The sequence below is a fragment of the Lycium barbarum genome, chromosome 3 (assembly GCF_019175385.1).
Source record: "Lycium barbarum isolate Lr01 chromosome 3, ASM1917538v2, whole genome shotgun sequence".
In the NCBI taxonomy this organism is placed as follows: domain Eukaryota; kingdom Viridiplantae; phylum Streptophyta; class Magnoliopsida; order Solanales; family Solanaceae; genus Lycium; species Lycium barbarum.
In genome coordinates, this window is record NC_083339.1 from 14,566,209 (window position 1) to 14,638,297 (window position 72,089).

General features: G+C 38.9%; 2 protein-coding genes and 1 non-coding gene across 11 annotated transcripts in view; 1 reads left to right on the forward strand and 2 right to left on the reverse strand.

The window, feature by feature from the left end:
* Positions 1 to 31,749: 31,749 nt before the first annotated feature.
* LOC132634422 (small nucleolar RNA R71) lies at positions 31,750 to 31,856 on the reverse strand. Its single transcript, XR_009580148.1, has one exon. It is a non-coding gene; the product is annotated as a small nucleolar RNA R71 (small nucleolar RNA).
* Positions 31,857 to 45,755: 13,899 nt separating this feature from the next.
* LOC132630358 (uncharacterized) lies at positions 45,756 to 46,568 on the reverse strand. Its single transcript, XM_060345939.1, has one exon. The coding sequence runs from the start codon at positions 46,566 to 46,568 to the stop codon at positions 45,756 to 45,758; it is 813 nt and encodes a 270-aa protein (XP_060201922.1).
* A 16,219-nt stretch (positions 46,569 to 62,787) lies between these two features.
* The window catches only part of LOC132630470 (ultraviolet-B receptor UVR8-like), an 11,122-nt gene continuing 1,820 nt past the window's right edge, over positions 62,788 to 72,089 (forward strand). For 2 of the 9 annotated variants that reach the window (XR_009578591.1, XM_060346042.1), the window contains exons 1-7: positions 62,790 to 63,108; positions 70,358 to 70,434; positions 70,523 to 70,607; positions 70,769 to 70,891; positions 71,000 to 71,233; positions 71,405 to 71,644; positions 71,924 to 71,967. Coding sequence is in view for 8 of the 9 variants with exons in the window: in XM_060346042.1 (XP_060202025.1) it covers positions 62,910 to 63,108; positions 70,358 to 70,434; positions 70,523 to 70,607; positions 70,769 to 70,891; positions 71,000 to 71,233; positions 71,405 to 71,644; positions 71,924 to 71,967 (1,002 nt within the window). In the remaining variant the exon portion in view is untranslated. Of the gene's footprint in view, positions 63,109 to 68,733; positions 68,816 to 70,357; positions 70,435 to 70,522; positions 70,608 to 70,768; positions 70,892 to 70,999; positions 71,234 to 71,404; positions 71,645 to 71,923; positions 71,968 to 72,089 lie in introns of those variants that run through there. The other 7 variants (XM_060346041.1, XM_060346040.1, XM_060346037.1 and 4 more) reach the window with 7 other exon arrangements.

Below are 72,089 nucleotides of genomic sequence, written 5' to 3' on the forward strand. Positions count from 1 at the left end.
CATAATAGAAACTCTCGAACCCTCAGGCTGTCACGCCTATCGTCATCATCATCATCCCTCCGCCCGCGTCTGCGAGCCTGTCCCGCTACCAGAGTGGTCAATAACTGCACAGCCTCTCTCAGTGTCCTGTCCTCCGCCCCTTGCTGAGGAGCTGGAGACGCGGGAGCTGAAGCCCCTGGAGCTAATGGTGAAGCTGCTCCAGACTCCTCTGACGATGAAGACGTAGCAGAGTCGGCTGGCCGGGATGTAATATCACGCATCATCTGAGCAAGGGTCCGAGTACCCTTCTGAGCCCGGCTGGTCTCTCCTACTACGCCCTTTTTCTTCTGGGCGGCCGTCGCCTTTTTCGGAGGCATCACTGAAAGAAAAACAACAACAGATCAAAACAGAATCATCCTAATAGCACAGTTCTATCGCACGATCTAAGATCAGAAGAAAAGACAACATCCTAAATGTCCTGTAGCCTCCTGTTTATAGATGTGGTGCACAACACACCGATAAACAAGACTCTACTAGACACGATCTGTGGACACTCCGAGGACAAACCGCTCTGATACCACTTCTGTCACGACCCAACCCCGTAGGCCGTGACTAGTGCCCGATCTGAGCACCCGAACCCATCTATTAAGTATTATCTCAAATTCCATCAACTCATTCTAGTATATGGCGGAAGCCGACAAGGCTTTATTTCAAATTTAAGTAATTTCCAGAAAAATTTCGGCAGAGTTTCCTTTGTTTTACGGACTATCCAATATACCCTGCACGCAGAAAATACCAACAAAAGCCACACAGGGCTAACCAAGCAAGATATAAACATATGCGGACCGGCCGCCTCGGCGTATAGGATCGCCCAAACAACATATGCGGACCGGCCGCCTCGGCGTATGGGATCACCCAAACGACATGTACATACATCCATACAGAAAGACCCTAACCCACAAACATGTCCACAGACCTCTAAACAGACCGACAGAATCATATGACGGGACAGGGCCCCGCCGTACCCATGAACGAATATATACAAATGCACTAATAAATATATATACCAAAAGTATAAGCTCCGGAAAGAGAGGAGCACTCCGAATAGCAGAAAGGGTGTCCTAAACAGGTGGATCACCAGGCTGTGCGTCTGTACCTGCGGGCATGAAACGCAGCCCCCGGAGAAGGGGGTCAGTACGAAATATGTACTGAGTATGCAAAGCAGAAGGTACAGAAATAAATCTGAATAATAATCGAATCAGATATATAGAAAATAATACATATCAAAATGTTTATTCCCAAAGTATAAATTATGCATAGGGCACTGGAAAATGTGGTCGCCCGCCTGTCGATGGCGCCACAACACAGCATAACACCAGAAAGTTTCAAATCTCCGAATCCCCGTCACACATCACAACACAGCATAACGCCAAACACAGCATAACGCCAAACATAAGTGGAACCCGGCCCTCGAACAAGGAGCACGGTGAACCATAAACACAGCATAACACCGGAATATATCAAAAAGCGCACGACAACAGAACCGGCCCGGGAACCGGCGAACGATATCATAGTAGGCACGAGCGGAGTAGTGAGGAATCATATGCATAAAATCATTATTATAAATCCGAAGGATAAGTAAAATAGTCATATTTGAAATCGGAGTAATAATTATCACTTTTTGATTCAAAGTTATCGAATTTACATAAAGGGCGTCGCGGGACCCACGGACGAGTATAGACCCGAACTGAGTCCGCCTATGAAAAACATACCCTTTATACATCAAGCAAACTCCTATAAAAATTATTGGAGCGATCCGAGCCTCTATGCGAAAAATATGGCATTCAGAGATTACAAAATTCCTTAAAGCGAACATTTTCCATGCGAATTTCGGAAAGCGATTACTTCAAATACATCATGGTTCATATTTCATAAAAACATACATAAGAGTGCCAAAGAATATATATATATAGATCATAACATGCTCGGATCTCGAATTTGGAGTTCCCTTAAAACTCCAATCTAGCCTATGTGAAACTAAGGCACGCCAAAAGAAGGAAGGTTGCTTTACATACCTCAAACGCTCTCCAATATGATCCAACTCCAGCTAAGTCCAAACTATGATTCGGGCTGCCCAAGGTCTACAAACAAGCCATAAAATGCCAAACATTAGCTAAAGACTTTTTGGGCATTAAATTCCAATTTCGCCCTTAACTCTACGGAAATTTGGGCGGCATTTCCCCTGTAAATAGGCTACCCCGAGAATTTAACTCGGCCATATCAATCAACAACAACAGCAACAACCAACCTAACAACATCAACAACTAATTCGGAAAGCAATACAACAACAATAGCTTTCTTTTTCCACTATTCAACAACTTACATAAATTCAATTCGACAACTTACCTTCAAGCCAAAATCGACGCTTATACATTCACATACTAACCCATGCCCCTACCAACAATATTTAAGGACATTCTAAGCAATTCATACAACATTTCCAATAATCCAAATTTTTCTCCAGCTACCCGAAACAGCCCCCCTAACCGAAACAGCCCCTCTAACTTTTTCTTCATTTACAAATTATGGTTTGTATTCACAATTCACCTTCTAACAATACTATCTCGTCCATATACCAATTACATTAAATATACAAAAGCCCCCAAATCAGTCCGCAACATCTACAACCTCAATTTGAACCAATGAACATTCATTTCCAGCATAAAATTCAAAGCGACGACGATTAAAACATTAAGCGATATTCATTCGCTCATTGTCATATAATGTGAACCATTTCAATCAACACTACACATACACATATATGGATGATTCCCAATTGTTCTTCACCTTACAATGATCATAATCAACTAACTAAACATTAATTCATAATTTCAATCACAACACAACAACACCCATCACACGCCCAACCCTCATACATATGGCATCCACTTCACCATTCTTTATTTCATGATTTTTAACCATAATAAGATACTACAACATGAATATAACCATCATAACACAAGAACAAGATCAAATCTTACCTTTTTATCTTCAACTTCCACAAGCCTAGGGTTTCCACAAGATGAGAAATAGTGGATTGATCGCTCCCACAATGCTTCCACGCTACTTAGGGACCTCAATATAGTTGATTTGTGCCAAAGAAATAATTTTTGGAAGGCTAGAATTGATCTTGATTTTTTTTTTCAACTTGGCCGTGAGGTTGGGGGTTTTCTCCTTCAACTTTTAGATATTTTTTTTTTGTGGGAAGTGAGAAAGATGAATACATGGTCATCTTTTAACTAATATGAAGTGCATTGTTGTCCCTTGGCCCACATTAAATGAGTTGGACCACTTAAAAGATGACACCAAATTGTGTGGGCACCACATGGAATTTGTGGATGACTTTCCACTTCTAATTTTATCACTTTTGGTCCCAAATTTTTCCTAATTGATCCATACCAATAAATTCATGCACAACTTATATCTCAAAATAAAATCGAAGGTCAAGAATCCCGACTTTGTATCCCGAAATAATTTTGTCCCTAACTTATCGTAATTAATCCAGATTATTCCACTGTACAAAAATACGGGTTCTAACAAGTATAGAAACCTTCTTAGTTGATAAAGGAATGCCCAGATACTTGAAAGGCAGTTCTCCAAGCCCAACTCCGAGATGATGTAGAATAGAGTCCTGTGAGGCTTGAGAAACTCCACCAAAATATACTGCACTCTTTCCCAGATTTTCCTGTAATCCTGATGATCCTGAGAACTCCTGGAAATATCTATATAGAGCCTTAACATAAGACAAGTCACCACTTGTGAAGAGCAGGAGATCATCAGCAAAACTGATGTGTGTAATTCCCAATTTTGCACACTTTGGATGGAAGTTGAATTCAGGATCAGTCTTCAGCCCAACTAGACTCCTACTAAGGTATTCCATGGATATAGCAAAGAGAAAAGGGGATACAGGGTCCCCCTGCCTCAACCCTTTAGCAGCATCAAAAGGTTGTGTCGTTTCACCTTTGATCAGAATAGTATAATTGACAGTACTAATGCATTCCAGTAACCAGAGAATAAATCTTCTTGGAAAACCAATTTCCTCCATTACCTGTTGTAAGTATATCCATTCGACAGAATGATACGCCTTCTGAAAGTCAATCTTGATCATACACCTTGCAGATATATGCTTTCTGGAGTAACATTGCACCTACTCATATGCCAAGATAATATTATCTCCAATCTTCCTCCCAGAATGAAGCCTGCTTGGCTTCACTAATGATTGAGCTCATGATCTTTTGTAATCTGTTAGCCAAGATTTTAGAGATGATTTTATACAAGATAGTGCAACATGCAATAGGATCTGAAGTCTTTGACAGTTTTGGGCTTGTCCATCTCCGGGATGAGAGTAATAGTAGTACATTTAATAGTCTTAAACATCTTGCCAGTATTAAAAAAACTCATTACAACTTCAGTTACTTCATGCTTAATAGTAGTCCAAGCTTTCTTGAAAAATACAACATTATACCCATTTATTTCTGGAGCCTTATCATCTCCAATAGCTTTAAGGCTCTCATAAACCTCTTGTTCTGTCACCTGTGCACACAAGTCAAGCTTTTGTTACTGATTAAGAGTTGGACCATTTTGCATAAGCCTCCAATTAATGCCAGGTAGAACAGTAGCTGAAGTTCCTATGAGAGATTTATAAAAAGCAATAATCTCCTACTTAATGTCCTCAGGCTCAGTAAGTATGTGTCCAGCTAAAGCAGTGAGTTCACAAATCTACTTCTTATGGGCTCTTTCCTTTATGATGGCTAAAAATATTTTGTATTAGAGTCTCCCAATTTAATTCAAGTTGCTCTAGCCTTCTGTTGTAGGACACTCTCTTCTATTAGGGACCATTTCTCTAAGTTTTGCAATAAATTTTTCTCAACTTCCAGTAAAGAGTCAGAATAAGAGGTTGCAATGTTTCATTGAACATCTACCAATTCAGCTCTAGCTTGAACAATTCTTTGGCTAATATCTTTGAATTCCCTCTTGTTCAACAGCTTCAGCTGAGGTTGCAGAGCCTTGAGTTTGCACCAAACACTTTGCATCTTCCTTTGTGTACTAGCATGACTCCATTGTTCCCCGAGTATAGACATGAAGCTAGGATGGCCAGCCCATGCATTGAAGAATCTAAATGGAACCTTACCATACCAAGTAGTGGAGCAAAGGGTGATCATCATTGGAGCATGGTCTGAAATAAAAGGAAGTCCATATCTAGTCACCACATGCCCTCATGCCATCGTCCACTTATAATTACCAAAAGCTTTGTCAATTCTGCTCCATACCCTATCATCGCCTTTCTGTTTATTAGTCAAGTGTAGCACTCGCCATTCCAAGGTAGTTCATTGAGTGCCAGATGTTGCATACAGTCAGAAAATTCCTGAATCTCAGAATACACAATGGGATTTTCTAGAAGCCTATCGTCAGGATATAAAACTGCAATAAAGTTACCAGCTACTAGCCAAGGCTGTGATGTGCCCTGGCCAATTTCCAGTAAACTAGCCCATAAAGTTTTTTTTTTTGCTCCAGAGAGTTATACCCATACACAACAGTGAGCACAACTTCTATATGCTTAGCAATCCCCTTAATGTGACAGTGAATGAATTGGTCCCCTATCCTGATAAGGGTAACCTGGTAATGGTTACCATCCTACATAACCCAAACTCTATAACTCATTTTGCTTGTACCTCTTATTGAACGCCCTAATGTTCCAAAATAACCAAGACATTAACAAGATGTAAGGCCACCTCCTTTATCCACATGAGCATTTTGTTTGATACGATGTCAAGTACTCGGTACCTCATAAGCATTCTTGATTGGTGTGCTACCCAAGACAGGGAAATTTTTCAAGTTCATGGCCAAATCAGGCTGCACACCTTTGCCTCGCATCTGTCTCACTGCATCACACCAAGAGAGGTTATTTTCAATAGACCCACAAATTAAAAGTGTTTATAACGGGAAAGTCATAAGTTAGGGACGCCCAACTTATGGCTTTGGCTGAGTTTAGCTTTGAAACATTTGAATTATAATCACTTTAGATGCTTATTGATCAAACACGCAAATAAGTGAAAAAATACGTATAAACTTAACAAAACATCCTCATAGTCTCAAAAAAAAAATGCCCTACTCAGCTTGTCCTTTGCAATTTGAGTTATGATCTCTTAGTTAATTAGTAAACCTATGTGTACACAAACACCTATCATATAAGATTATTGGAAAGTTAAAGTAAAAAACCGATACAAGTTACATATAGCCAAAAAAAATGCCAAAGACAATAAATCCTTAAAGAACCCCTAATTTTGTACATATGACGAAAACTATATGGAACAAACTCAATATCATACCAAACATAACTCAAACCCAAACAAGGTATTAATGAATTTCACTAACTCGTTTCTGGAATTACAAAGGAATTTACAAACTGGAAGAAAGGGAAATCACTAGGAACGAAAACAAATGGAAGGAAGGGATGAGAAGCAGAACTCAGAAAGAGGGGATGAGAAAATACAGACTTTTCTCAACAATATGCATAACTCCTGAGTCACAAATACTATCTCTTTTAATGGAACCGTTCTCACACCCACTACTCAACCTAGATCCCAAATAAATCCGGCCTTATTGCTTGTTCTCGCCCCAGTAGCTCTTGTCAGCCCAATAACTATTTTTATGACCTTGATATCCACATACGCTGGACTTGATTCATAACACTATAATCAATTGAGAGTACAGTCAAACCTATCTATAATGGCAGCGTTTGTCCCGAAAATGTTATGGTTGCTATAGTGAGATGATGTTATGTATGCATACTAGCATTTGATGTTTGGATCACACTTAGTTATTGTCACGACCCAACCCCGTAGGCCGTGACTAGTGCCCGATCTGAGCACCCGAACCCATCTATTAAGTATTATCTCAAATTCCATCAACTCATTCTAGTATATGGCGGAAGCCGACAAGGCTTTATTTCAAATTTAAGTAATTTCCAGAAAAATTTCGGCAGAGTTTCCTTTGTTTTACGGACTATCCAATATACCCTGCACGCAGAAAATACCAACAAAAGCCACACAGGGCTAACCAAGCAAGATATAAACATATGCGGACCGGCCGCCTCGGCGTATAGGATCGCCCAAACAACATATGCGGACCGGCCGCCTCGGCGTATGGGATCACCCAAACGACATGTACATACATCCATACAGAAAGACCCTAACCCACAAACATGTCCACAGACCTCTAAACAGACCGACAGAATCATATGACGGGACAGGGCCCCGCCGTACCCATGAACGAATATATACAAATGCACTAATAAATATATATACCAAAAGTATAAGCTCCGGAAAGAGAGGAGCACTCCGAATAGCAGAAAGGGTGTCCTAAACAGGTGGATCACCAGGCTGTGCGTCTGTACCTGCGGGCATGAAACGCAGCCCCCGGAGAAGGGGGTCAGTACGAAATATGTACTGAGTATGCAAAGCAGAAGGTACAGAAATAAATCTGAATAATAATCGAATCAGATATATAGAAAATAATACATATCAAAATGTTTATTCCCAAAGTATAAATTATGCATAGGGCACTGGAAAATGTGGTCGCCCGCCTGTCGATGGCGCCACAACACAGCATAACACCAGAAAGTTTCAAATCTCCGAATCCCCGTCACACATCACAACACAGCATAACGCCAAACACAGCATAACGCCAAACATAAGTGGAACCCGGCCCTCGAGCAAGGAGCACGGTGAACCATAAACACAGCATAACACCGGAATATATCAAAAAGCGCACGACAACAGAACCGGCCCGGGAACCGGCGAACGATATCATAGTAGGCACGAGCGGAGTAGTGAGGAATCATATGCATAAAATCATTATTATAAATCCGAAGGATAAGTAAAATAGTCATATTTGAAATCGGAGTAATAATTATCACTTTTTGATTCAAAGTTGTCGAATTTACATAAAGGGCGTCGCGGGACCCACGGACGAGTATAGACCCGAACTGAGTCCGCCTATGAAAAACATACCCATTATACATCAAGCAAACTCCTATAAAAATTATTGGAGCGATCCGAGCCTCTATGCGAAAAATATGGCATTCAGAGATTACAAAATTCCTTAAAGCGAACATTTTCCATGCGAATTTCGGAAAGCGATTACTTCAAATACATCATGGTTCATATTTCATAAAAACATACATAAGAGTGCCAAAGAATATATATATATGGATCATAACATGCTCGGATCTCGAATTTGGAATTCCCTTAAAGCTCCAATCTAGCCTATGTGAAACTAAGGCACGCCAAAAGAAGGAGGGTTGCTTTACATACCTCAAACGCTCTCCAATATGATCCAACTCCAGCTAAGTCCAAACTATGATTCGGGCTGCCCAAGGTCTACAAACAAGCCATAAAATGCCAAACATTAGCTAAAGACTTTTTGGGCATTAAATTCCAATTTCGCCCTTAACTCTACGGAAATTTGGGCGGCATTTCCCCTGTAAATAGGCTACCCCGAGAATTTAACTCGGCCATATCAATCAACAACAACAGCAACAACCAACCTAACAACATCAACAACTAATTCGGAAAGCAATACAACAACAATAGCTTTCTTTTTCCACTATTCAACAACTTACATAAATTCAATTCGACAACTTACCTTCAAGCCAAAATCGACGCTTATACATTCACATACTAACCCATGCCCCTACCAACAATATTTAAGGACATTCTAAGCAATTCATACAACATTTCCAATAATCCAAATTTTTCTCCAGCTACCCGAAACAGCCCCCTAACCGAAACAGCCCCTCTAACTTTTTCTTCATTTACAAATTATGGTTTGTATTCACAATTCACCTTCTAACAATACTATCTCGCCCATATACCAATTACATTAAATATACAAAAGCCCCCAAATCAGTCCGCAACATCTACAACCTCAATTTGAACCAATGAACATTCATTTCCAGCATAAAATTCAAAGCGACGACGATTAAAACATTAAGCGATATTCATTCGCTCATTGTCATATAATGTGAACCATTTCAATCAACACTACACATACACATATATGGATGATTCCCAATTGTTCTTCACCTTACAATGATCATAATCAACTAACTAAACATTAATTCATAATTTCAATCACAACACAACAACACCCATCACACGCCCAACCCTCATACATATGGCATCCACTTCACCATTCTTTATTTCATGATTTTTAACCATAATAAGATACTACAACATGAATATAACCATCATAACACAAGAACAAGATCAAATCTTACCTTTTTATCTTCAACTTCCACAAGCCTAGGGTTTCCACAAGATGAGAAATAGTGGATTGATCGCTCCCACAATGCTTCCACGCTACTTAGGGACCTCAATATAGTTGATTTGTGCCAAAGAAATAATTTTTGGAAGGCTAGAATTGATCTTGATTTTTTTTTTCAACTTGGCCGTGAGGTTGGGGGTTTTCTCCTTCAACTTTTAGATATTTTTTTTTGTGGGAAGTGAGAAAGATGAATACATGGTCATCTTTTAACTAATATGAAGTGCATTGTTGTCCCTTGGCCCACATTAAATGAGTTGGACCACTTAAAAGATGACACCAAATTGTGTGGGCACCACATGGAATTTGTGGATGACTTTCCACTTCTAATTTTATCACTTTTGGTCCCAAATTTTTCCTAATTGATCCATACCAATAAATTCATGCACAACTTATATCTCAAAATAAAATCGAAGGTCAAGAATCCCGACTTTGTATCCCGAAATAATTTTGTCCCTAACTTATCGTAATTAATCCAGATTATTCCACTGTACAAAAATACGGGTTCTAACATCCTCCCCCCCTTAAGAACATTCGTCCGCGAATGTTAGATTTATCTCACGGGTCATACAAACAATTTGGGGGAGTTTCCTTCTCAACTATCACAACCATACATTTATTGATCAAACAACAAAGTCAAATAGAGAATTGGATTACCTGTAGGTTCCGAAAATAAATGAGGATACTTCTTCTTCATATGCTCCTCAGCTTCCCAGGTCATTTCCTCTCGGTTATTGTTCCGCCACAGCACTTTAACAGAAGCCATATCTTTGTTCCGCAACCTTTTTACCTGACGATCCAATATGGCTATAGGCTGCTCCTCATAAGATAGCTCCTCTGTGACTTGAATATCATCTACAGGAAAAACTCTGGAAGGGTCACCAATACACTTACGAAGCATAGAAACATGAAATACCGGGTGTACCGCTCCCAAATCAGCTGGCAGATCTAATTCATAGGCCACCTTGCCTATTGTACGAATAATTTGATACGGCCCAATATATCTCGGACTGAGCTTCCCTTTCTTGCCGAATCTCATAACACCTTTCATAGGCGACACTTTCAGGAACACCCAATCGCCAATCTGAAACTCTAACGGTCGACGTCGTTTATCAGCATAAGATTTCTGTCGACTCTGGGCCGCTAGCAATCTCTCTCGAATAAGTCTCACCTTATCCACGGCCTGCTGGACCACATCTGGACCGATGAACTGAGTCTCACCCACGTCAAACCAACCAATCGGAGATCTGCATTTCCTGCCATACAAAGCCTCATAGAGTGCCATCTGAATACTGGAGTGGTAGCTGTTGTTATATGCAAACTCAACAAGCGGTAAATGGTCGTCCCAGCTACCCCTGAAATCAATAACGCAGGCACGCAACATATCTTCCAATGTCTGAATAGTGCGCTCGGCCTGTCCGTCAGACTGGGGATGGAAGGCTGTACTCAGGCTCACCTGGGTTCCCAATCCTTCCTGAAACGATCTCCAGAACCTAGCTGTAAACTGGGCACCTCTATCGGAAATAACAGACACCGGAACTCCATGAAGTCGTACAATCTCCCTGACATAAAGCCTGGCATAATCCTCAGCTGAATAGGTGGTCCGAACCGGAAGAAAATGGGCTGATTTCGTCAGCCGATCAACAATAACCCAAATAGAATCATACCTCCGTGGAGTGCGAGGTAGACCTGTAATAAAGTCCATATTAATGATCTCCCACTTCCACGTCGGTATCTCCATCTCCTGCAATAGCCCACCGGGCTTCTGGTGCTCAATCTTAACCTGCTGGCAATTTGGACACTGAGCAACGAACTCTGCTATATCTCTTTTCATACCGTCCCACCAATATAGGCATCTGATATCATGGTACATCTTCGTCGACCCTGGGTGAACAGAATATCGGGCGTAATGTGCCTCGCCCATAACCTGTCGCCGCAACCCTGCAACGTCAGGTACACACAATCTGCCTCTGTGAAATAACACTCCATTAGGTGAAATCTCAAACGGAGTCTTCTCCTGTGCCAGCGCTGCGTCTCTGTACTTTGCCAGAATAGGATCCTCATACTGATGCCGCTTAATATCTTCTGTAATAGAGGACTCAGCAATACCTCGAACAGAAACCCCAACATCTCCAGAATCAGCCAAGCGAACTCCAAGACTAGCCAACTGATGAATATCGCGAACCATTTCTTTACTCTCTGATGGCACGTCTACTAGGCTGCCCATAGACTTGCGGCTGAGTGCATCCGCCACAACATTAGCTTTCCCAGGATGGTAGAGAATGTCAACATCATAATCTTTCAGCAACTCTAACCACCTCCGCTGCCGCAAGTTCAGCTCCTTTTGCCTAAAGATGTACTGAAGGCTCTTATGATCTGTATAAATGTCAACGTGAACCCCATATAAGTAATGTCTCCACATCTTCAAGGCATGAATGACCGCGGCCAGCTCCAAATCGTGAGTAGGATAATTCTTTTCATGTTTTCTGAGCTGCCGGGAAGCATAAGCTATCACCCTGCCATGCTGCATCAACACACATCCCAAACCAATACCAGAGGCATCACAATAAATCACATACCCATCTGGACCCTCCGGAAGAGTCAGGACTGGAGCCGTAGTCAACTTCTCTTTCAGCAACTGGAAGCTACGCTCGCAAGCATCTGACCACTGAAACTTAGCTCCCTTCTGAGTCAGCCTTGTCAAAGGCGCTGAAATGGAAGCAAACTTCTCCACGAATCTCCGATAATAACCAGCCAATCCCAGAAAGCTACGCACCTCTGTCGGCGTCGTAGGTCTAGGCCAATTCTTTACGGCCTCGATCTTCTGGGTATCCACCCGGACGCCATCAGCCCCAATAATATGTCCCAGAAATGCCACTGAAGATAACCAGAATTCACACTTAGAAAATTTAGCATATAATTCCTGGTGCCGAAGTGTGCCAAGTACCGTCCTCAAATGGTCTGCATGCTCTGCTTCTGACCGAGAATAAACCAGAATATCATCGATAAATACGATCACAAACATATCCAAGAACGGTCTGAATACCCGATTCATCAGGTCCATAAATACTGCTGGGGCATTTGTCAGCCCAAAAGACATAACTCTGAACTCATAGTGCCCATATCGGGTCCTGAATGCTGTCTTGGGAATATCAGCCTCTCGTACCCGTACCTGATGGTAACCCGATCGCAGGTCTATCTTCGAGAAGTACCTGGCACCCTGCAGCTGATCAAACAAATCATCAATCCTGGGGAGGGGATATTTATTCTTGATGGTTACCTTATTCAACTGCCGATAATCAATGCACATCCGCAGCGAGCCGTCTTTCTTCCTCACAAATAATACTGGAGCTCCCCAGGGTGACGCACTAGGCCGAATGAAACCCTTCTCCAATAAATCTCTCAGCTGCTCTTTCAATTCTTTTAATTCTGCAGGTGCCATTCTGTACGGAGGAATAGAGATAGGCTGAGTGTCTGGCAACAGATCAATAGCAAACTCTATCTCCCGTTCGGGAGGTAGACCCGGAAGCTCATCTGGGAATACATCTACAAATTCATTAACCACTGGGACTGACTGAAGAGTCGGTGCCTCTGCCTCTAAATCATGAACACGGACCAGATGATAAATATACCCCTTTCTGATCATTTTCTCAGCCTTGAGGTATGAAATAAACTTACCCCTCGGCGATACTGTATTACCTGCCCACTCTATAACTGGCTCCCCTGGGAATTGGAATCGGACTATCTTCTTTTGACAGTCAACATTAGCATAGCAAGAAGCTAGCCAATCCATACCCATAATCACGTCAAACTCGATCATATCTAACTCTACCAAATCCGCCTTAGTGCAGCGGCCACAGATAATCACGGAACAATCTCTATAAATCTGACTGGCTATAACAGAATCCCCTACTGGTGTAGCTACCTCAAAAGGCTCTATCGGTTCGGATTCTATCCCAATTTTATCAGCAACGAGTGGAGATATAAATGATAATGTAGAACCAGGATCAATCAATGCATACACATCACGAGAGAAAACCAGTAATATACCTGTGACGACATTAGGCGAAGCCTCCTGGTCCTGTCTGCTGGCTAAAGCATAAATGCGGTTCGAAGGACCGCTAGAACCCGAAGCTCCGCCACGACCCCTGCCGCGGCCTGCTGGTGCTGGAGTACCTCGCCCCGCAGGGCGCATCGCCACCGAGGCTGAAGATGAACCACCGGCTGACCCGGTAGACTGAGCTGAACTGCCTGTACCACCTCTAGCCGGACAGTCTCTCATCTGATGGCCCTGACGGCCGCACACAAAGCATGCACCCGTAGCTCGGAAACACTCTCCCGGGTGCTGTCTCCCACAGTAGGAACACAAAGGTCTGGGTGGCCTCATCTGACTGCTGGAACCTCTGTTCAACTGTGAACCTGAAGCCCTGGAGCTCGGGCCTGCCCCTGAATATCCGACACCCTCAGATCTCCTGCCGGTAAACTGTGGGGGTGTACCCCGGCCTGACGGAGGAGGATGTCTGCCTGACTGCTGCTGCTGAGGCTGTCCGCCTCGAGAGTCTCCAGAATAACCTGCGAATCTGGCCCTCTTGGGCGGCCTCCTGTCCCGATCTCTGCTAGAATAATCAGCTCTATGTCGGTCCTCCATACCTAGGGCATAAGCCTGTAGTCGGGCAATATCCATGTCTGCCTGCAATGCCACCGCCATACAGCCATCAATCAAATAGCGGTCTAACCCCATCACGTATCTGTGCATCCGATCGGCCATATCTGCTACTATGGCAGGTGCATACCGGGCCAAAGAATCAAACTCCATATTATACTCACGGACGCTCCGACCCCTCTGCTGCAGATGCAAAAATCGGTCAACCCGCGCTCGCCGTAACTCTGGGGGCAAAAAGTGGTGAGTGAAAGCAGTCACGAACTCGTCCCAAGTAGCTGGGGTAGCACCCTCACCCCTGGATAGCTCCCAGGACTCATACCAGTGAGCAGCAACATCCCGTAGTCTATGCGAAGCCAACTCAACAGACTCAGTCTCTGAAGCCCTGACCAAATCTAGTGAGCGCCGCATCCCCCGAATAAAGTCATGGGGGTCCTCGTCGGGCTTAGACCCGTAAAACTCTGGAGGGCCACATAATAGAAACTCTCGAACCCTCAGGCTGTCACGCCTATCGTCATCATCATCATCTCTCCGCCCGCGTCTGCGAGCCTGTCCCGCTACCAGAGTGGTCAATAACTGCACAGCCTCTCTCAGTGTCCTGTCCTCCGCCCCTTGCTGAGGAGCTGGAGGCGCGGGAGCTGAAGCCCCTGGAGCTAATGGTGAAGCTGCTCCAGACTCCTCTGACGATGAAGACGTAGCAGAGTCGGCTGGCCGGGATGTAATATCACGCATCATCTGAGCAAGGGTCCGAGTACCCTTCTGAGCCCGGCTGGTCTCTCCTACTACGCCCTTTTTCTTCTGGGCGGCCGTCGCCTTTTTCGGAGGCATCACTGAAAGAAAAACAACAACAGATCAAAACAGAATCATCCTAATAGCACAGTTCTATCGCACGATCTAAGATCAGAAGAAAAGACAACATCCTAAATGTCCTGTAGCCTCCTGTTTATAGATGTGGTGCACAACACACCGATAAACAAGACTCTACTAGACACGATCTGTGGACACTCCGAGGACAAACCGCTCTGATACCACTTCTGTCACGACCCAACCCCGTAGGCCGTGACTAGTGCCCGATCTGAGCACCCGAACCCATCTATTAAGTATTATCTCAAATTCCATCAACTCATTCTAGTATATGGCGGAAGCCGACAAGGCTTTATTTCAAATTTAAGTAATTTCCAGAAAAATTTCGGCAGAGTTTCCTTTGTTTTACGGACTATCCAATATACCCTGCACGCAGAAAATACCAACAAAAGCCACACAGGGCTAACCAAGCAAGATATAAACATATGCGGACCGGCCGCCTCGGCGTATAGGATCGCCCAAACAACATATGCGGACCGGCCGCCTCGGCGTATGGGATCACCCAAACGACATGTACATACATCCATACAGAAAGACCCTAACCCACAAACATGTCCACAGACCTCTAAACAGACCGACAGAATCATATGACGGGACAGGGCCCCGCCGTACCCATGAACGAATATATACAAATGCACTAATAAATATATATACCAAAAGTATAAGCTCCGGAAAGAGAGGAGCACTCCGAATAGCAGAAAGGGTGTCCTAAACAGGTGGATCACCAGGCTGTGCGTCTGTACCTGCGGGCATGAAACGCAGCCCCCGGAGAAGGGGGTCAGTACGAAATATGTACTGAGTATGCAAAGCAGAAGGTACAGAAATAAATCTGAATAATAATCGAATCAGATATATAGAAAATAATACATATCAAAATGTTTATTCCCAAAGTATAAATTATGCATAGGGCACTGGAAAATGTGGTCGCCCGCCTGTCGATGGCGCCACAACACAGCATAACACCAGAAAGTTTCAAATCTCCGAATCCCCGTCACACATCACAACACAGCATAACGCCAAACACAGCATAACGCCAAACATAAGTGGAACCCGGCCCTCGAGCAAGGAGCACGGTGAACCATAAACACAGCATAACACCGGAATATATCAAAAAGCGCACGACAACAGAACCGGCCCGGGAACCGGCGAACGATATCATAGTAGGCACGAGCGGAGTAGTGAGGAATCATATGCATAAAATCATTATTATAAATCCGAAGGATAAGTAAAATAGTCATATTTGAAATCGGAGTAATAATTATCACTTTTTGATTCAAAGTTGTCGAATTTACATAAAGGGCGTCGCGGGACCCACAGACGAGTATAGACCCGAACTGAGTCCGCCTATGAAAAACATACCCATTATACATCAAGCAAACTCCTATAAAAATTATTGGAGCGATCCGAGCCTCTATGCGAAAAATATGGCATTCAGAGATTACAAAATTCCTTAAAGCGAACATTTTCCATGCGAATTTCGGAAAGCGATTACTTCAAATACATCATGGTTCATATTTCATAAAAACATACATAAGAGTGCCAAAGAATATATATATATGGATCATAACATGCTCGGATCTCGAATTTGGAATTCCCTTAAAGCTCCAATCTAGCCTATGTGAAACTAAGGCACGCCAAAAGAAGGAGGGTTGCTTTACATACCTCAAACGCTCTCCAATATGATCCAACTCCAGCTAAGTCCAAACTATGATTCGGGCTGCCCAAGGTCTACAAACAAGCCATAAAATGCCAAACATTAGCTAAAGACTTTTTGGGCATTAAATTCCAATTTCGCCCTTAACTCTACGGAAATTTGGGCGGCATTTCCCCTGTAAATAGGCTACCCCGAGAATTTAACTCGGCCATATCAATCAACAACAACAGCAACAACCAACCTAACAACATCAACAACTAATTCGGAAAGCAATACAACAACAATAGCTTTCTTTTTCCACTATTCAACAACTTACATAAATTCAATTCGACAACTTACCTTCAAGCCAAAATCGACGCTTATACATTCACATACTAACCCATGCCCCTACCAACAATATTTAAGGACATTCTAAGCAATTCATACAACATTTCCAATAATCCAAATTTTTCTCCAGCTACCCGAAACAGCCCCCTAACCGAAACAGCCCCTCTAACTTTTTCTTCATTTACAAATTATGGTTTGTATTCACAATTCACCTTCTAACAATACTATCTCGCCCATATACCAATTACATTAAATATACAAAAGCCCCCAAATCAGTCCGCAACATCTACAACCTCAATTTGAACCAATGAACATTCATTTCCAGCATAAAATTCAAAGCGACGACGATTAAAACATTAAGCGATATTCATTCGCTCATTGTCATATAATGTGAACCATTTCAATCAACACTACACATACACATATATGGATGATTCCCAATTGTTCTTCACCTTACAATGATCATAATCAACTAACTAAACATTAATTCATAATTTCAATCACAACACAACAACACCCATCACACGCCCAACCCTCATACATATGGCATCCACTTCACCATTCTTTATTTCATGATTTTTAACCATAATAAGATACTACAACATGAATATAACCATCATAACACAAGAACAAGATCAAATCTTACCTTTTTATCTTCAACTTCCACAAGCCTAGGGTTTCCACAAGATGAGAAATAGTGGATTGATCGCTCCCACAATGCTTCCACGCTACTTAGGGACCTCAATATAGTTGATTTGTGCCAAAGAAATAATTTTTGGAAGGCTAGAATTGATCTTGATTTTTTTTTTCAACTTGGCCGTGAGGTTGGGGGTTTTCTCCTTCAACTTTTAGATATTTTTTTTTGTGGGAAGTGAGAAAGATGAATACATGGTCATCTTTTAACTAATATGAAGTGCATTGTTGTCCCTTGGCCCACATTAAATGAGTTGGACCACTTAAAAGATGACACCAAATTGTGTGGGCACCACATGGAATTTGTGGATGACTTTCCACTTCTAATTTTATCACTTTTGGTCCCAAATTTTTCCTAATTGATCCATACCAATAAATTCATGCACAACTTATATCTCAAAATAAAATCGAAGGTCAAGAATCCCGACTTTGTATCCCGAAATAATTTTGTCCCTAACTTATCGTAATTAATCCAGATTATTCCACTGTACAAAAATACGGGTTCTAACAGTTATTATAAACAAAAGTACGCAAAAAGTATTTTTTTTCTGTACTTTTTATGTTATAAATGAAAATAAAATAAAATACTTGTTAATTTGAAAATTCCAATTGATTTTCATATTTCATTAATTAAAAATTGAAGTGACTAATAAATCCATACCTAGTTATACCGCACCGTTAAAACTACAATCTAATGAACATATGCATTTAAAATTAATTAAAATTTTAAATATTTCAAGTTTGACGTAAGAATTCTACAATTGTAGGTTGTTTCCTATCTTTTAGTGATAATATAGCGCTTGAATTAACGAAGATTTTTGTCAAAACTTTCAGCAAAAAGGAAGTCAACAATTTTCCCTTGATGATTATCATAAGTATTTTAATATTTTATTTTTATAATAATTGATTTCTTACAAAATATTATTACACAATATTTGAGTATGGTTATTATAGAGAGGTAATTTTATAAAGAGTGTACCGCTATAATGAAGGCCACTACTGTAATAAGTAGAATATGATAGAGATATACATGATGTTGGTTAGTTAATGACAACTAAACTAATCCTAGAAATACTCTAAGTTAGCTGTGTAGAAGAGTCCTTGTATATTGTCAATTGTATACTTAGATAGGAGAACACAGTGGTTGTGTTAACCACTTCACATAGAGATTCTTCCCAGTTAGGACTCTAGTAACTGCAACGTATATATATCCCTATTCTGTGTAACTAAGACATACAAGAAAAGCCACAGTTTTCTATCTCTATTTTGGTTGAATAATTCTTCATGGTATCAGAGAAAGGTTCGATTAACACGATCCTGAAGACATTCCGCTCTAAACACTAGACATGGCCTCATCCTCAACTACTACCTTCGCCCTCTCACCATCGTCACTCCATCAACTTCTAGCAATTTGTTCTATTAAGTTGAAACCATCAAATTACTTACTTTGGCGGACACAAATCCTTCAGCTAATGCAAACCTTGAAGGTTGATGAAATCATCAAAGGAGAACCCCCATCCGAGAACATATTAGATGAGAAAGATGAACCTGTTCCTAACCCTAAGTTCACTGCTTGGGAAGAATGCGACGTTCTAGTTCGGAGTTGGCTATCTGTAACAATGACAGAAGAGTCAATGTTCCTCATCATAGGATGTACTACGGCAAAACAATTATGGGCTTGTCTTGAAGATACTTATCTACAAGCAAACAAGGATAAGGAGTTTCAATTGAAGCAACAACTTCAAACCGTGAAACTGGGAGCGAAGTCCATAGACTACTACATAAAAGAGTTTAAAGGAATTTGTGATAATCTCATGGCAATACACAAACCTCTAGACGAAAATAGCAAAGTTGTTAATTTTGCTAGAGGTCTTGGAAGCAAATATAAGACCCTTCGAACTATTATGTTAAGTAAGGCCCCTTATCTTACATTTAATGCCTTTTATCCTACATTTAATCAATTTGTCAATGCTCTTAGGGGACTCGAAATAAGAGAAGATGGAAACGAGCAAGAAGCACCAAGTTCACTTGATCCGGCCATGGCCTTCGTGGCCCAAAATTCATAGGGACGAGGGCGTGGCAATTATTACCGAGGACGAGGACGAGGAAAACAAAGAGGTAGAGGAGGCAGATCATACAACCAGAGACACTTTGGTACACCACAAAATGGAACAAATCAACAAAAGGACAGCCCAAAAACAAATCCATGTCAGATTTGTGGAAGAAATAACCATACGGCACTGTCGTGTTTTTATAGGTGGGATTATTCCTATCAAGCGCAACAAGAAGTTCCAGCGGGACTTGCGGCTATGAGCTTCCATGATCAATCTGATAATAATTTGTACATGGACTCTGGTGCCAACAACCACATAGCGGGTATTCTTAAAAATCCATCTCCTTTTACGGGAAACAACTCTATAATGGTAGGAAATGGTGACAAACTCAAAATTACACATGTTGGAGACACAAGTATTGGAGAAAACTTGCGTCTACGAAATGTTTTTGTTGTGCCTGAAATTAAGAAAAATCTTATTTCTATTAGCAAGTTTGTAACAGACAATGCTTGTTCCTTGAAATTTACGGACAGTGGTTTTGTTGTTAAGGACAAGAAAACAAGAAATTTTTTGGCAAGAGGGAGTTTACAGGATGATCTATACGCCTTGGAAAGGGGCCTGCACACAGCTCTAACAGCCACAATGACAGAGAAGAATTCGGACTCAATTTGGCACCAAAGATTAGGACATCCACACCCTAGAACTCTTAAGTGTTTGCAGAACAGTAGTTTGATTAATGTTAGTAGTTGGAATAAAAATGTTTCAGTTATTACAAGCTGTCAAATGGACAAGAGTTGTAAGCAACCTTTTCAAGCATTTAATAAAAGAGAGTCTGAACTGTTAGCAATATACATATCGAGTTATGGGGACCTGCCCCTATTGCATCATCTCAAGAATTTAGATACTATGTTATTTTTGTGGATGACTATACCCGATTCACTTGGATCTATCCCTTGAAGAAGAAATTTGATTTTTTTTTACTAATTTTGTAACATTTCAAAAATTAGTCGAAAATCAGTTTTCGAAGAAACTTAAGAGTTTTCAATGTGATGGTGGAGGAGAATTTAGCGGCCTTAAATTTATAAATTACTTGAGCCAATATAGTATAAGAAGACAAATTTCTTACCCACATACTCCGGAACAAAATGGAGTGGCAGAACGAAAACATAGGCACATTGTCGAAACAGGCCTGACATTGATTTTTAATGCTAATTTGCCAATGTTTCTTTGGGTTGAAGCCTTTATGACTGTAGTTTTCCCGATTAATAGGATGCCTACATCAACTTTGAAAATGGAGTCTCCCTTCTCAAAGCTGTTTGACCAAGAACCTCACTACAACACATTGAAAGTTTTTTGTTGTAGATGTTTTCCCTATCGGAAGGGTTACAACAACAATAAATTTCAACCGAAAACGTTTCCTTGTATTTTTATAGGCTACAGTCTTCTTCACAAAGGTTACAAATGTTATCATTCCGAATCTAGAAGAGTTTACATTTCTAGACATGTAATTTTTTATGAAACTAATCTACCATATGTATCCTCTGGCACTAATATTATTCATGCAGATGCAACAAAATTCTTTACATATAAAGAATTTGAGGGTACACCACCATCAGGTCAAACAGACGCTACTCAAAGTGAAGAATACATGGTACAAGCTCCTTATGATATTCCCATACATGAGCAGCCCAAAGAAAATAGTCCAGACATCTTGCCACAATCTAGTAACGAGCTCGTACATGAAAATCATCTTGATAAACCAGCAAGTCCTCATGCACAACTAAATGTGTCACCTACCTCCAGTAGCTCGTTACCTTCTACCTCACAAACACTTGATCCAGCACAAGTTGAAGGTATAAACACGGTCGAGGATCTTCCCCAATCACCGTCATTGTCGGCTCCCTCAGAATCTGTCCAGCCTTGCACTTCTGCATTTTTGCGTCCACCTAGTCCATCCAATACTCACCAAATGCTCACCAGGGCTAAGACTACTTTTCAGTCCATGACTGCTTCTCTAAGTCCTGACGTAAGAGAACCTCGCACTGTGAAAGAAGCTCTGTCCAAACAACATTGGCTTACCACAATGCACGACGAACTCAATGCTCTCCATGCTAATAATACTTGGCATCTTGTTCCACGACAGCCGCACATGAACATAGTTGGCTGGCGATGGGTGTTCAAAACAAAATTGAAGGCAGACAGCTCAGTTGAAAGGTTCAAGGCTCGGCTCGTCACTAAAGGATACAATCAAATTGAGGGTGTTGACTTCGATGATACATTCAGTCTGGTTGTGAAAGCCACCACCATTCGACTCGTTCTTGCCGTTGCTACAACTCTACACTGGTCGATTAAACAGCTTGATGTGAAGAATGCCTTTTTACATGGCGACCTCACAGAGACTGTTTTCATGGAACAACCTCCAGGTTTCGTTGATCCTAACTTTCCTGCTCATGTATGCAGATTGCAAAAGGCTTTATACGGTTTGAAACAGGCTCTAAAAGCTTGGTTTCACAAATTTAGTACTCACCTTCTACACTTGGGATTCATTTGCAGCAAGTCGGACTCCTCTCTCTATGTTTGGAAGTCCTCCAAAGACACTATTTTGCTCCTTCTCTATGTCGACGATATCGTGCTCACGGGAAGCAGTCAATCTCTTCTACATGCATTGATCCTCAATTTAAAATCTAAGTTTGCCATGAAGGACATGGGAGATCTTCATTACTTTCTTGGAATTGAATTCACACGATGCAAGGATGGTCTTTTCCTTTGCCAACATAAATATGCGCTGGATGTCTCAGAAAGAACAAAAATGGCTTGTGCACGTGCTATTCACACTCCTCTTGCTCAAAAGCATGATCTACATGAACCTCAAGGGTCTCCTATCGATCCCTCTGATTTTAGAAGCATAGTGGGTGCCTTGCAGTACTTAACGCTCACTCGCCCTGACCTATCTCATGCCGTTAATCTCCTCTGTCAATTTGTGCAACATCCTGTTGCCACTCATTGGGCCGGTGTTAAGCGAGTGCTGCAATATTTGGCAGGTTCCACAAAGCTTGGTCTTCATATCACTTTATGCTCTTCTCTTAATGTAGTGGGCTTCTCCTACGCAGACTGGGGTGGCTGTCCCCTCACTAGAAGATCGACAACAGGATTATGTGTATTTTTAGGCTAAAATTATGTCTCTTGGGCTTCGAAGAAACAAACAACTGTGGCCCGATCAAGCGCTGAAGCTGAGTACAGGGCTTTAGCATCTTTGGCTGCGGAAATTACATGGCTTACTTATATTCTCCGTGACATCGGCGTCTCACTGCCCAGTCTCGGACAATTCAGCTCTTCACCTCACTAAGAACCCAGTTCTTCATGCTCGTTCGAAGCACGTCGAGCTCGACTATCATTTCGTGAGGGAGAAGGTGGTGTAAGGTGCCATGCTCACACAGTTTGTTCCTTCTCAGCTCCAAGTTGCAGATGTGTTCACCAAGCCACTGACTAAAGCTCATTTTCAGTTCTTTCGGACCAAGCTTGGCGTTGTGCCACTGCCCACCTCCAGCTTGAGGGGGAATGATAGAGATATACATGATGTTGGTTAGTTAATGACAACTAAACTAATTCTAGAACTACTCTAAGCCAGCCGTGTAGAAGAGTCCTTGTATATTGTCAATTGTATACTTAGATAGGAGAACACAGTAGTTGTGTTAACCACTTCACATAGAGATTCTTCCCAGTTAGGACTCTAGTAACTGCAACGTATATATCTCCCTATTCTGTGTAACTAAGACATACAAGAAAAGCCACAATTTTCTATCTCTATTTTGGTTGAATAATTTTTATGTTATAGATAAATAAAATATAATATAAAAATTTAATTTTGAAGAAAAATCAGATCGTTATAGTGAAATGCTGTTATAGTAAATGACAATTATAGAAAGATTTGGCTGTATAAAGAGTATCATCCTGTTCCAAAGATAAACTAATTTACTCCTCAAGTTTATGTGCAAAATCATATTGTTCATGCCAGCTAATGACAATAGTCGAAATATTATCCAAGTGAAGAGAATTAAATGGTAGACCCTCCCACCACACAGCTGATAGCACACAATTGAAGTAATAAAAACCCCAACCCACCCCCACCAAACCCCCGGAAATTTCCAGAAACATCCAGTGACTTCTTGGCATACAAAATATGGGACCCACTATCAAACACATGTCCTCCTGGAACAAATACGAATCCAACGTGGTACTATTAATTAACCTGTTAATGATACTCCCCTGATTTTTCATTATTTTATTTCTCCACTTGGATTACATCACTTTAAAAACACCTCCTGCTAGCTTTCATGATTGCTGTAATTACATGCTTCACGGAGCCTAATATATTACTGGCTTCCGATAAGTACCGAGGGTCGTTTTTCGAGCACATAAGAATAGTATTAGGATATATTAGTAATGCTGAAATTAATTATGCTCATATTATATCATATATACTCTTTGGTTAGGTGTATTAAGGGTGATGTCTTTAACCATGCTTATCTATATGTTAATAACCATAACACTATGATTTGATATGTATAAGAATAATACTGAATAGGGTGTATAAATTGCATGTAATAGTTATACATAAGTGAAAAACATTATCAAATAAGAATTTAATAATACTAAAGCTAATACAGGTACTCCTATTATTTTCTCTAATACATCCTACCAAATGACCCCTAAATTTTTCTTTAGAATATATATATATATATATATATATATATATATATATATATATATATGAAGGAATCCAAATAGTATTTATATGATTGCCTTAAGTCCTCTTTGGACATGTGAACTGAAATGATACAGGCTTCATTCACAAGCTTGGAAAAGCATGCATAAAAGCCTGATTGACCTTTAAATACTACCTTAACTATTACTTCCTCCGTCCTATAATTTATATGTAAGTGTCTGATTGAGGATGAAGTTTAAAACAAATATTTTTAGAATTTATGATTTAAAATAAGTTATGAATATTTGTGTGATTATAAATCATTTTATTACTAGTAAAATGAAAAGTTTAAAATTAAATTATTACTAAATATAAAAAATTACTATTTTTTTAAAATCACTAAAAATAAAGAGTATCACATAAATTGTGACGAGGAGAGTGACATATTTTTATCTTACAACTTCTTTAGTTGTCCTGCAAGAATAAATAAAAGGCTCTGCAACTTTTTCTCTATTGAAGCTACATGGCTGATATTACGTGCACATTGTTCATCTCAAATTTTGGATGTTAAAATGAAAGCCTTAATAAATTTCCATTTTTAAAATTTGTCACAAATTTTATTTAAACACTAAAATTATGATTTTCAATTGAGCACTTGAATACATGATAAATCGTTCATATCAAACACTTCTGCTATCATATTTTGAAAAAGTTTATACGTGTGTTCTCAAAAACTCATTACATAGATACGTTAATCATATAAAATACGGAAAAGGGCCAAAATTACCCTTGAAATTTGAAAAATAGTTCATCCATACCTTTCGTTATACTTTAGGGTTAATTATACCCTTACAGTTATACTATGGGGTCAATTATACCCTTCTGTCTAACTGTTGCCACGTGGCATCATCCCAGCCCTTCAAAATTATTTTACCCTCAAATAATTTTTTACTCACTAAAATAACTCAATCCGACCCGAATTTTTTTTTTCAGCAAAAATAATACGGATAATTTTTATATTTTTTTCTGAAAAAATTATCCGTATTATTTTTGCTGAAAAAAAAAATTCTGGTCGGATTGAGTTATTTTAGTGAGTAAAAAATTATTTGAGGGTAAAATAATTTTGAAGGGCTGGGATGATGCCACGTGGCAACAGTTAGACAGAAGGGTATAATTGACCCCATAGTATAACTGTAAGGGTATAATTGGCCCTAAAGTATAACGAAAGATATAAATAAACTATTTTTCAAAGTTCAAAAGTAATTTTAGCCCTTTTCCGTATAAAATATATCTCATTCTTTAATTATATACATTTACATCAATTGAAATATACATGACGTTTTACGGCGTATTAAGACATGTGTTGTTTAAAATTAAAGGACGCTTGAGAATGCACATCACAAATATCTAATAGAGTTTTTTAAGCCAAAGCGACAAAGTCCTCGAAGCACTCGCCCAACTTTCTATATGCGACAAAAATTATAATCAACTTTCGGAAAACAAACTGTGGGTAGAAAGAATATCATCCAATCTAATCTAATCTACTCTTAAATTAGTCACTGTCACACTGTCCGTTGATCTACACAACATCTCACATCCAACGGATAATATAGTGCCACGTCATTTATTCAACGTGGCAGGCAATGAGGGGGCGCTTATCTGGTGTAGGTATTAACCCTTAGAAATTTCCAGAAACTTCCAGTGAATTCGTGGCTTACAACAGTAGAGCCCCCACTATCGAACACGTGTCCTCTTGGGACCAATACAATCCAACGTGGCACTATTAATAAACCTGCTAATGATACGCCCCTGATTCTCCGCATTATTTTATTGCACCACTACAATTATAATAGCATTTTTGGTCCTTCAATTGTTGAAAATTTAATTTTGATCCTTACAATATTTAACTAAGCATATTTAATCTACAACTAATTGAAATGTTCACTTTTGATACATTTGATTGTGAAATGAATATCACAAATTTATCATAATTATTATCCTGCTAGATAAACATGATGTTGGTTGCTGGAGTACTCTGAGAGGCATCGCGATTGTGGTTATTGTAGGAGTATAAGGGTCGACGAGGTTAAGGGTGCTGTTCGTAGGATATGCAGGGGAAGAGCGACCGGACCTGACGAGATTCCTGGAGAATTTTGGAAGAGTGCAGGCAGGGCAGGCTTAGAGTGGCTGACTGGGTTGTTTAATGCCATTTTTTAAGACGGCGAAGATGCCCGAAGAATGGAGGTGGAGTACAATGGTTCCTTTGTACAAGAACAAGGGCAACATTCAAAGCTGCAACAACTATAGAGGTATCAAACTGCTAAGCCACACTATGAAAGCGTCGGAAAGGGTGATAGAGATGAGGGTGAGGAGAGACGTGTCTACTTCAAAGAACCAGTTCGGATTCATGTCGGGGCGTTCTACTACTGAAGCTATTCATATTGTTAGGAGATTGGTGGAGCAATATAGGGAGCGGAAAAGGGGCTTGCACATGGTATTCATCGACCTAGAGAAAGCTTACAATAAAGTGTCAAGAGAGGTTTTGTGGAGATGTTTGGAGGCTAAAGGTGTACCTGTGGTGTACATTAGAGTGATCAAGGACATGTATCATGGAGCCAAGACCAGGGTAAGGACTAAAGGAAGAGACTCGGAGCACTTCTCAGTTCTGATAGGTTTGCATCAGGGATTAGCCCTTAGCCCATTTTTATTTGCCTTGGTGATGGATGGATTGACACGACGAATTCAAGGTGAGGTGCCATGGTATATGTTGTTCGCAGATGACATAGTCTTGATTGACGAGACTCGTAACGGAGTTAACTCTAAGCTAGAGGATTGGAGGCAGACGTTAGAGTCTAAAGGATTCAAGTTGAGTAGGACCAAGACAGAGTACTTAGAGTGCAGGTTCAGTGGCGTACCTCAGGAGGCTGACGTGGAAATAAAGCTTGGCACCCAGGTCATTAAAAAAAAAAGGAACTTTCAAGTATTTTGGGTTTATTTTACAAGGAAATGGGGATATTGACGATGATGTCACACATCGTATTGGTGCAGGATGGTTGAAATGGAGGTTCGCTTTTGGAGTGCTGTGTGACAATAAAGCGCCACCAAAACTTAAAGGCAAGTTCTACAAAGTGATGGTTAGACCGACTCTGTTGTACAGGGCAAAGTGTTGGCCAGTCAAGAACTCTCACGTGCAGAAGATGAAAGTGGCGAAAATGAGAATGCTGCGGTAGATGTGTGGGCACACTAGGAGAGATAGGATCAGGAATGAGGACATCCGGGACAAGGTGGGAGTGGCATCGGTGGAGGATAAGATGCGGGAAGCGAGGCTGAGATGGTTTGACCATGTGAAGAGGAGAGACATAGATGCCTCAGTGCGGGGGTGTGAGAGATTGACTATGGACGGTTTTAGGAGAGAAGGCCAAAGAAATATGAGGGAGAGGTGATTAGGCAGGACATGACGCAGTTTCAGATTACTGAGGACATGACCTTAGATAGGAGGTTGTGGAGGGCTCCGATTAGGATAGAAGGCTAATAGGTAGTCTCGCTTTTCTGTCACACTAGTAGGCGTAGTTTTGCTCCACTTTTTATTGCCATTTGATTCCTGCTTTTATGTGTTGGGTCTTGTTTTTCCATACTGTTTTATCATGACTTCTTTACTCTTGTTATTTCTTATTTTCACATTGCTTTGATTTGCTTGTCAGTGTCTGACTTTTTTTCCCTTGCTTTCTTTTGAGCCGAGGGTCTTTCGGAAACAGCCTTCCTACCTTTCAAGGTGGGGGTAAGGTCTTTGTACACTTAACCCTCCCCAGACCCCACACTGTGGGATTCAACTGGGTATGTTGTTGTTGTTGTATAAGTTCTCAAAAATAAATCATAAATTTCATGTTTTTTCTAAGCAATGCTTATGAAATTTTCATCACAATTTAAGTAGTAAATTGATTTAAATTGAATTTAACAATTATAGAAAAGCACAAATTTTTATAATACACTCCCTCCGTCCAATTTTATTTATCCACTATACTAAAATAAATGTCTATTTTTACTTGTAAGTTGTATAGTTTTAAAACCCAAAACATAATTTATCTTTTTATACCTATTTTACCCTTATTATTAAGTACTTCAATTCATTTTTCATTTTATTTATTGCTTATTAAGAGTGTCCCAAGTCAAATATAGACAAGTAAACATGGATGAAAGGAGTAACCAACAAAAGAAATTATAAAAAAAAAAAGAATTTTGATCTCAAACAAATTTTTTTATTGAGACTCACAGATTTGAGATTAAGAGAAATGCTTAATTTAAGGGATTTTAAAGTTTTTATTTTATGCGTTCTCGTTAGAGATCATAGATAAAATAATAGAATGGATGAAAGAAAATATAAATAATAAAAAATATAAATGATATATGATAAAAAAGATAAATAGAAAATTAGGAGAGCAGAAAAGGGAAATGACTGATACAAAGGAACTAAAAAGCACAAAGAAAAATGGCAATCGGAAAATGTTCAAGATAGATTCAAACTTGTGTCTACCAGCCATGACACCTTCGTCTAATTTGCGACGGGGGTGGAAGGATCAAATATTTAATCTAGTTTAAGAAAATTGCATCAATCTAAGGAGTGTCATGCCACCCCCACCCTAACTGGTGGATCCCCCCCCCCCCCGATGAAGATTATTCTAATTTTTGTTAGCGAATGTTGTAGTTAGGTTGACTCAGATCTTATCAATTCAGACGTGAATTTTCCCTCTTTATGGATTACTAACAAAGAAAGTTAATTTGGAGCCAAATGTGAAGATTAGACTCCATCCTATGTGTTGTTGAGAATATAAACTTGCTCGCATTATTTCATTTGTTCACATGTTTGTTCATGAAGTAGAATATCAATTAAGAGTGTTGTTTTATGAAATACATGTATTAGAAATATGGACTTATTCCAGAAGCAAAAGTCAAGCAGTTTTATTCTAAGCTGCGCGGACTCTTTACTTTCGTTGTCGCACCCGTGTCGATTCTCCAAAAATGCACTACTTTTGGAGTGTTCAACACGCATCCATCAATATTTTTGAAGAGTCCAAGAAACATAAGTTTTATTTATGTATTTGGAAGATATGAAGTGTGGACTTATTAACTAGGCTAGATACATGGAGAAGTTCAACTATTTGTGAGGTGGGTGATGACACTAAGGTGCTATTTTGGAAGGAAGTCTGGATTGGGAAAGCTCCGTTGATGAACACTTTTCCTGATCTATTTACCATTTGCATCATCCCTGATACTACTGTGGCAGAGTCCTAGACTCCACAAGGGTGGAATATTTGTTTCAGAAGAAATTTGAATGATTGAGAAATTGACAAGTGATGTGCCGTGAATTTTAGCACATTTTATGCCTTTGTAACTAGACATGTTGCTTGATTTTAAGTGTTTTTACATTGTTTCTTATGTTATTTTTGTGTTTTATAGGGTTGATTAACTAAGGATTGGAAATGAGAAGTAATGCTGAAAAAACGGACAAATTGGAGCTAAGCGACGCTCCGTAACTCATGTTACGGACCGTAACAGGGTCCGTAACTCATGTTACGGTCCGTACCTTTGAACCGTAACAGGGCCTGAATTTCCAGAAAGTTTTCATTGAAACCATCAGTGTTACGGTGGAGTGTTACGGTCCGTAACTCATGTTACGGTCCGTAACATGTCACCGTAACATGAGCTAAATTTCCAGAGAGTTTCAATAAAACCTTCAGTGTTACAGTTTAGTGTTACGGTCCGTAACCCTTCACCGTAACATCATCCAAAATTCCAGAGAGTCGCCAAGTAATTGTCACCACTTACGCTTCAGAAGGACGGACCGTAACACAGGGTACGGTCCGTCGCATGGTGGCCGTAACGTCAAAGTGGTCAAATGACGAAATGAAGGACGGACCGTAACCTGAGTTACGGTCCGTAACAATGCGGCGTAAGGGCATTTTTGTCCAGAAACTTGGCGCGATTTTTGGCTCTATAAATACATAATATAGGGTTTTAATTCAACATTCAGATTTTATTTTAGAGGCATAAACCCTAGGTTTTTAATCTTGAAGTGGTTGGAGCATTTAAGGCAACAACTTCACTCTCATTCCATCTTGTATTAGTATTGTAAGTGTATTATGTTAATCTTTAAGCTTTTTCTATCAAGAAACATTATGAGTAGCTAATTTCAATTCTAAGGTTGTGAATCCCATGATGGGTATTATGTGAATGGGTTTCTATTATTGATATATGCATAATGGTTGTTGTTATTTATTCTATCTTTGAGTTGTAACGTTGGGTAATGATTGCAAGCATTAGCCGAAGCCATTATATTGACTTTTCTTGGGAAAGAAAGTCAATATTGGTAAGATTGAATAACAATGACTCGAGGCGTTAACCCTCGTTTAATACACTAACTTAGGAATAAGAATAAGTCTAAATTGGCATCATTGGTCGCTCTTCGATTGTAACTCTTTTATATTCGGAAGAATCATAAAGAGGAAATACTGCTTAACTGTTGGGAAACATTAAGAAGTCTTTAAGAGACCAAGTGCATATTCATAGAACAACCATTAGAAGTATATCACTTTGAAACCTGAAGCATAATATCTAATCAAATTGGGGAACACAACCTTAGTCTCTCTCTCTCACATTAATTACATTTTAAGTCAAAGTATTTAATTACATTATTCAACAATCAATTCAAACTATCCGGAATAGGATTAAAGCATCTAAAGACCGGTATCGCATACGATTAGTAATCTTTTCTCTCCATATTCCCTGTGGGATTCGACCCCAACCTTGTTGGGTTACTATATTTGACAACGTCCGCTTTACGCCATTAATAGGTGTAATTTGAGCGTATCAAATTTTGGCGCCGTTGCCGGGGATTACGGTTCAGAAATTACTAATTGTTGTGTACTATTCTTTAAAACTTTTTCTATTCCATCACACCTCGTTTGCTGTTTTAGTGAACCAGGTGAACATGACTGGAAGACCCCATCGCAATCAAGGGAACCAAGGGGGGATCCAAGTGAACCATCCTGCACCAGAAGAAGAGGAGGATGAGAATGTATTTGCAGAATTCATCGACGAAGCTGATTATGCTTCTGCTGTAGTTCCCCCGAGAACAGGAAATGCTAATTTCAAAATTGATAGTTCTATCTATCAGCTATTGAAACTTGAAGGCTATTTCCGAAATTCTTCGGAGGACTGTCCACTTCGACACCTAAAGAATTTCGTGCATGTATGTTCCCAACAATCTCAAGGTGTTGTTCCTGCTGATGCACTGCGACTGCGGGTTTTCAAATATTCCTTAGCTGGCCAAGCTAGGGAATGGTATGAAAAGCTCCCGAGCAATACTATTCATACCTGGAATGAGCTGGCCAATATCTTTCTAAAAAAATGGTTCCCACCCAGCAAAAAGGCTGAGCTTCGGGATAAGATTTTTGGGTTTAAACAACTTCCAGGGGAACAACTATATGCTGCATGGGAGAGGTTCAAATATTATCTAGCTCAATCTCCGAATCATGGATTTCCAGATGCAATTCTCACAGAGAAGTTCTACAAGGGGCTAGATACAATGAATCAAATAGCTGTCAACACTGCAGCTGGGGGATGCTTTATGGACAAAACCTTTGTCAACATCACCCGGTTGCTCGACAAGCTTACTACCCATAATCAAGCCTGGCATTCGACTGATAGCGAATTCCTATCATATGGTAGTCCCTCTGTGGCCGCGGTGGCCAAAGAAAATCATGACCGAGATCATGCGTTCGCTCAATTGCAAACCACCGTGGATTTATTATCCAAAAGGCTTATGGAGAAAGAGGCCAAATGTGTAAATGTTATCGATGAGATGCCACCTCATGCTCCCGGAATGTATCAAGTTTCTGACGAAACTTATCTTGAGGGGCAGCCACAATATGAGGATGCGAATTATGTCAATAACTCGCAAGGGGGTTATCAACGGCAAAACTACCAAGGTTCCGGTAATCACCCATGGCAAAGGCCTCAACAAAATTACCAAGGACAGAATTATGGAAGAACTGATCAGGGTAATCCCAATCAAGGGAATTACAATAACAATAATTATGGCAACAAGAGCTCTAACCCCTACATTCCACCTAGGGGGCAAGCATCCAATTCCCAGCCATGGAAAGATAATTCAGCTACTAACTCTGCTGGTAACACGTCTAATGATTCTGCAGAACTGAAGAGTATGATGCAGAAAATGCTGATGAATCAAGACAGAACAGAGAGCACAATCAAGGGAATGTCCCAGGTCCAACTATCGCATTCAGCTTCCATTCAGAAGCTTGAAGCGCAATTCAGAGATCTTTCCCGAGAAGTGCATACTCCTCAACGGGGACAATTACCGAGTGATACAGTTCCTAATCCAAAAGGTAGCGGAGTGAACTCTGTGGAGAATGTACTTGCCATTAGCACCAGAAGTGGAAAAATACTTCAGGGTGACAATAAAAAGCCAATTGATCAGGAACCAATTGTTGAAAAAGAAGCGCAGCCTAATGTATTGGATGATATTGTCGAGGAAGAAGCAGGGGAGGAAGTCCCCATTGTAGTTGAAGAAGAGCTGAATCTTAATAAACCAAAGGAACCGGTGGAAAACCAGGAAAAGGGGAAGACAAAACTTTCCGGTGCTCTTCGCCCTTTGAGCCAATTGTTCAAATCTTCACCACCTTTTCCTCAAAGGCTGGTGAGAAAAACAGAAGATGAGAAGTGCTTGCGATTTTATGATCAACTCAAGCAGTTAACGATGAATTTTCCGTTCATGGATGTTGTCCAAGAAATGCCTGGCTTTGCTAAGTATTTGAAGGACCTTTTAACAAAGAAGAAAAAAACATTGAAACATGACACTGTGGGCATCACTCACCGCGTTAGTGCCATTCTTTCCAAGACCACAGTGCAAAAGAGGGAAGATCCTGGAGCATTCACAATTCCATGCACCATAGGGCAGCAAAATTTTGCTAGGGCTTTATGTGATAACGGGGCTAGCATAAATCTTATGCCCCTGGAAAGTTTTATGAGATCAGGGTTAGCGATGTCGAGGCCAACTACCATGAGATTGCAGATGGCTGACAGATCGATAAAAAGGCCAGTGGGGGTAGTTAATGATGTACTGGTTCAAATCGGGAAATTCCTTCTGCCGGCAGATTTCGTGATTCTTGATTGTGCTATTGATCAAGAAATTCCTATTATTCTGGGAAGACCTTTCCTTGCCACGGGGAGAGCTCTTATGGATTCCGAGAAGCACGAAATAAAGTTCCGGGTGAATGATGAGGAGGTGACTTTCCACGCAAGCAGAGGTATGAAATTACCTAGTCTTTATCAAAGTATTTCAGTCATAAATTCTGTTGATGAGGTGGATGATGCTGTGGAATTCAAAATGGAGGAAGAATATTTGAGTGAAGCACTATCGGCCATCTTGGTAAATTTTGATGCTGACCAAATGGAGGAATATACTGAGACAATAAATGCACTCATCGGTCTGGGGTCTTACTCTTATGAGCCCAAGAAACTATCTCTTAATCTAGAGAAACGAACAACTCCTCCAGCAAAACCCTCAATTATTGAGCCACCGAAGTTGGATCTCAAGCAACTTCCAGCTCATCTTAAATATGTGTTTCTTGAAACGAATGCCTCCCTCCCAGTTATTGTGTCATCACTTCTGAATGAGGGCCAAATCCAAAGACTCATCGAAGTATTGAGAAAGCATTTAAGAGCTTTGGGATGGACTATTGCAGACATCCGGGGGATTCCCGCCGGAATTTGTGAGCACCGAATACAGTTGGAGGAGGAAAGTTCGCCGAGTGTTGAGCATCAGCGAAGATTAAATCCACCGATGCAAGAGGTGGTGAAGAAGGAGATAATTAAGTGGTTAGATGCTGGGGTGGTTTACCCGATAGCCAACAGTCCATGGGTAAGCCCAGTTCAGTGTGTGCCAAAGAAAAGGGGCATCACTGTTGTTCCTAACTCTAAAAATGAGTTGATTCCGACAAGGACTGTCACCGGTTGGAGAGTGTGTATGGACTATCGGAAGCTGAATACCGCATCTTGCAAGGACCACTTCCCTATGCCTTTTATTGATCAAATGCTTGATCGGCTAGCCGGAAGATCTTATTACTGTTTCTTGGATGGGTACTCAGGATACAACCAGATCAACATTGCGTTGGAAGACCAAGAAAAGACTACTTTCACTTGTCCCTATGGGACATTCGCTTTCAGCCGGATGCCATTTGGTCTTTGCAATGCACCAGCTACCTTCCAAAGATGCATGATGTCCATATTCTCTGATATGGTTGAAAACTTTCTTGAAGTTTTCATGGATGATTTCTCTGTGGTGGGAGATTCATTCGATGAATGTTTGGGTCATCTTGATCGGGTGCTGCAACGGTGTGAGGAAACCAACCTCGTGCTCAACTGGGAGAAGTGTCATTTTATGGTCAAGGAGGGCATTGTCCTTGGCCATAAGATTTCAGAAAAAGGGATTGAGGTTGATCAAGCTAAAATCGATGTGATTTCACAACTCCCTCCGCCCGTTTCAGTAAAAGGAGTTCGGAGTTTCTTGGGGCACGCCGGATTCTATAGAAGGTTTATCAAAGACTTCTCAAAAATTGCAAATCCCATGTGCAAACTCTTAGAAAAAGAATCCAAATTCAATTTTGATGAAAAGTGTATCAAGGCGTTTGACGAGTTGAAGCTGAAATTAACCTCCGCACCGATTGTGGTGTCCCCAGATTGGTCACTTCCCTTTGAATTAATGTGTGACGCCAGTGGTCTTGCAATTGGTGCTGTGCTTGGTCAGCGGCTAAACAAAATCCTACACCCAATTTATTATGCCAGCAAAACATTGAATGGAGCCCAGCTGAACTATACAGTAACGGAGCAAGAATTACTTGCTATTGTTTATGCTTTTGAAAAGTTCCGGGCTTATTTGTTGGGTGCCAAGGTAGTGGTTCACACTGACCATGCTGCATTGCGCTATTTGATGGCGAAAAAGGATGCTAAGCCTCGGTTGATAAGATGGGTGTTGTTGCTACAAGAATTTGACTTTGAAGTCAGAGACCGGAAAGGGTCAGAAAATCAAGTAGCTGACCATCTTTCCAGACTGGAAGCACCAGGGAGACCGAGTGATGTGCTAGATATTGATGACACTTTCCCGGATGAAAGAGTTTTGGTCATTTCCAATGATGTGGCACCATGGTATGCCGATATTGCCAATTATTTGGTAACTGGCATCGTTCCTGAAGAGTTGAAGACATATCAAAAGAAGAAGTTCTTGAGAGACTGCCGACAATATTGTTGGGATGAGCCTTACTTATTCAGAACGTGTGCTGATAATATGATCCGGAGATGTGTGGCGGAATCTGAGGTGATGGACATTTTGAAAGCGTGCCATGATTCTCCAGTTGGTGGACATCACAGTGGAAATCGAACAGCAGCCAAGGTGCTAGAGTGTGGCTACTACTGGCCAGCCATTTATCGTGATGCAAATATGTTGGCACGCTCTTGTGATAAATGCCAACGCCAGGGCACAATAGGTCGGAGGCATGAAACTCCGATGAACTTTGTTCTTGAGGTGGAGCTATTTGATGTATGGGGAATTGATTTTATGGGGCCCTTCGTGAGCTCCTACGGCCTGAAATACATTCTTGTCGCAGTGGATTATGTCTCCAAATGGGTGGAGGCGGTGGCCTTGCCTAACAATGATGGTAGGAGAGTCAATGCGTTTCTCAAAAAGAACATCTTTACTAGATTTGGCACTCCTAGAGCTATTATTAGCGATGGTGGATCTCATTTCTGCAATAAACCATTTGCTGATCTTCTTGAAAAATATGGCGTGCATCACAGGGTTGCCACTCCATATCATCCTCAGACGAGTGGTCAGGTTGAGGTCTCAAACAGAGAAATAAAAAGCATCTTGGCAAAGACGGTCAATGTGAATCGCACTGACTGGTCTAAAAAGTTGGATGATGCTTTATGGGCATATCGCACGGCATTCAAAACGCCTATAGGGACTTCACCGTATAAGTTGGTATTTGGGAAAGCATGTCATTTGCCTATTGAGCTTGAGCATAAAGCCCTTTGGGCATTGAAAAAGCTGAATATGGATTGGCATGAAGCAACCAAGCTGCGGTTGTTTCAAATCAACGAGATGGATGAATTTAGGAACAATGCCTATGAAAGTGCAACACTGTACAAGGAAAAGATGAAATACTATCATGACTTGAAGATCCTAAAAAGGAATTTTCAGCCAAAAGACTTGGTCTTGTTATACAATTCACGCCTGAAGTTCTTTCCAGGCAAGTTAAAGTCCCGTTGGTCTGGCCCTTTTGAAATTGTGAGTGTATCCCCAAATGGAAGCGTCATTGAGGTGAAATCCGAGGATGGCACTCGGACGTTTAAGGTGAATGCACAAAGAGTGAAGCATTACCATTGGTGTATTGATGATGATAAGGTCGTGGATAGGTATCGTTTGAAATATGGCTCCTGAACTCGAAAATGAGGTACCACGTCGAGTTGTGACGTTAAACCAAGCGCTGTGTGGGAGGCAACCCACATTTACCGCTTTGTAAGTAGTTTAAAGTTTGTATTGTCCTTGTATTCTTTTGTGTTGTTGATGTGCTAATGTGATGGGATTTTGAGAACTGAAGGGACGAAATAACTGCTGAATGATTCAAGGCGAGACGCTCCATGTTACGGCCCGTAACTCATGTTACGGTCTGTATCATGAAGCGTAACAGGCAAAAAAGAAAAAAAGAAAAAAATCACTGAAGGATGAGGAAGAGTGTTACGGTACAAGTTACGGTCCGTCGTACGTATTACGGACCGTAACCCTGGGTCGTAACGTTGATACAAAATCTGGGCTTCACTGGAAATTTTCAACATGTTACGCCAGGTGATACGGACCGTAACACGAGTTACGGTCCGTCGATTGGACTGCCAGGTCATTAATGAATAAGTGAAACGGGGTCGTTTGATTGACCGTAACACAAGATACGGTCCGTATCTCAGGATACGGTCCATAACAGGTAACGTAATTGTCGGAAATATTTAAATACATTACCGACGGTTCCCATTTCAAATTAAAAGGATTCTTAAAACGTTTTTCAACTCCTTCTCCCTCATAAATCCTCTCTTCTCTTCTTCACATCCTCCTCTCTTCATCTTCCATTCTCCCCCATATTTCTCTAAAAATCTCTTTACTATCTTCTTATCACAATCCCTGTTGTAAGTTTGAGTTTCATCCTTACAATCGCCAACGATCAGGTATTACATGTCTTTGCTCTTTTCTTTTAGCTATCAATGCGAGTTCTATGATGCTCATGAGTAATTTCGTATAATATGCGTTAAAATTCGTGTTTTGGGCTGTGTTGGTTGAGTTTGAATTTCAATTGATAAGTTATGGGGGATTTGACAATGGTTGGGGGTTGGGATTGGTATTGGTGTTGTTTAAAAGATTCTTGGGCACGAGCAATTGCTTCCCACTGAATTGGAGGGCAAATCCGGTTAAAGGTTTCATTTTTGAAATTACTAAATCGGTTTGCCACCCAACTGTTCGATAAAAGTCCCCAATAAAAACTTTAATAAAACCGGGTGAAGTCTGAGTAACCCGAGGCATGTGAGGGGATATAATATTGTTTTACAACATACCCATGGGACATTAAGTCGAAAATCTTGGCCTCGTGCTTAAAACGAGAAAATTTGGCCAAGTCATTTGTTTGCTAATCCGTTGCCCGTCATTATGTGTTACGGACCGTAACATCGCACCGTAACACCGATAATTTCCATGAAAACTTTCTGGAAATTTGGCTGATGTTACGGTGGGATGTTACGGTCCGTATCCTATGTTACGGACTGTAACACCACACCGTAACATCGATGGATTCCATGAAAACCTTCTGGAATTTTGACAGACATTACGGTGAGGTGTTACGGACCGTAACACGAGTGACGGACCGTAACATCATACCGTAACACCTCTCAAATTTCCAGTAACTTTTCTGAAAATTTTGATCATGTTACGGTGAGACGTTACGAACCGTATCCTACGATACAGATCGTCGACTGTGTTACGGTCCCTTTGCTTAACTGAACCATTTCAGTTACGGATGAAGATACGGCCCGTAACACCATCGACGGTCCGTCGACTGTGTTACGGTACCTGACCTAATTAAAGTCTTTGGCTTAAATTCATAAGGTGTAAAAATTTTACAACTTCTCGTACATCATATCTAACTTTTCCTTCCACAGGTATGGGTAAACCACGACAATCAAAGAAGGCTTCACCTAAGGTTGCGCAAAAAGGAAAAGGTTGTGCTGCAAGCAAGGTAACCTCACGGCTGCGCGACGACGATCTGATCAAGGACGCCAGGCCTAAAAAAAGGCCGGTCGCACCCAGCAAGCCACCCCCACCAGTTGCACCCAGCCAACCAGACCCACAATCAGAAAGTTCCTCCTCGACTGAGGAGTTAAGAGAGTCGAGCTCGTCGAGTTCGTCGAGCCAAAGTGAACCCCAGTGGGCTATCACACCAACACACTGACCTCAACCACCCATTAGACAGCCTACTGCGGAGGAGCGCGAAAAAGAGCGCGAACAGGAAAGAAGGAAACTTGACATTCGGTTGCAAGCTATGACTGAGAAGATCCTCCGGTTTAATGTGGAGGGATCTGAAGATTTGTATAACAAGGGGTGTGAGCGGGTAAAAGGTGAGGGAATGGACCCAAGGCGGAGTATTTTCGAGGAACGGAATGTCATCTTCGATGGAATAGAAGGATATCCCGGCATTAGTGATACTATCCGATTCCACAAGTTGGAGTTTTTGAAAAACCCCGTTGGGTCCTACATATCGGTTTTTGTTAGGGAATTCTACGCTTCATATGGGGCAGCTGTATTCAAAGTAGTGAAGAAAGGGCAGCGAGCAACTCAAGTACCGGCAATGAATGAGGTTGTATTCCGGACAAAGAAGATAGATGTCTCTCCATCGGCTATAAATAAAACACTATTCGGGGAAGATTATATAGAGCCTACAGCAGCGGAAGAAGGGGAGTTCGCCTACAAAATTGAACAGAAGGATACAATCCCCGTCCGAAAATGGGTAGCTTCTGTTATTGCACGGACAACAGATCCTGAATGGGCCATAGTGCCAAAGTTGACAGCCACCACGCGGATTTGGAAAAACACCCTAACACCAGAGGCAAAGTTTTGGTGGCAAATTGTTCTGTTCCGAATCCGTCCTACCCAATCAGATAATTATTTGACTCCAGACAGGGCTGTTCTTGTGGCTTCCATAATGTCGCGATATAAGATCAACTTCGGACGACTGATAGCCGAAGACCTCCGAGAGAGAGCCACCCAGCCGGCCACTTCCCTCATTCATCCATGCCTGCTTACGCTACTATGCTTGCGTGCAGAACCAGAACCCCTACCCCATATCGATCATAGTGTGATTGCCAGCCATATTTATGACATCACAAAAGGGAAAGATGAGGTGTTCAGCCAGGGTTCGTTGCCCTCTGCATCGGTTTCTGAGGTGCCGGAGGGGCCTACGGGGTCAGATGTTATACCCTTGGCTATCATGGGTGAAGAGGGAGCTGCTGCGGATCAGCACACAGATTCTGAGGCTCCACCGGCTGATCATGCTACACAGCCTATGCCACCTCCAGCCGCACCTACTTCGGGTGGTCCTACCTCTTCCACTGGAGCAAGCCCAGCACCACCGCAGGCAACACCAGGAGTCCCACCCGAGCTTGCGAGAAAAATGATGTTCAACCGGGACAATTTTAGGGCAGTGGTCCTGCAAGCGGATCGCACAGATAGGCAGGTCAAGCAGATCATGACTGAGCTAAAATTATACACAAAAGGGGTTATTGATGCAGCGCTGCGACCGATAAAAGAACAAATGGCTGCGGACCACCTACAAATCCACTCCCGAATAGATGGTATTGAGGGCAGGATGACTGAGCTGACTAGGACACACCCTACATTGGAATTGGGTGCTATTCGGAGTGAGTTGCGGTCTGTCAAGGATGATGTGCAGAAATTGAAGGCCCAGGAAGTGGATGTGGCGACAGACCAGGTTCCTAAAGTACACACGGAGTTGGTACAGAGCCTATACCAGCCGGTTCAGAGCCTACTAGGGGATGATGACAACGAAGACACGGTTGAGGAACAACACGATGAAGAGTTGGAGGAGGATATCCCCTCTGTGGACAAAGGGAAGCGAAGCAGAGCATCGCCAGATCTCGAGCCCATTGAGACGGCTCACCGTATTTCTCCCCCACCCACTGCTGATGCTTTGAGGGCAATGCATGCTTTTAAGTTGGGGGTGTAGTATTTACTGATTGGTTGTTGGGATTGTTGTTTTAGTATACTGGAGATTGTTTTTAGTATTTTTGTTTTGATGGGTATTTTATCCCAAAATTGTGATAATAAGCATGTGTTTAAGACAATTGTTATTGTTTTGTTTTGTTGGTATTATTTTTATTAGCAAGTATGTGTTAGGACGTTCTTCGGTTGTTCTTTGCTATGTGTTTCTATTCCCGAAGAATGCTATGTGTATGTTAAACCTATCATGTTTAGGATGTTTAATATAGAAGTAAAGTAATGATGACTTAAGTGGTAGTGGTCCGTGTTTCTAGCATAGATATAAATGGTTTTTACAAGTTCAATGATATCCCTCCGAAAAATAATTTGTGATATACATCAAAAATGAGTTGTTGATATTGACATGTATGGTTCTTTTAATGACATTGCAAATAAAGGGTGTTTATGCATATGAAATCTTCAAACGGAAATGAAGTCGGAATATTTAAACAATCCTTATACCATTGTGTGGTGAGTTTTTAGCTTCTATTTGCATATGATGCTTGCAATCTAGAACTTGCCCGGTTGGTCGTGCGTGAATCCTAAGGAGAATTTGATTGTGAAGGGATCTTAGGCTTTCTTTGTATTAACCCCCAAGTATCTTAAATGAGCCTGGCCCGTACAGAAAATGATCCCTAGTCTCCCATTTTTTAGCCTATAGACTTTTTCTTCGATTAACCATGAACTAACCTATTTCCCTTTTGTGAATAATCCCATTTGGCACCAAGTCCCTCCTTGACACGGAAGAATGACAAATGAGGCTAAAAGCCTAAGTTGGGGGTGACAAGTCAAAAGTGCGGAAAATGAGGCTAAAAGCCTAAGTTGGGGGTGATAAGTCAAGATGCGAAAAATGAGGCCAAAGGCCTGTTGGGGGTGATCACAAATATAAAGGGACATAATTCAGCGTGGATAAAAAAAAAAAATTAGATATATAGGTATATAAGTTCTAAATAAATCCACGCTAAAGATGGAGGGTCGGAAATGATAGGAAGAATGATGAATGAAGTCAAAAAGAAGTGTCGAGGAGAGTGAGTCACCGATACCCAAATATTCATCCTACCCGTCCCTAAGCCAACGTTACAAGCCCAAAAAGTCCTAATGTGATCACGATCAAATTGTTCAGAGTTGAATGCATGGAAAATAAAGGCAAGCCTATGGTTTGTGCACGCATGGTATGCAAATTTCTTTGTGAGTGTGAGTGTTCTTCTGTCTCTTTAGTCTTCTGTCCCATTTATGTCGTAAATGTGTGTTGGGACATACTTTGGTCTATGTGAGGGCATAAGGATTGTAGGTTTCAAAGTAACTGGCTTTCTGGAAGTTGAAATTCATGTGCATAGAGACCCCCGTACTATGATTGTGTCATTAATTGAGGTTGCATAGTTAATTAAAATTTTTCTGAAATGTGCGTTTTGTGTCACAAACAGGAGATGGATAAGAGCCTAAATATTATTCTTGGATCGAAGAGTCCGTGCTAACAACACATGCCAAACCCACCGTAGTCATTCTTATTTTGCTAAGATGTCGTGTGTTAGTAGCGAGTATTGTTGTAGTTGCTTGAGGACAAGCAAAAGCTTAAGTTGGGGGTGTTGATGTGCCGTGAATTTTAGCACATTTTATGCCTTTGTAACTAGACATGTTGCTTGATTTTAAGTGTTTTTACATTGTTTCTTATGTTATTTTTGTGTTTTATAGGGTTGATTAACTAAGGATTGGAAATGAGAAGTAATGCTAAAAAAAACGGACAAATTGGAGCTAAGCGACGCTCCGTAACTCATGTTACGGACCGTAACTCATGTTACGGACCGTAACAGGGTCCGTAACTCATGTTACGGTCCGTACCTTTGAACCGTAACAGGGCCTGAATTTCCAGAAAGTTTTCATTGAAACCATCAGTGTTACGGTGGAGTGTTACGGTCCGTAACATGTCACCGTAACATGAGCTAAATTTCCAGAGAGTTTCAATAAAACCTTCAGTGTTACGGTTTAGTGTTACGGTCCGTAACTCATGTTACGGTCCGTAACCCTTCACCGTAACATCATCCAAAATTCCAGAGAGTTGCCAAGTAATTGTCAGCACTTACGCTTCAGAAGGATGGACCGTAACACAGGGTACGGTCCGTCGCATGGTGGCCGTAACGTCAAAGTGGTCAAATGATGAAATGAAGGACGGACCGTAACCTGAGTTACGGTCCGTAACAATGCGGCGTAAGGGCATTTTTGTCCAGAAACTTGGTGCGATTTTTGGCTCTATAAATACATAATATAGGGTTTTAATTCAACATTCAGATTTTATTTTAGAGGCATAAACCCTAGGTTTTTAATCTTGAAGTGGTTGGAGCATTTAAGGCAACAACTTCACTCTCATTCCATCTTGTATTAGTATTGTAAGTGTATTATGTTAATCTTTAAGCTTTTTCTATCAAGAAATATTATGAGTAGCTAATTTCAATTCTAAGGTTGTGAATCCCATGATGGGTATTATGTGAATGGGTTTCTATTATTGATATATGCATAATGGTTGTTGTTATTTATTCTATCTTTGAGTTGTAACGTTGGGTAATGATTGCAAGCATTAGCCGAAGCCATTATATTGACTTTTCTTGGGAAAGAGAGTCAATATTGGTAAGATTGAATAACAATGACTCGAGGCGTTAACCCTCGTTTAATAGACTAACTTAGGAATAAGAATAAGTCTAAATTGGCATCATTGGTCGCTCTTCGATTGTAACTCTTTTATATTCGGAAGAATCATAAAGAGGAAATACTGCTTAACTGTTGGGAAACATTAAGAAGTCTTTAAGAGACAAAGTGCATATTCATAGAACAACCATTAGAAGTATATCACTTTGAAACCTGAAGCATAATATCTAATCAAATTGGGGAACACAACCTTAGTCTCTCTCTCTCACATTAATTACATTTTAAGTTAAAGTATTTAATTACATTATTCAACAATCAATTCAAACTATCCGGAATAGGATTAAAGCATCTAAAGACCGGTATCGCATACGATTAGTAATCTTTTCTCTCCATATTCCCTGTGGGATTCGACCCCAACCTTGTTGGGTTACTATATTTGACAACGTCCGCTTTACGCCATTAATAGGTGTAATTTGAGCGTATCAACAAGGTGGCTGAACTCTTGAAGGAAGTTGATAAGTTTAGAGGGACTTCTCCAACCCCAGATGTAATCAACTGGAAACATCACAATTATGGAAGTTTCTCAGTCAGAGGAATACACAAGTTGGAAGTGTTGGAGTAACCAGGAGGAAGAACAAGTCCATGGACAAAGGTGTGGAAAAGTTTGGTACCATCCAAAATCAAATGCTTCACTTGGCTTGTGACCAGAAAAGCCTGTCTCACCCATGAAGTCTTACAAAATAGGGGAATGCAATTGGTCTCTAGATGTTATTTCTGCAATGAGACTGTAGAAACAAACAGTCATTTGTTTCTGCACTGTAGAGTGACAGCCCATCTTTGGTCACTGTTCTTCAGCCTCACTGGAAACAGTTGTACCATGCCAGAACATACAACTGATTTACTAAGTTGCTAGATTAGAAGAGGAGAAAGAAAATCTCAAAAGAAATGGTAGAGAGCAGTTCCATCATGCATCTATGCATCTGGTGGACAATTTGGAAGGAGAGAAATGGGAGGTGTTTTGAGGATAAATTTAATACTATGCAAAAAATTAAGTGGAACTGTATTGTAAATTTTCAATTTTGGTGTAAAGAAGCAAATGTAGAGGGCGCAGAACAATTGGTAGACTTTTTAGGAAGCAAGTAAATACTTTTTGTCTTACTGCTCCTTGTGGATAACTTTTTCGAGGTCTCCAGCATTAAGTATCCTTAATGCTATTTGCCAGTTTTTTTTTTTTAAAAAGTCATGTAATGTAGCCATTCAGATTAAGTCAAGTTGATTAGAAAATCACCTTTCCTCCATTTCTCTTCTAGTGTGTTTTGAATGATGTTTGTGTTTTGCTCTCCCAAATTTCTAACATTTGGTATAGAGCCGGTATGTTTGGTAGAGAACTAAACGTAGAGAGACGATGACTAATACTAATGTAACTCCATTTCACGTTCCAATGGTCACTAAAGAAAACTATGAACATTGGTACATCTGAATAAAAGCTCTGCTTGGAGCCTATGATGTTTGGAAAATAGTGTAGCTCAATTGGTCCAGCGTCTCAAGTTTCTTTGCAAGGTCTTGAGTTCGAAACTCTATAGCTTTATTTTGATTTTTTAAAAAATTCTCGCCTCATATACAAGATGATACTTGTCCGGATTCGAACCCTTCTCAGAAGTTAACAAAACATAAAACCAGTTGGTTAACAGTAGCTTTTCTAAACATTTTTGACAAGGAAATATTTGATAGCTAAGGATGGTGCTACTTTCCTGCTTATTTATTGTGCTATTTTTTTTCGTTTGTCTTCTTTCTCGTCGATGAAATTGATTAAGATCGACTTGTGGAATCAAATGAATAATGAACTTTTTAGTGATCGTTTGGTGCCTTATATAAAAAGTATTGTTTAGTGTTACTTATAACGAGGTAATTTTGAATACATTTCAAAAAATGAAAATTCATCGAGAAGAGTTCAAGTAATATAGTACAGGAGTTATGTTTTCTTTAGATTCTTTAGATTATGTTCATTTTTTTAATGTGACGTTATAGTGTTTTATTTATTTATTCTTATTTTAAAATGTGACACTGCTTATAAAAAATCCTGTGTACGCCCATTGCATGAAGGTGCAACCACATAGTGAAGGTAGTTTTTGGCCTAGCATGATTCTGAAACATGAAACATTTCCAAAGCATTCGAGGGGTATTTCCCAACAACTTCAAGTATATCCGCCTAATCACACTATGACTATTGTGAAAGTTAGTCTGCAATAGAGCTAGTGTGTTTTTGGCTTCCAAGATTTGTCTCACCATCCAGCAAGCTTGAGATGGGGTATTCATCTCACTAATCACCATCCTTTTGATGTAATACGCATGAATCCATTTGATCCAAAGTATATCTTTTTTGTTAGATAAATCCCAACAGGTTTTAGCTATTGCAGCTTTATTCCAAACTGCAGATTGATTAATTTCAGCCCACCAGAAGCTTTGGGCAAACAGACTCTAGGCCAAGCCACAAGAAACTTCTTTGTAATTTCATTGGTACCAGACCATATAAAACTCATACAATAACCTTCAATCGATTTGAGAACTTTAGCAAGGATAATAAACAATTGTGCCCAATAGGCTTGAACACCAAAAAGGACAGTTTGAACTAATTGTACTCTTCCAGCATAAGAGAGTTTTTCTGCAGTCCAAGAGGACACTCTAGCAGTAATTTTATCAATCAGAGGCTTCCATTGCAGTATAGAAACCTTAGTTGATAAAGGAATGCCCAGATACTTGAAAGGCAGTTCTCCAAGCCCAACTCCGAGATGATGTAGAATAGAGTGTTGTGAGGCTTGACAAACTCCACCAAAATATACTGCACTCTTTCCTAGATTTTCCTGTAATCCTGATGCTCCTGAGAACTCCTGGAAATATCTATATAGAGCCTTAATAGAAGACAAGTCGCCCCTTGTGAAGAGCAGGAGATCATCAGCAAAGCTGATGTGTGTAATTCCCAATTTTTCACACTTTGGATGGAAGTTGAATTCAGGATCAGCCTTCAGCCCAACTAGACTCCTACTAAGGTATTCCATGGATATAGCCAAGAGAAAAGGGGATATAGGGTCCCCCTGCCTCAACCCTTTAGCAGCATCAAAAGGTTGTGTCGTTTCACCTTTGATCAGAATAGTATAATTGACAGTACTAATGCATTCCAGTATCCAGAGAATAAATCTTCTTGGAAAACCAATTTCCTCCATTACCTGTTGTAAGTATATCCACTCGATAGAATTATACGCCTTCTGAAGGTCAATCTTGATCATACACCTTGCAGATATATGCTTTTCTGAGTAACATTGCTGTTAGAACTAGGATATTGTACAATGTGTTGATTATGTTGTACACATGGAAGTAGTTAATGAATTAAGTGTAATGATTAGTTTGTTAGGGAAGTTAGTTGAGAACACTAGACTAGTTAGTTATAACTGTATAAGTATCTCATTAGATACTCATTGTGATTATTCTTTTTCTACAGAAATGAGAAAATTCTCTCTCTACAATTGATTCTTCATCAATGAATTAGATTTTAACATGGTATCAGAGCAAGGTTCTCAATCAAATTGACTCGAACTCAATTTATTTTCCTTTTGTTCATCATCGTTGTTTTGATTTCATTGATATTTTTTTTTCTCTCTCGATTTGCAGAAATTGCAATTTTCTCCTTCAAAACACGAGTCTGCATTCATCAATTCTGCAATTCTTCAATTTTGAGTTCAATTCCTTGATTTTGGTTTCAATATCCCTCCTAATCGAGTTTCTGTAATAATTCTATTTCAGTCGAAATCTGTGTTTTGACTCTATTTTGATTCTAGCCAAGGTGATTTGAAACCCTAAAATGGCGATTGAAGAAACTAACAATTCTAGCAGTTCTACAACAATTGATAACAGTGATATACTCTATGTTCATCCATCTGATACACCAGGGATTTCTTTGGTTCCTCAATTACTAGTTGGAATAGAGAATTACCCAGAACGGAGTAGGTCTGTGAAAATGTCACTCCTCGTCAAGAACAAAATTGGGTTCATTGATGGCACATGCACTAGAGGAAAGTATGAAGGAAATGAATACAAATTGCATCAGTGGGATCATTGCAACGCGATTGTACAGTCGTGGATTATGGCATCAGTTTCGAAGGAACTACGAAGAGGTATTGTATATTCCAATAGTGCACAAAGTGTTTGGAAAGACTTCAAAGAGCGTTTTGTCAAGGTAAATGCCACAAAAATCTATCACATAAATAAAGAAATTGCATGTTTGACTCAAGGCACTCTAAATGTATCCATATACTTTTCTATGTTGAATGACTTGTGGGATGAATTTGAGGCAGTTATACCACTTCCTGGTTGTGAGTGTCCAAAATCTAAGACATTTATAGATTATTTGAACTTACAAAAGACTATGAAGTTTCTGATGGGATTTAATGATACATATTCCCCTCAAAAAAGTCAAATCCTTATGATGGATCCTACACCTAGCCTAAATCAAGTATATTCTATGATAGTTCATGAGGAGACCCAACGTATGAAAGGAGGATTTGTAGTTCAATCTGGAACACTTGGAAATACACTTGCAGAAGGAGAAAGCAGTGCAAATGCATCAAACTATAAGGGAGATCCTAATGCAGAACTGTACTGTACACACTGCAAAAAGGACAGGACATGCGAAGAATTTTTGTTATAAACTCATTGGATACCCGAATGACTATAAGAGTGCAAACAAAAAAACTGAATATAGCAGTGGATACAATAATGCTGGTAGATATGGGAGTGGTTTCAGCAGTGGAAATAACTTTCCTGGTGGTCGAGGAGGTGGATACAGGGTTAATGGCAATCGTGGGTGGTCCTAGGAATCATGGCAATCATGGTGGTAACAGAAATAATGGTGGTGGTAGAGGTTATGTCAATAGAAACAATGGAGGCTATAGGAACAACAATGCTAGGCCCTCAGCTCACAATGCTAATAATGTGGAACAAGAACAAGTCCACCAGCACTTCCTCAGCAATTCATGCAAATGTTTTTCACTCCTGATCAATACCAGCACATTTTGTACTTGATTGAGAAGGACAAAGAACCAGCAGATATGGACAACATGACAGGTAAACCATCTAAAACTCTACATGACTGGATTGTTGACTCAGGTGCTACTAATCACATGACATCATGCTTGAACTTACTATCTGATCATGTTCCCCTCAGTTGTCCTAAACCTGTTTACTTACCAAATGGTGATAAAACCAATATTACTCATATAGGTTCTTATCCTTTGTCCCAATCACAATCCCTTAGCAATGTTCTCTATATACCTGATTTCAAATTTAACCTGCTTTCAGTTTCCAAATTCACCAGAGAACATAACTGCTTTGTTTCCTTTTATCCTTATTTTTGCTTGTTCCAGGATCTCTTCAGTGGTATGGTGAAGGGGATTGGTAGACTGAAGGGAGGTCCGTATATCTTCAATCCTTCTACACCAATTGTTGGTTCCCCTACTCATTGCTTACATTCAAGTTCCCAGTCTATTCCACCAGTTTTGCATCCCAATATTACTACTACTACTACTGAGTCACCAACATCAAGTTCTTCTCTATGGCACAACAGGCTTGGACATGCTCCTTACTCACTGCTGCTGAATATCCCTGCATCAAAACAATTCGTCAATAAGAATAAAACTTATACTTGCCATATCTGTCCTCTAGCAAAACAAAATAGGTTACCATTTCCTACTAGTACTACTTTTTCTGTCAAACTTTTTGATCTTATCCACATGGATGTATGGGGTCCATATAGAGTCTGTACATATAATGGATTTAGATATTTCCTTACCTTAGTGGATGATTGTACCAGACTCACTTGGACATTTCTATTAAGATTGAAAAGTGATGTCTTTGTTGTACTTAGCAGCTTTATTCAAATGATTCACACTCAGTTTACAGCATCTATCAAACAATTCAGGTCTGGTCTGATAATGGCCTTGAATTTTTCAACCAACATTGTTCTGCCTTTTTCCAATCTAAAGGCATCATTCACCAAAGCAGTTGTGTGCACACACCTTAACAAAATGGTTTAGTTGAACGCAAACATAGACATCTCCTTGAAGTTTCCAGGGCACTAAGATTTCAAGCCCACATTCCTTTGAAATATTGGGGAGACTGCATTCCAGCAGCCACCTACTTGATTAATAGACTACCTTCTCAAGTTTTATTAGGAAAAGGTCCCTATGAGTGTTTTCATGGTCATTCCCCTAATCTTAGTCACATCAAAATTTTAGGTTGCCTTTGCTATGCAACCAAACCAAATTACTCAGATAAACTGTCTGCAAAATCAGTTCCTGTTGTGTTCATGGGCTATGTTGACACCCAATTTTGTCCCTCCTTTATTTCAATTCAATTTTTTTTGCTGGAGCTTCTAAATTTATTAACGAGCTGAACACTTTATTCTGCTACTATTAATTTTCACTATTATTTTTACCGCTACTACTGGTAATATCATTACTTTCATTTTCACTACTTTACTATCACTATTACTAGTATTACTTTATCACAAATTTTAAATGATTTGTCATTGTTTCATTTAGGATTTGTACTCGTTAAATTAATTTTACTTTATACATATTAATTACAATTTGTCTTCACATAGTGTATATGGTATTAGTTACTAAATTAGAAGCGCAGAGAATAATTAAATAGAGGAGGAAGGATCAACAATTTTCAGCCAAATTAATGGCCCAAAACACAAATACAATATTATTCCCCTACCCAAATAAACAATCCACATTTTAATACCCAGCCCACACTTTTCAGCCCACTATTCATTCAACATCAGCAGCCCATTACCTATTCCTACCCGGTCCAGCCCAAAAATTACCTGACCCGGCCCAATCTTTGTCCCTAAAACCTAATCCCTAATCCCTTTCTCTTTCCTTCCTCTTTCTCCTTCTAGCCGCCTCCCTATTCTCTCTCTTCCATCGTCATCACCTTCTCCTCACGCTCCTCTCCACTCACTGCTGTCCCCCCACGCCTCACGTTCCTCTCCACTTCCCCTTGTTCCCCACCCTGCTCCTCTCTCTCATACGCTCCTCTTCAATTTCACACTCTATAAATAAAAAAGAATGATTCAGTATGAGGGGGGATTTTTCTTGAGCAAAAAAACCGAATCAACTTTAAGATAAACAGATCGGAAAAACACCGTAAAATCCCCTGAAAAACAACAATCGGCGGATCACCGAATACTTTACTACATTTCACATTTTCTATCTCTCCACTGCTTTAAGACTTAGCTTGTTCTAATTCCATTCTGTTTCGGGGGAGATTCAACACTGATCGGACACGGATTAGTGATACATGAGTATTTTCTAAAAGTCTTGAGTTCTCTTTCATTTTCAAAAAATCAGGTCTTGCACTTTTGCTTCAAATCAGAGAATACTCTCTGTTATGAAATTTGTGTCGAAAAGTTAAGTTTTCGTGATTCAATCAACTTTCGTCGCTGTTCGGCAAAAATACTTTAATTGCGACAGAAATACTTTAATTTTGACTCGAGTTTCGAATCTGTCAATACGAGAGTAGATTCGAGACGTCGATGCCCAGTTCATTGCACACAAAAAAGGTAAACATCGATACATTTATTGCTTATCTTTAGTTTTCTGTTTTAGTTAACATTTTTAGCTTATTCTGCTATATTTTAGTAGTTATGTAGTTTCTTTGTCATCATGTTATTTGATTGATGTTTGGGAGCTGTTAGGATAGGGTGTTAATTGCTAAAAAATGAATTTGAAAGACGTATACTGTAGTTTGGATGCTTAGACTGAATTTCCAGGATTTAGAACCTATTTAAAACCGAATATACATAGGATATACAGTGGGTTATCAAGGTAGGAAGAAGGTATACATTTGATATACATCTGATATACACACCGCGGTGTGTATATCTTAGGTATATTGTGTATGTGATTAAAACAGATCGACACTGTCCCTCTTTGCTCTATTTGTTCTAAATAACGTATTTGGTTATGAATATAATTTATTCCGGTTTAGATATGATGAAACGATTATACGACATGTCGATATTGGTTGTTGATTTTATTCGGTCTACAAAGTCATGGCTGTTCATTTAATTTGGTAGGATTCATGTTGGCTATACTTGTTTCAAAGACTTGTATTATCATTTGTAAAAGGATCAAAATCCGGCTTACTCGATCACTTGAGTTTGATTTCTTTTGTAACAACATTTATTAGTCAGCTGTAAGGATTTATATGACAAGGTAATAGATGTTGCTGTTGAGTTCGCTTTTAGCTTTCCCATAAGTACAATTAACTGCACTCGCTTGGTATATCGCCCCTGTCCTGAACTGTTTGGCATTTGTTTTTCTTTCCTATATATGTTGTTGTATTTAACTGAGAATTCTGAAATATGGCATGAATCAAAACTTAGTTCCTTATATTGCGATGGGTATTTGATAGAAGCGAGAATCGTTATGCAGATTACATTTAGTTTTGGCTGTTTGTTTAGCTGGTTTAGTCTGCCTCTTGTGCTAAAATTGTTCAGTTCATTAAAGAAACATGATGCCCTTTAGGTGTTAGAGGAATTCTGGAATCGCTGGCATACTTTAGTTATTTTGCTATTGCATTTTTTAGGATGAAACTGCTGCTGCATTTTTGTCATTCTACTGCTTTATGTGGGTCAATGGAATGTTGCACTTTAGCCATTTTTCAGCTTCACCTCCTATTTGGTCAAATTCTTCCTTGTTAATATGTTAGATATCTGATTATAAATTGAGTTGCTCGCATGTGACAAAGGCTGTTTAAGATATTAATTTTACTGTTTGTAGGCTTAGAGTGAATCTGGAGCAAGAACTTTATTAGCTACTGATGGGATTATATTTAGAAGTCCAATTTGTGTATTTTTCACGCATCATTGTTTTGTCTAAAAAGGATCTGATTCGATTGAATTAAGGTGGTTAGATGTTGTTTTATATTTCCATCATTCTATCTATCTTTTAAACATACTGGCTATTTCTGGCAGCCTTAATATATGCTCAAATATACATAACACACACACAACCCACTGTTCTGTTTACGCTGGATAGATGAAGAAATAACATATAGTGTGATGTCCCTTTACTTATTCGAATGATGCTAAAAAATAATACTCCTTCTTTAGGTGTTCGCATGATTGGATTGAGGAGAATTAGCCTGACTTTAAGCTTGTAAAATCATGTAGGATCTATTTTGTGTAGTAGTTATTTTAAGAATTAAAGATGAAGGTATTTGTTCCAAGTTCACTTTGTGCTCTTTAAGGATATATTGTTCCCTCTCTGAAGGATAAGAGATCGATTTATTTAGAGTATTATGTAATATGATGTGAAAGTATTCTTAGTTCATAAATGGTTGCAGAATTTAAGGTCACGGTTAATGTGCTATTCCTAATTTACAGATGGTTGAGAATTTGAGGTCACGGTTAAAGGGCTTCTTTGGTTGATGTATTTTGGTTTATATATATATATATATATATATATATATATATTGTTATCAGAATTAAAGTTGACAATGTGTGTCTTTGTTGATATATTTTGGTTCACATGTATTGCTAAGGAGCAGATTATCTCTTCTAACAGGCTTCTTTTCCTCTTTGGTTGACATGTACACCGGAGTCGAAGAGTCTTACTTTAAGACTCGACGTCACCCCGCAAAGGCTTGGAATGCGCATCTATTCCATCATTCACACCTCCTGCTTTCTCAAAACTCGTCCGAACAAAAACAGAAGAGGAGCAAGATGAAACAACAAACATCCTGCTATACTCCTCCTTTAATTACTTATTCCAAATGTCATTCTTGATAGTTCTTTTTATTTTCGTTGTTTTGCCATGACTAACTGCGTGTTTGTTGTGTTAACTTTATTTGAAGTTTGAAGTGTCCCAAGTTAGTTGACATTTGGCTTCGTCATTTAGAGAAGATTATAACCGAGTTTAGACTTCCCTTTTTTTTCACAAGAAGTAGGTCTCATGCATCAGTAGACGTCTCCAATAACAGTGACTAGAACATTAAAAATTATGTTAAACAATTGGAATTAGAATCATTAAAAGTCAAGGATAAAGCTTGCATGAGTTAAAATACATTTTCAATCAGCTAAGTTTTCAAAAAGATTTCAGACGGTCTTACACTCGGACTTCATTAGGACCTAAAGTTGTTAGAATTTAATGAAATATTACCAAACTTTCCTAAGTCTTTACACTAAAGTCAATTACTTCCCTTTAAGATATATAATTATTTTCCTACAAGTCCTACTTTAAACAACATTATATTTCTATTTATAATTTTAGCAACATTTACAAACTACCTTCCAAATATTTAAAATATTATATTTGTATTCTTTTAGCCTAATTAATTCATCTAAGTCCGGTCGGATTAACCATTGTTAATGGGTCTTAAAGGATGCCTAATACCTTCCCTTTAGACTAATTGAACCCTTACCTAGAATCTTAAGTTTCGTAGACTTTTTAAAACAGAGTTAAAACTTTTAAAATAACTTTAATAAACTTTAGGTGTCCTAATTCACCATAAATAATTAGGTGGCGACTCCTTAAAACAAACAACAAATAGGAATTACCAATATGTTATACTCTACTTTAACCCGGTTAAAATGGGGTATGACAGGCTACTCTTCCACTCAGAAGGGCTATAGGTTGCTCAACTTGGAATCACACACCTTTTTTATTAGTAGGGATGTTGTTTTCATGGAACACATCTTTCCTTTTCAGCATCCTAAATCCACCTTTCTCCAACATCTTTACTCTACTTCACCACCTTCCTTTACTCCTTTAGTTTCAGACCCTCCTTCTCTTATCCCAACTCGCATTACTGCAACATCTAATCCATTTTCTACTATAGACACTCCTGCTTCTCTTATTTCTCCTCCTCTCATTGCCTCACCTCCCTCACCTACTCCACCACCTGACTCTAACTCTGAGATTGATCTCACTGTCTCTACCTCTGATGTTGACGACACTATTTCTAACTCTGATGGGACTCAACCTCATTATCAGGCATCTGATCCTCATCCTGCTTTACCATCCTCCCTGGACTTTACTCCTAACCCCATTCCTCCAAGAAAGTCCTCTAGACCACTTAGACCATCTGTTTGGTTAACTGATTATGTTCATCCACCTTTACCCTCCTCCATTGTCTCGTCTTCTCTATATCCTATAGACAAATTTGTTTCTTACTCTCATCTTTCCAAGCCTTTTCAATCCTTCTTATCTGCCTACTTTGTTCATTCTGAACTTTCCACTTACTCTCAAGCTGTTCAAGATCAGAGATGGGTTCAGGCCATGAAGCTTGAAATTGAAGCACTTGAATCCAACCATACATGAAAAGTAGTAGATCTGCCTGTTCGTAAGACCCCAATTGGTTGTAAGTGGGTGTTTAAAATCAAATATAATGCTGATGGCACCATCGAAAGGTACAAAGCTAGATTAGTTGCCAAAGGTTACACCCAACAAGAGGGGTTGGATTTTCATGATACTTTCTCCCCTGTTGCTAAATGGTGACTGTTAGGACCATTATTTCCTTAGCTGTTTTGCATTCTTAGCCTATTTTCCAAATGGATGTGCATAATGCATTTTAAAATGGTGATCTCACTGAGGAGGTGTACATGGTTCTTCCTCAAGGATTTGCCAGTCTAAGGGGGAGTTCTAAAGGTTCCACTAAAGTCTGTAGACTGCTCAAATCCTTGTATGGATTGAAGCAGGCAAGCAAACAATGGAATCTCAAGTTGATAGAATCATTGTTGAAATCTGTCTTCATTCAAAGCAAACATGATTATTCCCTATTTACTAAGTCTATTGGACCAAATAGTTTTGTCATTCTACTTGTGTATGTAGATGATCCGTTATTGACAGGAAATGATCTTGGAGAAATCCACAAAGCTAAACATGAACTTCAGCAGAGTTTCAAAGTAAAGGATTTAGGAGAGCTTAGGTACTTCCTGGGCATAGAGTTTGCAAGATCTAAAGAAGGCATTTTGATGTCACAAAGAAAATATGCCCTCAGTCTTGTTTCAGAATTAGGACTGTCAGGTTCCAAGACAAAGGATGCACCTCTTGAGAAACATGTGAAACTGACAAGTAAGGAATATGATGACAGCAGAAAACAACACATTAAGATGACAAATAAGGAGCCTGATGGGTGTAGCAAAAGCAATGATACAGATTAACCATTAGAGGGCAAATTGTTGGAAGACAGGGGGAGTTATCAGAAGTTGGTAGGGAAATTACTATATTTCACAATGACAAGACTTGATATTTCTTATTAAGTGCAATGCTTGAGCCAGTTCATGTCTGCTCCCAAACAGTCTCACTATGATGCAACATTACACATAGTGAAGTACATAAAGAAGCAACCTGGTTTAGGTTTGTTGATGTCAAGTGTTGGAACAACCAAAGTCGCTGCTTATTGTGACTCGGATTGGGCCTCATGTCCAATTACAAGGAGATCAGTAACAGGATACTGTGTCAAGATAGGCTCATCCCTTGTTTCTTGGAAATCAAAGGAGCAAAGCACAGTGTCTAGAAGCTCAACTGAGGCTGAGTACAGATCAATGGCATACACAGTCTCAGAGTTGGTATGGATTGCAGGATTACTGAAGGAATTGAGAATATAAACACAGTTGACAATGAAGCTGTTTTGTGACAACAAAGCAGCCTTACAAATAGCAGCGAATCCAATTTACCATGAGAGAACAAAGCACATTGAAATTGCCACTTTGTAAGAGACAAGCTACAGGAAGGTTTGATCAATACTGAGCATGTGAGCAGCAAGGAACAGCTAGCAGATGTCTTTACCAAGGCCCTTGGGCACATGCAGCATGAGTACTTGACTTCAAAGTTGGGAATGAAAAACATTTTTCATTCTCAACTTGAGGGGGAGTGTTAGAACTAGGATATTGTATAGTGGGTTGATTATGTTGTACACATGGAAGTAGTTAATGAATTAAGTGTAATGATTAGTTTGTTAGGGAAGTTAGTTAGTTGAGAACACTAGACTAGTTAGTTACAGCTGTATAAGTATCTCATTAGCTACTCATTGTGATTATTCTTTTTTCTACAGAAATGAGAAAATTCTCTCTCTACAATTGTTTTTTCATCAATGAATTAGATTTTAACAATTGCACCAACTCATGTGCTAAGATAATATTATCTCCAATCTTCCTCCCAGGAATGAATCCTGCTTGGGCTTCACTAATGATTAAGCTCATGATCTTTTATAATCTGTCAGCCAAGATTTTAGAGATGATTTTATACAAGATAGTGCAGCATGCAATAGGATCTGAAGTCTTTGACAGTTTTGAGCTTGTCCATCTTGGGGATGAGAGTAATAGTAGTACATTTAATATCCTTAAACATCTTGCCAGTATTAAAAAAAATTCATTACAGCTTCAGTTACTTCATGCTTAATAATAGGCCAAGATTTCTTGAAAAATACAACATTATACCCATCTATTCGTGGAGCCTTATCATATCTAATAGCTTGAAGGCTCTCATAAACCTCTTGTTCTGTCACCTGTGCACACAAGTCAAGCTTTTGCTGCTGATTAAGAGTTGGACCATTTTGCACAAGCCTCCAATTAATGCCAGGTAGAACAGTAGCTGAAGTTCCCATAAGAGATTTATAAAAAGCAATAATCTCCTGCTTAATGTCCTCAGGCTCAGTAAGTATGTGTCCAACTAAAGCAGTGAGTTCACAAATCTACTTCTTATGGGCTCTTTCCTTTGTGATGGCTGAAAAATATTTTTTATTAGAGTCTCCCAATTTAATCCAAGTTGCTCTAGCCTTCTATTGTAGGACACTCTCTTCTATTAAGGACCATTTCTCCAAGTTTTGAAATAAATTTTTCTCAGTTTCCAGTGAAGAGTCAGAATAAGAGGTTGCAATGCTTCTTTGAACATCTGCCGATTCAGCTCTAGCTTGAACAATTCTTTGGCTAATACCTTTGAATTCCCTTTTGTTCAACAACTTCAGCTGAGGTTGCAGAGCCTTAAGTTTGCACCAAACACTTTGCATCTTCCTTTGTGTACTAGCCTGACTCCATTGTTCCCCGAGTATAGACATGAAGCTAGGATGGTCAGCCCATACATTGAAGAATCTAAATGGAACCTTACCAGAGCAAGTAGTGGAGCAGAGGGTGATCATCATTGGAGCATGGTCTGGAATAAAAGGAAGTCCATATTTAGTCACCACATGCCCTCATGCCATCATCCACTTATAATTACCAAAAGCTCTGTCAATTCTGCTCCACCCCATATCATCACCTTTCTATTTATTAGTCCAAGTGTAGCACTCGCCATTCCAAGGTAGTTCATTGAGTGCCAAATGTTGCATACAGTCAGAAAACTCCTGAATCTCAGAATACACAATGGAATTTTCTAGAAGCCTATCATCAGGATATAAAACTGCATTAAAGTTACCAGCTACTAGCCAAGGCTGTGATGTGCCCTGGCCAATTTCCAGTAAACTAGCCCATAAAGATTTTTTATTTTTGCTCCAGAGAGTTATACCCATACACAACAGTGAGCACAACTTCTATATGGTTAGCCACCCCCTTAATGTGACAGTGAATGCATTGGTCCCCTATCCTGATAAGGGTAACCTGGTAATGGTTACCATCCCACATAACCCAAACTCTATAACTCTTTTTGCTTGTACCTCTTATTGAACGCCCTAATGTTCCAAAATAACCAAGACATTAACAAGATGTAAGGCCACCTCCTTTATCCACATGAGGATTTGTTTGATACGATGTCAAGTACTCAGTACCTCAAAAGCATTCCTGATTGGTGTGCTGCCCAAGACAGGGAAATTTTTCAAGTTCATGGCCAAATCAGGTTGCACACCTTTGCCTCGTATCTGTCTCACTGCATCACACTAAGAGAGGTTATTTTTAATAGACCCAAATTAAAAGTGTTTATAACGGGAAAGTCATAAGCTAGGGACGACCAACTTATGGCTTTGGCTGAGTTTAGCTTTGAAACACTTGAATTATAAGCACTTTAGATGCTTATTGATCAAACACGCAAATAAGTGAAAAAATACGTATAAACTTAACCAAACACCCTCATAATCTCAAAAAAAAAAAATGCCCTACTCAGCTTTTCCTTTGCAATTTGAGGTACGACCTCGTAGTTAATTAGTAAACCTACGTGTACACAAACACCTGTCATATAAGATTATTGGAAAGTTAAAGTAAAAAAACGATACAAGTTACATATAGCCAAAAAACGCCAAAGACAATAAATCCTTAAAGACCCCTAATTTTGTACATATGACAAAAACTATATGGAACAAACTCAATATCATAGAAAACATAATTCAAACCCAAATATGGTATTGATGTATTTCACTAACTCGTTACTGGAATTACAAAGGAATTTACAAACTAAAAGAAAGGGAAATCACTAGGAACGAAAACAAATGGAAGGAAGGGGTGAGAAGCAGAACTCAGAAAGAGGGGATGAGAAAATACAGACTTTTCTCAACAATATGCATAACTCCCGAGTCACAACTACTATCTCTTTTAATGGAACAGTTCTCACGCCCACTGCTCAACCTCGATCCCAAATAAATCCGGCCCTATTGCTTGTTCTCGCCCCAGTAGCTCTTGTCAGCCCAATAACTGTTTTTATGACCTTGATATCCACATAGGTCGGAATTGATTCATAACATTATAATTAGTTGAGAGTACAATCAAACCTCTCTATAATGGCAGCGTTTGTCCGAAAATTTCATGGCTGCTATAGTGAGGTGCTGTTATGTATGTATACTGGCATTTGATGTTTGGATAGCACTTAGCTGTTATAAATAAAAGTACGCAAAAAGTATTTTTTTTGTACTTTTTATGTTATAAACAAAAATAAAAATAAAATACTTGTTAATTTGAAAATTTCAATTGATTTTCATATTTCATTAATTAAAAATTGAAGTGACTAATAAATCCATACCTAGTTATACCGCACTGTTAAAACTACAATCTAAGAACATATGCATTTAAAATTAATTAAAATTTTAAATATTTCAAGTTTGACGTAAGAATTCTACAATTGTAGGTTGTTTGCTATCTCTTAGTGATAATATAACGCTTGAATTAACGAAGGTTTTTGTCAAAACTTTCAGCAAAAAGGAAGTCAACAATTTTCTCTTGATGATTATCATAAATATTTTAATATTTTATTTTTACAATAATAGATTTCTTACAAAATATTATTACACAATATTTGAGTATGACTGTTATAGGGAGGTAATTTTACAGAGTGTACTACTATAATGAAGGTCACTACTGTTATAAGTAAAATGCTGTTATAGAGAAGTAAAATATAACATGAAAAATCGATTGCGGAGAAAATCAGATCGTTATAATGAAATACTGTTATAATAAATGACAATTATGGAGAAATTCGACTGTACAAAGGGTATCATCTTATTCCAAAGGTAAACTAATTTACTCCTCAAGTTTATGTGCAAAATCATTTTGTTCATGCCATCTAATGACGATAGTCGAAATATTATCTAAATGATGAGAATTAAATGGTAGACCCACCCACCACATAGCACACAATTGGAGGAATAAAAAACCCTAACCCGCCCCCCCACCAACCCCCGGAAATTTCCAGAAACATCCAGTGACTTCTTGGCATACAAAATATGGGACCCACTATCAAACACATGTCCTCCTGGAACAAATACGAATCCAACGTGGTACTATTAATTAACCTGTTAATGATACTCCCCTGATTTTTCATTATTTTATTTCTCCACTTGGATTAACTCACTTTAAAAACACCCCCTGCTAGCTTTCATGATTGCTGTAATATGCTTCACGGAGCATAATATATTACTGGCTTCCGATAAGTACCAAGGGTCGTTTTTCGAGCACACAAGAATAGTATAGTATTAGGATATATTAGTAATGCTGAAATTAATTATGCTCATATTATATCATATATATACTATTTGGTTAGGTCTATTAATGGTGATGTCTTTAACCATGCTTATCTATATGTTAATAACTCTAACACTATAGTTTGTTATGTATGAAAATAATGCTGAATAGGGTGTATTACTTACCTGTAATAGTTATACATGAGTTGAAAAACAATACCATACAAGAATTTAATAATATAAAAGTTAATACAAGTATTGCTAGTGCCTTAAGTCCTCTTTGGACATCTAACTTTGATACAATCTTCATTAACAAGCTGGGATAAGCAAAGCATAAAAGCCTGATTGACCTTTACAGATTCACAAGTCGTATTTGTAAAGCCATGTCCCTAGGTCAATAAATTGGCCGCCGATTTAAATGCTACTGTAACTTATAGAGGATGCTGCATAATTACTATACTTCCTCCATCCTAATTTATAGGTAAGTGTTTGATTGAGAATGAAGTTTGAAATAAATATTTATAAAATTTGTGATTTAAAATAAGTCATGAATATTTTTATGACTATAGATCATCTTATTACGAGTAAAATGAAAAGTTTAAAGTCAAATTATTACTAAATATAAAAAGTTACCATTTTTTTAATTTACTAAAAAAAAGAGTAACACGTAAATTGTGACGAGGAGAGTAAGATATTTTTATGTTAAAGATATTTTTATCTTGCGACTTCTTTAGTTGTCCTGCAAGAATAAATAAAAAGCTCTGCAACTTTTTCTCTATTTCGGCTGCATAGTTGATATTACGTGCATAGTGTTCATCTCAAATTTTGGATGTTAAAATGAAAGCCTTAATAAATTCACTAAATTTTATTTAAACATAAAAATTATGATTTTTAATTGATCACTTGAATACATGATTATTTTGAAAAAGTTTATACGAGTGTTCTCAGGAGCTCATCACATAGATACGCTAATCATATAAAATATTTCTCATTCTTTAATTATACACATGCACATCAATTAAAATAGACATGAGGTTTTGCGGCTTATTAAGATTAATGTGTTTATAATTAAAGAAGGTAAGATATTTTAAATAGTTAACTTATCTAACATAATGAACGCTTGAGAATATGTGCATATCACAAATATCTAACAGAATGTTTTTATCAATGTATTCAAATGTTCAATCAAAACAAGTCGTGCTTCAAATATCTAAACATGAAATTTACTTTTCCTTTTGTTCGAGTTTACGTGATACACTTTCCTTTTTAGTCTGCTCCAAGAAGAATATTATATTTTTATATTTAAAAATAATTTAACTTAAAACCTTTCTTTCTACTTATAAAATATTTACAATCAAATAAATATTTATTTCTTATTTAATCACAAAATTAAAAAAATAATAATTTAAACTTCATATTTAATCTTAAAAGGAGGAGGAATACGCCTTTTTTTCACAGAGTGAAAAAAGAAAAATTAAGCCAAAGCGACAAAGTCCTTGAAGCACCCGCCCAACTTTCTATATGCGTCAAAAATCATAATCCTAACTTTTGGAAAACAAACTGTGGGTAGATAGAATATCATCCCATCTAATCTAATCTAATCTAATCTACTCTTAAATTAGCCACTGTCACACTATCCGTTGATCTACACAACATCTCACATCCAACGGATATTATTTTGCCACGTCGGCTATTCAAAAGTCTACATCACGTGGCAGGCAATGAGGGGGCGCTTATATCTGGTGTAGGTGTTAACCCTTAGAAATTTCCAGAAACTTCCAGTGGATTCGTGGCTTACAACAGTAGAGCCCCCACTATCGAACACGTGTCCTCTTGGGACCAATACAATCCAACGTGGCACTATTAATAAACCTGCTAATGATACGCCCCTGATTCTCCGCATTATTTTATTGCACCACTACAATTATAATAGCATTTTGGTCCTTCAATTGTTGAAAATTTAATTTTGATCCCTATAATATTTAACTAAGCATATTTAATCTTCAACTAATAGGAATGTTCACTTTTGATACATTTGATTGTGAAGTGAATATCCCAAATTTATCATAATCATTATTATATTAAGATTGTATTATTACGTCATATTTAACGGTAATATATTTCTAAAGTAGTTCAAATACAACATATTTCCTTCGTCTCAATTTATATAATATTCTTTCCTTTTAAGTCAGTCCTTCAAAAAATAACATATTTCTATAATTAGAAACAGCTTAACTTTGAAATTCTCATTTTATCCTTAATGAAATAATTTTTAGCTATAAAAATTTCTTTGACTTGTTTTAAATCACAAAATTTAAAAGTCTACCTTTCCCTAATGAAACATCCTCATATAAACTGGGACGGAGCGAGTACTTCTCATAGGACTAAAAACACATAATTCAATTAATTAAAAGATTAAATGTGCGTCATCAGTTATCACAGTACCAAAGTTCAAATATATTTATGATTTAGGGACCAAAAATGTTAATTATTAATTCAACTTCGTAAAACCACGTCCTTCCTTTGGTAGCTTCCATTTACTTCTAGAACAAAAGCTCTCAAAAATTCTCTGTTAATTTTCGTAATTTGAATCTGTGAATTTCGATTTTTGTGAAGCAATGAGTGAAAATGGTGAGAAAATGGAGATAGAGAATGATGAAAAGAAGAAGAATAATAAGGTGTTAATGTGGGGATATCTTCCCGGAGTATTATCTCATAAGTCACCCTTAACTTCTCCGGTCGCTGTTACCGGTATCGACGTTGAATCCTGGACAGACGTTTGTGGTGGTGGTTGTGGTTTCGCTATGGCTATTTCAGGTAATTATACACGTATAATACGTATCTCTCTATAAATTTATTTTCTCAGCTTTTTGTTGTGGTTTTGCAATGGCCATTTCAGGTTATGTACGTATCTCTCTGTATATGTTGTGTTCGTGCACGAATATTTCTCTATGTTTATGGATGTATTTATGAATTAGAAAAAGTAGATCTTTCGTTTGTTTTAGTTTAGTTTGGCAAGCTTTCCTATTGATAGTCAAATATTTAGATCTACTATACTAGTAGTCGTAGTGTTACTCTTATAGTTTCTTGTGCTTCGATTTTTGTTATTATCTGTTGTTTCTTGTACTTCAATTATCGTATTATTTTATGATAGTTAATATTCCTTCTTTTTTTTTCAAGACTATTTTGTCATGCTGACTATAGCATTTTGCCATGGCTTCTTCACTTCTGTTATTTCTTTTTCCGATCTGCTTTGAATTGTTTTTCCTTGACTTTTGAAGATTGTGGAGCTTGTTATGGAGATCAGAGGCGGATTTAGAATTTAAAGGTGGCGGGTGCTATAATTTTCTTCAATGTACATCTTGTTAGGAATGTATATTTGGGTCGGGTCCCTCTCTTTTGAGTTTTGGGGTCAACTTAATAGGCCGTTTTTTATTTGTAAATATGAAAATTACATCTCAAAAATAAAAAAAACAAACATAATTAGCATCTTAAACAAGGAATCACACCTATTAACAACAGAAGTAAAATCAACATTTTCACAAGGAACTTACATCTTTTACGTATATTAAAAAATGAACTTGCCCAAGTAAAATAACATCTTCAATAAGGGAATTATACCAATCATAATAAGAAAAATAATAGAAAAACTCTTCAATAGGTAAATTATACCCCATAAGTAAATGTAGAATTAGATAAACTATAAGTTCTCAAAAATAAATCATAAATTTCATGTTTTTTCTAAGCAATGCTTATGAAATTTTCATCACAATTTAAGTAGTAAACTGATTTAAATTGAATTTAACAATTATAGAAAAGCATAAATTTTTATAATACATTCCCTCCATCCATTTTTATTTATCTACTATACTAAAATAAATGTCCATTTTGACTTGTAAGTTGTATAGTTTGAAAACCCAAGACATAATTTACCATTTTATACCTATTTTATCCTTATTATTAAGTACTCCAATTCATTTTTCATTTTATTTATTGCTTATTAAGAGTGTCCCAAGTCAAATATAGACAAGTAAACATGGATGGAGGGAGTAACCAACAAAAGAAATTATAAAAAAAATGAATTTTGATCTCAAACAAAAATTCTTATTGAGACTCACAGATTTGAGATTAAGAGAAATGCTTAATTTAAGGGATTTTGAAGTTTCTATTTTGTGTGTTCTCGTTAGAGATCACAGATAAAATAATAGAATAGAGGAAAGAAAATATAAATAATAACAAAATATAAATGATAAATGATAAAAAGATAAATAGAAAATTGGGAGAGCCGAAAAGGAAAATGACTGATACAAAGGAACTAAAAAGCACAAAGAAAAATGAGAGTCGGAAAATATTCAGGATAGATTCAAACTTGTGTCTACCAGCCATGGCACCTTTGTCTAATTTGCGATGGGGGTGGCAGAATCAAATATTTAATCTAGTTTAAGCAAATTGCATCAATCTAGGGAGTGCCATGCCACCCCACCCTAAAGGGTGGATCCGCCCCTGATGAAGATTATTCTGATTTTTGTTAGCGAATGTTGTAGTTAGTTTGACTCGGATCTTATCAATTCAGACGTGAATTTTCCCTCATATTTATGGATTACTAACAAAGAAAGTTAATTTGGAGCCAAATGTGAAGATTAGACTCCTTCCTATGTGTTGTTGAGAATATAAACTTGCTTGCATTATTTCATTTGTTCGCATGTTTGTTCATGAACTAGAATATCAATTAAGAGTGTTGTTTTATGAAATACATGTATTAGAAATATGGACTTATTCCAGAAGCAAAAGTCTAGTAGTTTTATTCTAAGTTGCGCGGACTCTTTACTTTCGTTGTCACACCCGTGTCGATTCTCCAAAAATGCACTACTTTTGGAGTGTTCGACACGCACCCGTCGATATTTTTGAAGAGTCCGAGCAACATAGGTTTTATTTATGTATTTGGAAGATATGAAGTGTGGACTTATTAACTAGGCTAGATACATGGAGAAGTTCAACTATTTGTGAGGTGGGTGATTGCATTAAGGTACTATTTTGGAAGGAAGTCTGGATTGGCCAAGCTCCTTTGATGAACACTTTTCCTCATATATTGACCATTTGCAGCATCCCTGATACTACTGTGGTAGAGTCCTGGACTCACAAGGGTGGAATATTTGTTTCAGAAGAAATTTGAATTATTGGGAAATTGGCAGGGTGACTGAGCTCTTGAAGGAAGTTGATAAGTTTAGAGGGACTTCTCCAACTCCAGATGTAATCAACTGGAAACATCACAGTGATGGGAGTTTCTCAGTCAGAAGAATACACAAGTTGGAAGTCCTGGAGCAACCAGGAGGAAGAACAGGTCCATGGACAAAGGTGTGGAAAAATTTGGTACCATACAAAATCAAGTGCTTCACTTGGCTTGTGACCAGAAAAGCCTGTCTCACCCATGAAGTCTTATAGAAGAGGGGAATGCAATTGGTCTCTAGATGCTATTTCTGCAATGAGACTGCAGAAACAAACAGTCATTTGTTTCTGCACTGTAGAGTGACAGCCCATCTTTGGTCACTGTTCTTCAGCCTCACTGGAAACAGTTGGACCATGCCAGAACACACAACTAATTTACTAAGTTGCTGGATTAGAAGAGGAGGAAGCAAATCTCAAAAGAAATGGTGGAGAGTAGTTTCATCATGCATCTATGCATCTGGTGGACAATTTGGAAGGAGAGGAATGGGAGGTGTTTTGAGGATAAATTTAATACTCTGCAGAAAATGAAGGGGAACTATTTTGCAAATTTTCAGTTTTGGTGTAAAGAAGCAAATGGAGAGGGAACAGAACAGTTGGTAGACTTTTTAGGAAGCATGTAAATACTTTTTGTCTTACTGCTCCTTGTGGATAACTTTTTAGAGGTCTCCAGCATTAAGTATCCTTAATGCTATTTACCAGTTTTCAAAAAAAAAAAGAGTCATGTAATGCAACCATTCAGATTAAGTCAAGTTGATTAAGTCTAGTGTGTTTTGAATGATGTTTGTGTTTTGCTCTCCCAAATTTCTAACATTTGGTATAGAGCCGGTGTGTTTGGTAGACAACTAAACGTAGAGAGAAGATGACTAACACTAATGTAACTCCATTTCACGTTCCAATGCTCACTAAAGAAAACTATGGACATTGGTACATCTGAATGAAGGCTCAGCTTGGAGCCTATGATGTTTGGAAAATAGTGGAGAGCGGAGTTGATCAAGAGGAAGATGTCGCTACCACAAAGAAGAAAGATTAAAAAGCGCTCAGTTGATGGATGAAATGATGTTCGAGAAGGTTGCACATGCAACCACTTCCAAGCAAGCATGGGATATTCTTCAAATTTTCTTTAAAGGTTTGGACAAAGTGAAAAAGGTTCGTCTTCAAACCTTAAGAGGAGAGTTTGAATACCTGCAAATGAAGAAAATCGAATCAGCTTCGGATTATATTTCAAGAGTCTTGGCGGTCGTATATCAAATGAAAGATATGGTTAAAACTCGGATTATATTTCAAGAATCTTGGCGAGTAGTATATCAAATGAAGAGATATGGTTAAAACTGAATGATGGCAGGGTCTTTGTAAAAACTCTACGATCCCTAGATTCAAAATTTAATTATATTGTTGTTGTCATTGAAGAGTCCTAGGACTTGCACACCATGACCAAAGAAGAACTCACGGGGTCTTGGTAAGCACATGAAGAAAATTGAAGAATCCGAAACAAAAGTCAGTTGAACAAGCTTTGCAAGCAAAACTTTCTTTAAAGGAGAAAGATGAAAAGTGTGGCTCGCAACAAAGAGGTCGTGGACTAGTGGTAGAGGTGGAAAAGGTGGTAATCAACCACCAACCAAAGAAAATAAAAGCCAAGACTCTTAACCAAGGAAGAGGTCATGGAAGAGGTAGGGGATGGAGGTCAAAACGAAGGTATGATAAGTCAAATGCTTAATGTAATACTTGTCATAATTTTGGTCATGATTCTTGGAAAGTAAGAATAATATGGAGGAGAAAAATAATTTTATGGAGATCAAGAATGAAGATGAAAATGACACTTTTTTTTTTTTGACAATGATAACATAAAATGGCACTTTACTTCTTGCACGCAGAGGAGAAGAAATTGAAGAAAGTGATTAATGGTATCTTGATTCTGGTGCAAGTAGTCATATATGTGGATAGAAAGATTTATTTATGGAGCTTGAAGAATTGAATGGTGGCAATATCACTTTTGGAGACTCTTCAAAAGTTCAAATCAACGGCAAAGGTACGATTTTAATTCGTTTGAAAGATTGAAGTCATCAATTTATCTCAGAACTCATGTATGTATCGGAGATAAAACTAATAGTTTGAGTTTGGGACAGCTTTCGAAGAAACATTATGGCATTCATCTGAATGATATAGCCTTTTTGATGTTGACACCTCTTCTAATATTGTATCTATATACTTGGTGTTGGGCGTTTTAGTCGTGTAGACCTCCTTAGCTGCGTTGTGGTGCTTCTTGGACTTTTTCTTGCAACATGTTTGGAGTTTCACAGGCTCCAGTTTGCCATGAACTCTTCTTTTCCTTTTGTGGAGACACCTCTAGTGTAGGTGATCAGGTTTTCCACTTGCCTCTTGGTTAGTTTTCATTTTGTAAAGATACCGTTCTAACTTTAACCTTCCACCTTTTTTCTGCTTCAGCATTATTTGATGGTGTATGTCTGAGCCACCCACAATATCCCACAATTCCTGACCGATGCAAATAATATTGCATCCTTGTGCTCCACAATCTACAGTTGCTTACGTAGAGCTTCTCAACTCCGTTGAGAGTACTTGCAAAATCTGTATTTTAGCGGTGCCTTTTGACTTGTAGCCTCCGACAGTAGCTTGTAGGATCTCCCTTGAATTGTTACCTCTTGATCAACTTGGCTCTGGTACCACTTGTCAAAATCGTCGTGCACAATTGGTTGCTCATAACTTGAATTTTATTATTGCAAAGTAAAGACTAGCTTCAGTCTTATAATTATTACACTTAATATTTTTTGCACTCACACTCTAGCAACTCTGTTTGTTGCTCTCTCTTACTTCTCACTTGATCACTTGTTGCTTACTTCAGTAACACTCTTTACTTGAGCACCTCACTTGCTCTCACTTCTTGAGCACACTCACATTTCAAAACAACAACCACTGTTTATAGGTGGAGATGGAAGGATCTAGTGAGAGTATTTACTACTCTCTAATGTTCCCAACTACCTAATTCTAGAATTACACTTTTACTTATTTCTAGAGTTCTTTCTAAACTTCTCATTCTAGAATTCTCCTTTCAACACTCTAGGATTCCTTGAACATTCTAGATTTTTCATAGTCTTAGAGATTAAGTTGGTGATTAATTTTAACAAAGTGGTCGTGGAATGCAACCCAACAATGTCCAAGAAAGGAATGACAAAAAGGTGCCGCCACAGGTGAAGTAGGGGGCGTACGGCTGAAGCTATGGATGTGGTGATCAACTCTGATGCTTGGGAACGACGTCAGAATCTATATGACCTAAAAGCCTCGGGTAAGTAGTTGGTCTCATAAACCGCCTTTTAAAATGGAGCTAGTTTTTATGGAAAATTTTGTAATTCCAATGTAAATCTTCATGTCCCGGGTAGAGCTGACTCTGATGAGTTTCCATATGTAGCCGAATAAGAGTGTTACTTTTAGTCATATGTTAAGTGGGCGGCTAGGAGAAAAAATCATCAACACGATATGAAGTGATCTTATTGTATTTTCCTTTTCCTTACTTTTCCTTTCAGTAAGAAGGGGAGGGTGGCTGATTATCTTCCCTCTGGGGAGAAACATTAGTACATTGAAGACCGAACTATTCCTCGTGGATTTAAGTATATTCGTGGGTAATCCCTCTTTGCATGAAGAATTGGTCTCTTTGTTCTCCAATCAAGGAGGAGCTCATTTGTGTCAAGATTTTTATTAGTAGAATATGACCAGAAGTGATGACACAACAGTGTCTACTATTGTAAGAGCATAATTGTAGCTCAAATAAACCTGAACATTGTCTCTTGTTAGAAGAGGGAGATGCATCTTTGCTCAAGGGAGGTGTTGATGAAGAGACACTAGCTATAATGCCTAATTATACAATTAGAAGAATTGGAGAAAATGTCCCTTATGTTTGAGGATAGTATACTCCTGAGCAATTTTGGTCCTTTAACAAATTCTGGCAGTTAAGTTTAACAGGAACTGTGGAAAAAAAATTAACCAGAAATATCAGGGTGCCATCAAATCTGGAAACTGCATAACAAAATCTACATCAGACACCCAGAAAAAAAAAAAAAAAAAAAAAAAGCGGTAAATACACTTCCAGACTGCACCAGACACAAGAAATAAACCAGAAATAGCAGGAACGGCAAAAACTGCAACTCCAAATGTGAGTTCCCGTAAATCAAGCAGCCAGAGTTTGATGGAAATGTGAGACCCTTTTGGCAAACTTAAAAGGTCAAACTTTTGAGGAGCATATCTAAGGAACTGTTTTAGACGTACCCTAAAACATAAGGGATCATTTTGGTCATTTCCTCGTTGCCGTTACATCCTACCAAGGCTAAACAAATATCCTTGTGCTTTGAATCTTAATTTCTACTATCACAATTCACAAGATCAGAATGCAGTTCATATAAGAACAACTCGACAAAGCATTGTTGCTTGTTAGAAGAGAGAGATGCATCGTTGTACGGTGTCGATGAAGAGACACAAGCTATAAGAACAAATTAAACGGTATGAATTATATCCAAGGGAAAACAACTAATCTTTGAGCTTTGAGATTAGTGTTCTATCATGAACAGCTATCCATTTTTGTCAAAAGTATAACTTATGTTTGAGTTACATATTCTTGCTTGATTTGTCAGCCTTCGTTGGTCATTGTTTTGATACATTTAGCATAGGGCATTTTCTTGAGAATAAGAAATGAAAACTTCCATGCTGGATCGTTCGGTCCATTCCAATATCATCCTATTTTTATGCCTTCTCAATGATATTTTTTCTTAAAAATGAGGCCAGCTCCATGACTGGATTTTTGGGTTTAACTATATATTATTTGATATATTGGCAGCAGGGTCTGGAAAACTTATTACGTGGGGTTCTGCAGATGATCAAGGCCAAAGTTACTTGACTTCAGGAAAACATGGGGTAATGTGGCAAATATTTGTTGCATGGACTGGTTTATGTAGTTCCCTTCGAATTGATTTTGCTATCTTCTATTACTGCATTTATCAAGGAGACTCCAGAGCCATTTCCAGTTCCAACTGAGGATCCAATCGTGAAAGCTGTAGCTGGTTGGGCACATTGTGTATCTGTTACTGGTAATATACTGTCATTCCGTATTTCTGGACTGTCAGTCATCACTTGGCTAATTTAGACTGTTTTGGCAGAACCTCCTCTTTCCTTTTCTTTTCTTATTTCTACTTCAAATCTTAAGAAAGATAGCAAAGACAATGGTTCTGCGATATTTATATTTCTGCAGAAAAGAATGATGTGTACACATGGGGCTGGAAAGAATGTGTGCCTTCTTTCAAGGTTGTTGCAAATTTCGCTGCTGGAGGAAGTGTTGAAGTTAGGAAAGAAAGTTTAGTAATAACTCAGCAAGGTAATGGAAGTTCAATTTCCAGTTTGAACCAGTTAAGAATTTTGGCAAGTTCATCTGCATGTTTATCCCTGGGAAGTTAACTAATATTACAAGGACTAATTGCTGCAGAGTGCCCTCAGTCTCAAGGCTCGAAGTCGAGTGGTGGTTCAGTCGCTCACCAAGATAATAAAAAACCTGAAGAAACTGCAAAGAGGAGAAGGACAGCGACGGCTAAACAAGAACTTGAAAGCCCACCACCTGCTGACGAATCTCTTTCTGCACCACCTTGTATCGTAGAACTGGATCCAGGGGTGAAGATAACCTCCGTTGCTGCAGGGGGGCGCCACACATTAGCATTGTCAGGTAATTTCGCTCCTTCATGCATGCTGTAGTCTGTTACCGTCATATTGGAAGTGGAGTCGGTTGCTTTGTAGTTATGCCATATAGTTTTGTAGGTCATATGAAGTACGGAGATATGGAAGAACTTTAATGTAAAGCAAGACACCTGATGCATCCTATTTTTGCCGGATTTAGATGTGGGACAGGTATGGGGTTGGGGCTATGGAGGTGAAGGACAGCTTGGCTTAGGCTCCAGGATTAAAATAGTGGCGTCTCCTCATCTTATACCTTGTCTGGATACTTCTTCACATGGACTGGACCGGAGTCTTGGGAGTCCTCAAGGAAGCATTACCACAGGGAGTCAGACGCGTAAAGCTTTGGGGAGCTACGTAAAGAGAATTGCTTGTGGTGGCCGGCATAGTGCAGTAATCACAGGTTAGTATGGAGTAAAGTTTGAGTACTTGTGTTGACTGCATAGGATGTAATATCTCTTAATAAGGGTACTGTTAGAAGCTGCACAATGTGAGAAGGAAAGAAGAAATGTTTTTGGAAATCTGTTCAAGGTTTTTAAGTTTGAATGACTTTTGAGTTACTCCATTTACAATGGAAGTTAGGGTCCATCTTAAATCATTGTCTTTAAATTTTGCATCTGAAAGTTGAGAATGATATATCATTTATCTATCTACTCAATTGGGTCTTTGTCTCAATTGTCAGATGCTGGGGTGCTGCTTACATTTGGCTGGGGATTGTATGGGCAGGTAAATGTTTCATACCATCACAGTATCACACTTCAAATGCGATGTGTGTCTTGTCCTGTTACCCTCAAAGAGTTCTCCACATGCTATTCTCTACAGTTTCAGAATTTGAAAGAAATTAAACT

Coding starts and splice junctions, on each gene's coding strand:
- LOC132630358 (XM_060345939.1), bottom strand. CDS start 46,568: ATGGAGGAAATTGGTTTTCCAAGAAGATTTATTCTCTGGATACTGGAA.